Source organism: Prorops nasuta, unplaced genomic scaffold (genome assembly GCF_024137725.1).
Source record: "Prorops nasuta isolate Cenicafe-Biocafe unplaced genomic scaffold, Cenicafe_Pnas_1.2 PNAS00023, whole genome shotgun sequence".
Taxonomy (NCBI): Eukaryota; Metazoa; Arthropoda; class Insecta; order Hymenoptera; family Bethylidae; genus Prorops; species Prorops nasuta.
This window is the reverse complement of record NW_027116820.1, coordinates 1,379,594-1,451,682: the sequence shown is the minus strand read 5'-3', so window position 1 is coordinate 1,451,682 and position 72,089 is coordinate 1,379,594. Positions and strand designations below refer to the sequence as shown.

Sequence of the window (72,089 nt, the reverse complement as noted above, 5' to 3'; positions counted from 1 at the left end):
TAACCATATATAAAATGTATTCAAACATGATCCTTTGTGGTTTCTCTTATGTTTCGCAGGTCAAATTTTCTAATAAAGCTGATGAGCTGCATTCAACTGGTGAATAAAAATGAGGCCAGGCTATGTGTCAATTCTGCTGCATCAAATTTGGAATCTCAATGCAGAAGCGAAATGGAAATATTAAAAAAAGATTTGTTATTCAGGTATTATTTAAATAAGATCTAAATGTATCAATATGGCAATTACTGGCAGTCATTTTTCAAACTTGTTATATCTAAACTTATTTTCTTTGCTGTTTTAGGGCCAGTAAATATTAGATTCCGCCTTCAGTATTTGGTTTGAATAACTGTCCTGCATTTGAAACGAAGATGGAAGAAAATCTTATATATAGAAGTTAGGGTACAAGATAATGAATTAATCTTTCAAAATACTTTTCTTTTCTTTATTTAGATTACGTTTATATATTGTACTGTGAATTATAAAAGATATATCGTAATGGGTATTAGAAAAGATATAAAACATGAATGAGAATGGGCGGTTTGCAGCTCATTTGATAAAGTTAGCAAGCAACTTCAAGGATCCCTTCTACTAGAGTATGGCACTCCATTAATGACCCATCACTCATTACGGCAGCGAAGTGCTACTTACCCGATACATTGTGAAAAGCAATTAGGCAAAGCAAAATTAAAGATTCTTTTGCAATCACTGCCAATGAGATGTGAATCTGGAATATCTAAAATAATTGTTTTTGTATACTGACAATTAACAGGTATTTAAAAAACTTGTATTAATTACTATATATTGTATTGCAAGATGCAAGGAATTTGGTGCATTAAACGAAGACAAATGGGAAATGTTCTTACTTGGGCACAGAGATCAGCGCAAGATAATGGATTTGTTATATCGCTGATCAATTCTTGATACGTTATGCTGATAATGGCGAATTAGAATGTCGTTAATTACTCGAGAATTTAGGATCCTGTGTGCTGGCTATTAAAAGACCCACATTGTTACGTTGGTGAATATTATACTTATAGTTAGTATCAAAAATAACGCAAATGAAGTATATTTTGTATTGATTTATAAAACTTATTTAATTGCACGTAAATTTTGTGAATATCATCAATAGTATGAAAACGGAGAGGTCAAGGATGCAACGAGTTTGTTGGTCAACCTTTGGTTTCCAATTTAAAACCTATATAGTAAGATATTTATATATAGCTGGTGTTGTTGAACAATTTGTATATCTAATACGAATACTAATAAGCTTTACGTTTCGTTTTCCTAGTTTCTGGCCTATTCTTTTGATTGACGAAATACCATTATTGGATGCAGAAGACGTTCTTCTTTTGTCGAACGATATTTTTGAGCTTTACGCTGTATATTGATAATGAATCAAATAAAATTCTAGGAGAAGGCAGATATTTTCAGACTAGTGGCAGCTAGAAATTTGGCGCAAGCATTAAACCTGGAAGGATATCAAGAACAGTATAAAATCATTCCTGAGTATGATCAAATATATTTTAGCTTTTTAAAATGACTCCATACGCGAGCCTTAATTATTTTATAAAAACTGTTACTTGTACAAATAAAAGGAATATATTATGTGCCTTCGCGAATAAAGTATACATACCCCTTACGATATATCTTTTATAATTCACAGTACAATATATAAACGTAATCTAAATAAAGAAAAGAAAAATATTTTGAAAGATTAATTCATTATCCTGTACCCTACATTCTATATATAAGATTTTCTTCCATCTTCGTTTCAAATGCAGGACAGTTATTCAAACCAAATATTGAAGGCGGAATCTAATATTTACTGGACCTAAAACAGCAAAGAAAATAAGTTTAGATGTAACTAGTTTGAAAAATCACTTCCAGTAATTGCTATATTGATACATTTAGATCATATTTAAATAACACCTGAATAACTAATCTTTTTTGAATATTTCCAATTTCGTTTTTGCATTGAGATTCCAAATTTAAAGCAGCAGAATTGACACATAGCCTGGCCTAATTTTTATTCACCAAATAGATGCAGCTCATCAGCCTTATTAGAACATTTGACCTGCGAAACATAAGAGAAACCACAAAGGATCATGTTTGAATACATTTTATATATGGTTATCAATAATATCACTTATCTAAGAAAACAGGTGGGCTTATTATAGATATGGAGAGCATGCTGCGTAATCTGAATCTGTGTTCCATTCCTTAGCGTTGTTTAATTCCTCTGGTTGAAATCAGCATGACGTATACACTTTACTCTTGGTAGGACCTTCCGTAGAACCTTTAAACCTGGGAAAAAGAGCCATTATAATTAGAAGTAATTTTACCAATTAACTAGATATATGATAATAAATACGCAAGGATCTGCATTTTATATAAAAAATTATAATAATATTTTTTATTATGTATTTCTTATTTAAATTCATGAATCTATTTGTTTAAAACATTTATATATTAAGTTAATTTTGACAAGAATTATATTACATTTTTCCTTAATATGTAATGTATGTTTTTAGAAGTATAAAAAATTTATTATACCTGCTTTTTTCGATAATCCAGAAAAGTCATTAAAAATTTTATAACTTCACTAAAACTGATTAATACTTTCCAACAAATTAAAACTCTTTAACAATTTATACTAACACTCGTTTGATTAAGAATCCGCGCTGTCAGACTGACAATTCTGCACTTTTCACTACTCTCACAAGACTCACAGATAGGTCCAGTGGTATAGAATCACCAAAAAATCACCCAGTGGCATAGAATTATTTTAGACAAAGACGCAGATAGAAATCCATGAGTTAGAGAGAGAAGAGCAATGGCGACGTCCGAGATAGGAAAATAAGAAACGAAGGCCTGGAGAAACCACGTTGAACGCGGTATAAGGCTCTCTCTTTCTCTTCAAGGCTTTTAAAAAAGGATAGCCTATCATACACTTCCTATACTCTTTCCAGTCACTCAATGTAGAAACTAGTCCAGGCGGGGATAAAACCATGGGGAGGTATGGTTCCTAAACGCATCAAAAAAATCTTGTAGGCCATTAGTGATGGTCATTGTACAATGACCGGCAGAAATGGCGTCCTTTGATGCGTTTAGGAACCACGTTTTAGGATCCTTCACTGTATACTCTATTCTGCTAGGCGGAGATAGGGGAATGGAACGCGATAACTATATATAGTAGTTCGTATATCTCGCTCTAAATGCGTGAGTGCGAGAGAGAGAGAGAGAGAGAGCTTTATACGGCATAGCAGGGCAAGCCAGGCGTCCCAAGGCTTATTTCCATACAGGGTCTTTTCCTAACAGCGGAGCATAGGAGATTCGTGTTAGTTGACTATAGCACTCGGAATGATAGAATCTGAGAGCGCTGATTGGTCAATATTACGTAGTACCAACAGATAATAAGCCGTTACCAATAGTTGGATAAAAAAAATGAGATTCATCCGCCATATTGGTGTGGAGAATGTTTACATGCTGATCGTAGCAGAAAGAGGTGTAAAATGGAAAAATGTCAAATGTTGTCGTTACTAAAGTAAAAATTGAATACTTTGAATGAAAATGAAGAATATTCGTACTTTCCATTCATTATTTTCAATTTTTACTTTAGTAACCTTACCATTTGACATTTCTCCATTTTACACCTCTTTCTGCTAGGATTAGCATGTAAACATTCTCCACACCAATATGGCGGATGCATCTAATTTTTTGTATCCAACTATTGGTAACGGCCTATTATATGTTGGTACTACGCAATATTGACCAATCAGCGCTCTCAGATTCGATCATTCCGAGTGCTATAGTCAACTAACACGAATCTCCTATGCTCCGCTGTTAGGAAAAGACCCTGTATAGAAATAAGCCTTGGGACGCCTGGCTTGCCCTGCTATGCCGTATAAAGCTCTCTCTCTCTCTCTCTCTCTCTCTCTCTCTCTCTCGCACTCACGCATTTAGAGCGAGATAGATGAACTACTATAGTTATCGCGTTTCATTCCCCTATCTCCGCCTAGCAGAATAGAGTATACAGTGAAGGATCCTAAAACGCGGTTCCTAAACGCATCAAGGGACGCCATTTCTGCTGGTCATTGTACACCTAAACTCAAGTGTATACATAGTTGAAATATACTATATTAAAAAAGTTTAAAGTTATCATTGTCTACATAACTCCTTGAACATCATCAAGCATCACCCGCTGCTGCAGCTGTTATAAGTTCGCCGAAAAGAGAGAAATCAAGGTAGGCTCTATTCATTTGAAGAGACTATTCTTTCCTTGTTTTCCTTTTCCACTCCTAAAAGTATCCGTGGCATAGTGAGATCGAGTGAGTCCCGGCACGCGTCGCAAAATACTTTACAATAGCTTGACAAGCGACAATACTATAACCAACCTTGAAACTCCTCTTGTCATCTATTCAGAACCTACTTCAGGACCTACCCGCTTATGTGCAATTGTTTGCAATAAACATACTCAGAACCTACTTCAGAACCTACCCTCTTATGTGCAATTGTTTGCAATAAGTATGTTCAGAACCTACCTACTCAGAACCTACCCACTTAGTGCATTTTCATGCAGTAAGTTTATTCCAGAAACTATTGTTATGGGTTCACACCGTGACAAACTAATTAAAGTACTTTGGTACAACTAAATTTAATCAATCCTTGTAGATTTATTTTACAATGTTCGATTATATAAAATAAATTTAATAGTTATACACGTTTTAGAGGTTTTTAATAAAATAATTATCTAATTTGAAGTTAGATAGAATTTAGAGTAACTTGGGAGCTAATGCTCAAGAAAAGTCACACACAGATGACTTGTTCTAGTTACTGCTGGGCCCGGACTGATCGGTCAGGAGCCAAGCAATCGAGTCGTTGCCCAAAATGCATCGATTCTCATGACCATATATGGTATGGTTTCGGGAATCGATCGTGCGTCAATAGTTACTAAGTCAACCGTGCATCAATAAGTCGATTGTTCTAATAGCTGATAAAACTTTTAGCCACGCTCGCTCTGAGGCCCCGGCAACAAGAAAGCACTATTGCCTAAGAAAGAGGTTCAGGTTGCATACGAATGACACAACACGGCGCTTGGTTAGAATGCAGTCGGAGCCTTTTTAATTCAACTAACTGTAAATTAATTAAATGTTTTAATCCTTGTTTTACTAAGTTATGGGCTAGGTTTTAGGTTAATAGAAAAAAGTACTATAAGTAGTTGTATGTATATAAAACTATCAATCCTAAACTTATCCAACTTTCGTGCAACTTAATGCAGATGGTCTTTCCACCTGCCAAACGTGCGACTTAACGCAGTTGGTAATTAAACCTTCCTTTCCCAATAGGGCGGTATCAATAAATCGAACTTAGACAAAATCTTAGCTTAGATTACTCTTAGCAAATGCTTAGGTAAGACTGGCTGGAGATTGTCATGAAATTTATCCATGATTTTAGACAGTTACGAACTCGACTGTTGTCGGGTCAGCTGTCAGCCTTAAAGTAAGGATATGGCTATGTTCATTGGCACTGATTGAAGTATAGCTAAATGGCATGCTAAAGGAATTAACTCGTCTATTTATAAACGAAGTACATATCATTCGCTTAGTATTATTACGTACTGGGGAGTCGTGGCCGCCTATCGGTTAAATTTCGGCTGACTTGACACTACAGTCTGACTCAGTAGAAGCATTGATTAACCTTTGCGACTCACAGTACAACGAACTAAAATATTACACTCCCAGCGGTAAGAATGTAATGAATTGGCAAGATTCGGGGTGAATGATAGTATGTATAAACACACGTTGGAACAGCAGATTTGACATAAAACTATGTATTTTCAGGTACTACAATTATACTTACAGTAAACGCTAATTATGATACAAAAGCAATCGCAGCATATTTACTATTCGCACAACTATTAGAGAGACTAGACTCTCTTATGGTTGTGGATTACTCGCACTAGTTAACTATGATCAGTTCGTAGTAGTTGTTGTTATTGTTATGTACATAGAGTTAACATACATAGCTCATTGCTACAATAAGCATTATATAATTAATATTATTAATATTATTATCATTTTAAGACATAATTAATAAATCTAAATCTATCATAATTATATTAAAATATCAATAGCCTCATTGTAAAGGAGAAATACTCCTAAAAGCGACAAATTCCTAAGTATAATAAGAAGCGCCAGACGCAGCTCGTTCACACTGTCGCCAAGGCTAAGTCTCGACACGTGGCAAATGCACTTCGACGGCAGTCGAATGTTCTAGAACAATGACGCATTTGACCATTGGGACCCGCAAATGTTACCATATAAGGTAATGTTTGACGCTGCACTTTGAGGGTAAGAGCCCCAAACGTGCAGCCCCAAAAATCAGTTCGAGTCTACAGCTAAGAGGAACCAGTCGAATCTTTTAGGACCTTCAGTCCTCCTACCTCTTACACTTTTCTAGGCAATCCTTTGCCTCTTAAGTACACTATTAGCTAGCTCATAGCTCTTGGATAACGAATTGTATAGAAAGAGACATTATAATAATTCATAATAAATCTTTATTATACGAGAAATTTCTTAAGTTTGTCGTGAGTCTGCGAACGAACCACAACAAACTGGTGGCAGCGGTGGGATCCGTTGACTGGTGAAGATTAAACCTACATAAATCTTCATCCCAAGGAAAATCAGGAAAATTTTATTTCCTCGATCGACCAACCTCTACAAAGACGAACCGACGTGGATGATCATCGTTACTCAACGAGACATCCGCCAACTTCGCTTTTCTCAGCAACGGAGCGACAAACCCACAACTTCGAGGTACACCCAGCACACTACCTCACGACTACAAGAAATCAACGACTGGAAACCAGCAGAACTTGCAGCCAGCCAACCAGTGAAAATGAGCTTTTGGTGAGTACGGTACCAATCATATCAGTAGCAATTTTATTTGTGAATATTGTAACCTCAAGCCCATAGCGTTCGTAGTAGTAAATCTGTTCCATGTACCGTAATCCCGATAATTTAGACCGAACTCAATCTCAACCTAGTTTAACTCCCGCAATACATTGTGTACCTCGACCAAATCGTGTTTCAATCACCCGAGGGATAGATAGTTGCATCTCTCATTTAGGGAATAGAACCTTGCGTACTCTCAGAGAAACTGACGAAGGAACCCCATTTCGAAACGTAAATACGCGAAGACGGAATAGACTAACTATGACTCACCGTGGCAACGCGACCAACGACGCCCCAGAATTAGACCATAGTTACACCGCGGAACGTCCGCCTATCAGAATAGAAGACGCACCAACAAACACGATTCCTCATGACGAAAGCGTACCTCCCAGTGCCATAGATGCTGAAATTAGAAGATTACACAACAGCATAAGGCCCCGCGAAATTAGCGCAATTGAAGAAGAAAACGCGAGACTGAGAGACGAGCTCTCCAGACTACGCCAAAATATTAATAGGTTCCCAGCGAGAACCTCTACGGCAAGACCAGCACAACGAACATCGTATGTGACTCCCTGCGAAAGACCGCGATACGTGCCAGATCTAGACGATGAGGAAGAAGAAGAATCTCATCACGGATATGCCTCCTTACATGTAACTCTCGGAAGAATTCCTAAGTATAAAGGAGACCCAGACGAGCTAGAACCGTTTGTGAACTCTATAGTTATGGCAAATCAAAATCTACACCCGTTAGATAGAGAAGAATTTCTACGGCAAGTTAGATTCACAATACTAAGAGGCAAAGCTTATAATGAAACCAAGCACAAAGTAATCGAAAATATCGAGCAACTAATACGAGAATTAGAAGAAGCGTTCAAACCCCGACGGTCTACCGCGACCCTCCAAAATAGTTTAAATCGATGCCGACAAGGAAAAGATAAATCGGTACGATCCTACGCTTCTCGACTAGAAGACATATTATCAGGTTTGAAAGAAAGATGCATCACGCCAGCAAATGACCCGGCTAAAAACGAAACCATAGAAGAACTGTTAACGCAACAAGCGAAACATCAATTCATAAAAGGATTGAATTTTAAACTCCAAGTTATGGTAGCATCTTGCGAACGCGCAACTCTCAGAGAATCAATTGCTATCGCAATCGATCGTGAATCCTTGACTCGCTCCGACGAAGAGTACAGAACTCAACAGGGCTCGACCCATGGCAGACGCGATAACCAAGGACAACAGCGACCCTCCGGACAACGAAATAATTCGCACCTCCATTGCAAATGCTGCGATAGGAAAGGACATGTAGCCGAAAAATGCTACGCGCGACTTAGCAACGCAAAACGGACTCAGAGTCACTCACCTTCCGTTAACAAGGTATCCACCTCTTGCAACTATTGTAAGAAACCAGGACACACCGTCCAAGAGTGCCGCACCCTAAAAGCAAAGCGAGAAAGAGAAGCTCAACAGAATGCAAATAACCCAGAACAGCCAATTAACGAAAACTTTAATCGACCAACACCTGTGGGAAATCTAACCGCTAACATAGTAGTATGTACTCCTATAAAAAATTTGATCGAAGTACAAGCCCTGAATTCATACGACCAGCAACCTTACTCTTCGACACTGGAGCCGACGTCTCCATAATTAAAATAAGGGTTCTGCGAAAGAAACGATAGCTGACAAAACTTCAATTACGCTAACAGGAATAAGTGGAACACCTGTGAAGACGCTAAGATCAGTTTACCTACATGTAAAAGTCGGAAAATACACTATAACCCATAAATTTCAAATAGTACCAGACACCTTTTCGCTAATAGCCGACGGACTAATCGGTATGGATTTCTGGAAAAGAAACAGCTTCCATTATGAAAAGGACGTGTCCTTGACGATGCTGGGACACACCTGGCCAATGAAACAAGTAGTATCACGTACGATATCACTAAAACCGAGATCCCAAACATTAGTAGCCGCGTTAACGGATAGCAAACAAGACGGCATTGTAAACGGACACCAAATACTACCTGGAGTGTACATAGGTAACTGTACCACTAGGCCAACCAACTCTACCTGTTGCGTCAGCATTTTGAACATCACGGAGAAAGAACTAGAGATACCCTTGCCTACAGTTGTGTTAGAAGATATTCCGAGTCCACCGACTCAGGGCGACGACCCTTCTGTTCCCATAACCGTATACAGTGTCAATAATTGCGCCAGCGATCGACTCACCCGGCTAAAGTCTCAATTAGAACTAAATCATTTAAATCAGGAAGAATTGCGCACTCTAACAGAAATCTGTGAGGAATACAATGATATATTTCATTTAGAAGGTGACAAACTCCTCACTACAGAAGCGGTAAAACATACCATTACTTTGGTAGAAAATACCAAACCTATCTTTAAGAAACCCTATAGGTTACATGAAAAACATAAACAAGAAATAGATAAGCAAATTTCTCAGCTAGAAGCCGACGGAATAGTACGGCCGAGCCGAAGCCAGTGGAACGCGTCACTGCTCGTGGTACCCAAGAAACCCGATGCACAAGGGAATATAAAAATGCGCATCGTCGTAGATTTTCGTAAGCCAAATGAAGCTACTATAGGTGATGACTATCCATTGCCAAAGATCACCGAAATATTGGACCAACTAGGCCATTCAAAATATTTCACCACCCTTGACCTAGCCTCTGGATTTCACCAGATAGGCATGGCCGAAAAAGACAAGGAAAAAACAGCCTTCTCCACACCCCTAGGGCACTACGAATATAACCGCATGCCCTTTGGATTGAAAAACGCGCCAGCTACATTTCAACGCTTAATGAACACCGTATTATCCGGACTCCAAGGAATACAATGGGCCATTCCACGTCAAAACAGACAGATTTCGGAGTACAACACCGATTTTTTTTTTAAAAAATATATGTTAATATATAAGAAAATACAAGACTTTTGGCGCTAGTTTGAGTCAAAAATCTTTTTTCGTTTCGGAGATACGAGCTGTCAAAGTTTGCAGTTTTACTGTTTTTGGTAAAAACACGTAATCTTTGAAAATTTATATCTCCTAAACTAATAAAGATAGAAGACTCTGGCTGGAGCGAGTGTACTCAGAAAGAATCATACTTTATTAGAAAAATATACAAAAAGACAGTTTGTTTTAATTGGTTAAAACTATTAACAATTAAAATAAACATTTGAATTAACAAATGTGTTGTCATGCTCTGACAATTATAAAAAAATATCAGGAATGTTCCTTGGAATGTCCTCTACAAAGAAAAAAATTAAAACGCGTATACTCTCTTGGTGTTCATAGTGAAAAAAAATATTTTATCACGACGCGCTCGGCCAGAAGCGTCGTTCGAGCGGCGTAAACCGGTGAAGCGCATGCGTAACTGAGCGCGACTAGTCTCTACATGTCGGAATCCATCAATCTATGAATAATGCGAGCTAATAACATGTTTTAATTGTTTGTTTATGTTTTTATAAATATTATAAATTAACAATATATTTATTATTATTCTGCTTTATAAGCAGTCGTTATTTATTTACAAAATAATTAGCAATAAGACATTTGAACATGGCATTGAATATACAAATTATATACTAATTTATATTTACATATTTTATTAAATTATGGCAGAAGAAAATATTAGGAATATGAAATTTCTGTACTGAAAATATTTAACAAACTTTAACAATTCTATAATTATCTGATTGAGGAAAAGCTTTAGTTTGTAATTGTGTCTTTGAATCTATCGTTAAAAATGCACGATAATTTCTAGTTCCTTTAACTATTTTTACTTTTCAAAAAAATCTCGTTTAAATTATTTTAATGCTTATTAAAACACTTCGTACGAGATTTTTTGAAAAGTGAAAATAGTTAAAGGAACTTGAAATTATCGTGCATTTTTAACGATAGATTCAAAGACACAATTACAAACTAAAGCTTTTCCTCAATCAGATAATTATACAATTGTTAAAGTTTGTTAAATATTTTCAGTACAGAAATTTCATATTCCTAATATTTTCTTCTGCCATAATTTAATAAAATATGTAAATATAAATTAGTATATAATTTGTATATTCTATGCCATGTTCAAATGTCTTATTGCTAATTATTTTGTAAATAAATAACGACTGCTTATAAAGCAGAATAATAATAAATATATTGTTAATTTATAATATTTATAAAAACATAAACAAACAATTAAAACATGTTATTAGCTCGCATTATTCATAGATTGATGGATTCCGACATGTAGAGACTAGTCGCGCTCAGTTACGCATGCGCTTCACCGGTTTACGCCGCTCGAACGACGCTTCTGGCCGAGCGCGTCGTGATAAAATATTTTTTTTCACTATGAACACTAAGAGAGTATACGCGTTTTAATTTTTTTCTTTGTAGAGGACATTCCAAGGAACATTCCTGATATTTTTTTATAATTGTCAGAGCATGACAACACATTTGTTAATTCAAATGTTTATTTTAATTGTTAATAGTTTTAACCAATTAAAACAAACTGTCTTTTTGTATATTTTTCTAATAAAGTATGATTCTTTCTGAGTACACTCGTTCCAGCCAGAGTCTTCTATCTTTATTAGTTTAGGAGATATAAATTTTCAAAGATTACGTGTTTTTACCAAAAACAGTAAAACTGCAAACTTTGACAGCTCGTATCTCCGAAACGAAAAAAGATTTTTGACTCAAACTAGCGCCAAAAGTCTTGTATTTTCTTATATATTGACATATATTTAAAAAAAAAAATCGGTGTTGTACTCCGAAATCTGTCTGTTTTGACGTGGAATGGCCCAATGTTTCGTCTACCTAGATGACATAGTAATTCACGCCCCTACTCTAATAGAACATAATAAAAGACTGAAACAAGTGTTCATCCGACTACGTGAAAATACTCTAAAGCTGCAACCGGAAAATGCCGTTTCCTTCGTAAGGAAACTTGCTACCTGGGCCATATAATTACAGACAAAGGCATCTCTCCAGACCCAACTAAAATAGGAGCTGTACAAAATTTTCCAGCACCCAAAAGCGTAAAGGACGTGCAATCCTTTTTAGGCCTAGCAGGCTATTACCGAAGGTTCATTGTCCATTTTGCTGATCTGTCAAAACCCATGACGAACCTACTAAAGAAAGGAGTAAAGTTCAACTGGACCTCCCTCGAACAATCGTCATTTGAAAATCTAAAGGGAAGATTAACTATTGCACCACTTTTACAATACCCAGACTTTCATCTTCCTTTCATTTTGACCACGGACGCCTCCAATAAAGCAATAGGAGCCGTGTTATCGCAAGGCGAGGTAAGCAAAGACCTCCCCGTTGCTTACGCCAGCAGAACGCTTAACAAGGCCGAAGTAAATTACAGCACCACGGAAAAGGAATTAGCAGCTATAGTTTGGGCTGTGCAAAATTTTCGACCTTACTTATATCGTACTAGATTTACCATCATCACCGATCATCAACCACTCACTTGGCTTTTCAATGTAGAAAACCCAGGCTCCAGATTGATGCGTTGGAGATTAAAGTTAGCCGAGTACGATTACGAAATTAGATACAAACCAGGAACTCAGAATACAAATGCAGATGCGCTAAGTCGTATATACGTGACCACGCGCTCAAGAGCACGGCAAGCCGCCCCAAGGCCAACCGACTCTAACGAAGATGCAACCTCAGCTAATTCCAACGCCGAGGAAGAAACAGCTGATGAGAAATCATCGACCTATACTCCCGCAATGATAAATCAAATCCTTTACGAGTATCACGATACTCCTTTCGGAGGACACGAAGGCGTAAATAGAACCCTGCAAAGAATTAAAATTAAACACGCCTGGCCAAATATAAAAAAGGACATTGAAGAATACATAAAAAAATGTGACAAGTGCCAACGCAATAAAACAGGCAACGTGAGACGTGCACCAATGCAGATAACAGACACGCCAGTAGAGCCCTTCGAAAAGGTCGCCCTAGATATAATAGGACCATACCCTGCGACCCAACAAGGAAACAAGTATGCCTTAACCTTCCAAGACCTTTTTACAAGATACAGCATAGCCTTACCGATTCAAGACCAGTCAGCCTCTACTGTGGCACGACTATTCGTTGAAAGGATCATTTTTTCTTACGGGTTACCCCAAAAGGTTTTAACTGACCAGGGTACTAACTTTTTAAGTAACCTTTTTAAGGACGTCTGTAAGCTATTAAAAATTGACAAAATACAAACCACGGCATACCACCCACAGTCGAATGGTGCGCTGGAAAGGTCGCACCGAACATTGGCGTCATACTTAAAAAACTTTGTCAACGAAGACTTAGACAATTGGGACGAATGGTTACCCTACGCCATGTTCACCTATAACACTATACCACACACAGCTACAGGCCGAACGCCTTTCTCATTGCTATTTGGACGCGAGGTTGAATTACCGACCACGCTCAAATATCCGCCGCAACCTACATATACATTCAAAGATTACTATAACGAGCTTCGCGAAAGAATTTGCTCAACAGGTAACATCATGAAAGACTAATTAATATTGGAAAAGGAAAAATCGAAGATTTATTACGATCACAATACGCAAGAATCAAACTATGAAGTAGGAGACCAAATATTGTTAAAGAGAGAAATGATTCGCGCTGGAAGACCGAAGAAATTAGAACCCCTATACGACGGCCCCTATACCCTTATTGCAAAACTAAGCGAATTAAATTACGAATTAGCAGTGGGTAAAAAGAAAATCGTAACCCACGTCAATAGGCTAAAACCCTATCACGCGTAGTTACCAACTCGACCACCCACACATACCATCCTCTCTCATACAAAACCCCTTTTTCAATCACCCTAATCTATTTCCTACTACAATTTTACTTCATACTTACCATTAAAATTTAATAATCACTATATACTACTACTACTAGAACTATCTAACTATAATGATAAATTCTTCTACGATTAATCAACTTTACAATATTTTTTTTATATAACAGACTTAATCTTAATTCCTTAAAAAAAATATCAAAATCAACTTTTAAATACTTTCATTATATTTAATAAGTTAAGCTCAATTCCTCTCTCTCTAAAAAAAAAATATATATATATATATATAATTTTAATTTCTACGGAATTTTTATAATTTTTCCCCTTTCATATTATTACTATTAATATTCTTTCTACTCTCTTTCCCTTTACCCTAACTATCTTTAAAACTTAACTAATAGGAAAAGGTACTAAAATTAAAAATTAGACATACATTTAAAATAAATCGGAATTTACTCAAAAAAAATCACCTCGACCCCACTCACAATCGTTACAAAAATTTTTTTTAAATATAAATATGTTTGTTTTAATTTTTAAATACAAAGAAAAAAAAGAGAGTTTTTTCTTTAAATCAACCCGTGATATCGGAGGACGTCCTTCTCCTCCAACGGCGGACCTGTCCACCCTTCAACCTGTTGGTTGGGATACCCCCAACCACGGTAGGGCTCCACCCCGATGTATTGGAGCCACCTTATCCCGTACAAGTCGAAAACGACCCAGAAGTAGTCCTCCAGGCTGTCGTAATCCCACTCCTGATACATCTGGATGCGGTCAGATTTTCGGGACATCCTACGGAATTGTACCGCACCCACATTGAAGATTACGACTAAAACAAACAAAAAGAAAAAGGATAGAAACAACGAACTCAAAATTAAATAGAAACAAAAAACTAAAACAAAAAAAAAAGAGAAATATATAAAGACACTCACCATTATTTAGCCTTAGGAAAAGGCGACGCCCCTGGCCGTCAATCTCCCCACGGTCGTACATGTCTTTCCGCTTGTATATTTGAACAGCCATATCACTATCTGTTTCCAGAACTTTGAGAATCGAAATGAAATTCCCCGTACGGAAACCACTAATATATAGTCCATTCCCCACTTCGCTCTAATTCACGCAAAAAAAAAACGCTGACCCAATGTCTACGAACTAGACGCACTTTCGCGACCGGCTAAAATCACTCCCAGTAGAAATAAAACTTAATAAAATTTTATATATTAAAACTCCACAATTAACCAAACTTACCATTTATTATAGGTGCATGCTAACCCTTATGGTCATAACAATCCACAGAAGCTCCCAGCAAGTCCAAAATATTCCCATCAAAGGTCAACCGGGACTATTCTATGAAAAATTCGGCACGGTCAATTTTTATAAAGAAAAATGGAAATTAGTGATAACAACCGACATAGTAGAATACCGCCAAAGACTCGCGCAACTAGAGAAATTCCTATATGACCACACCCTTTGCCACAAACACGAAGGAAGAAAGATCTGTAACCACCCCGTCTTTGATATCGTCTACAAATTAGAGACAGCCGAAAAGAACCTAGACGAAATAGACGAAATAACATTACGTCAAGAGAGAAACAGACGAGGACTAGCAAATGGAGTAGGGTCAATCGAAAAAATTTTGTTCGAAATAATGGACAGTAACGATGAAGACGAAATAAATAAACATCTACAAAGCATAGATCATACAGTAGAAACAAACAAATTAGCACTCGTAAAAAAAATACAAATTATCGACCAAAGTATAGAAATTTATAATAACACGATACAAAAAATTGATACGAACGAAAAAATGCTGATAAAAACAGCACGTGATCTAGCCGCCATAGCGGACGAGCGAGAAGCTCTATATAACATAAATCTTACATCCGAAGAATTAAGTGATAGACACGGAACATTTACTAAATTTCGTAATACAGGCGAGCCAAGGAGTAATATATCCGAAAAATATTCGTTATACAAAAATTCTCGAATACCTTAAAGATGCGATCTCTCACATCCCTCCTGACACGCAATTCCCTTTTCCATTAGAAACACTAAACATACATTTAATTTTCAAACTAATGAAACCCACAATTTATGCTAAAACCAATAAACTAATTGTAGTATTTCATATACCCCTAATAACGCCCAAAGAATTCGATCTTATACAAATATATCCAATTCCAATCCCTATTCAGAATTCTACAACACTACACGCCATAATAGATTTAAGACAGGAATACATAGCAATAGATAGCATTGCTGAGCATTATACAGAGTATACCGAAGACGAACTACAAAAATGTTATACGGTAAAAGATAATTATTTCTGTCCAACGGATAAACCATCCAACAAAATAAAAGCAGTTAATCCATGCGAAATTGCATTATACTTAAAATACATAGATATAAATACGTGCGAGCATAAACTTATACATTTAGTGCAACCAATGCTAATTCCCATGAAAAACCAAGCCTCGTGGATATACTCCACACCGCGATTAGAAATTGTAGAAGTGATCTGCAAACAAAAACCTACCTATAATATAGAGTTAATGGGCTCCGGAGTAATTAATTTATACAAAAATTGTATCATAACAGCTACTGATTTTGTTTTGGAACCCGTACAAACCTCCAAGCCCAACAAACATAAAAACTATATCCCGCACTATAATTTCTCTTTGAGAGTCATAGATCCTGAAAACTACGTAGCAGCAATCAACACAACCAAAATTCCCAGGCTGCATAACATCCAGAACAAGGTCAACGACCTCAACACGCTCAGCATCCAGCTAAAACAGCTGAAAAAGGATGTACAAAACGAAGACCTAGGACAACACCACACCTACCAGCATATGGCCATCTCATACTCTACTACAACGATAATCATCATAGCACTAACCATCTACATAATCTGGCTATTTCTTCACAGAAGACCAAAACCTAAGCCAAGACTCAGGTTAATACAGGCATTGCCATCCAATGCCATCGTAACGGACGACGCTGCCCCAACGCACATGATTATCATCACACCTGAGCAAGCGGCAAATTTTCAATACGACCCCGATTATTAGTCACCCACCCTCTTCTTCCAGGGGTGGAGGGGTGTTATGTACGTAGAATAAACATACATAGCTCATTGCTACAATAAGCAGTATATAATTAATATTATTATCATTTGAAGACATAATTAATGAATCTAAATCTATCATAATTATATTAAAATATCAATAGCCTCATTGTAAAGGAGAAATACTCCTAAAAGCGACAAATTCCTAAATGTAATACGAAGCGCCAGACGCAGCTCGTTCACACTGTCGCCAAGGCTAAGTCTCGACACGTGGCAAATGCACTTCGACGGCAGTCGAATGTTCTAGAACAATGACGCATTTGACCATTGGGACCCGCAAATGTTACCATATAAGGTAATGTTTGACGCTGCACTTTGAGGGAAAGAGCCCCAAACGTGCAGCCCCAAAAATCAGTTCGAGTCTACAGCTAAGAGGAACCAGTCGAATCTTTTAGGACCTTCAGTTCTCCTACCTCTTAGACTTTTCTAGGCAATCCTTTGCCTCTTAAGTACACTATTAACTAGCTCATAGCTCTTGGATAACGAATTGTATAGAAAGAGACATTGTAATAATTCATAATAAATCTTTATTATACGAGAAATTTCTTAAGTTTGTCGTGAGTCTGCGAACGAACCACAACATTATCTTTCAGAACGGTACGAGTTAGGCACGACTGAAAGTTGCGCACTCGCGACGATTAGTATACGACTTAGTTCGGATTGAATATTACTGGACTTAGCTACCAGTACACGGCGACTGGGCAAGAGATTTACTAAAACATGATGGAGTACTTCGCTCCCGTGGAACGAACACTAGAGTTACGACCTTGGAACGCGGATGATGCGGCGGCGGCTAAGCTTGCATAGAAGAAGACTTAACCTGAGGGTCGCGGAACTCGTATATATGTAGGAGGCTTAATAGGTTATGTGTCGTCAGTAGCGCCATGATCTTTCGACTCATGACATCCAAAAAGTCTCCACATCCACGGCCGACGCTCAAGGTTTGACGCATTTCCGGAAAAGAAGTCCGGGCTTCAGCAATGTGCAATACTACCGGTATTGCATACGGACGCGTGAGTAGTGTAGCAATGCGGTTCCGATGATAGGGAGTGGTGGTAGCTGTTTTGTGGTGTGGAAGGGGGATGGGTGGGGATAAGCCTCTTAGTATGGTGGTGGTGGGGATGAGGAAGGAAAGGGTCTTATAGTGGGATCGAGTTTGGTTAGGGAGGGGGTATTTTTCACCTTATGGTACCGTTGGTTAGTTATCCTACGGGGACCCTAGTTGAGGGAAGGTTTTTTCACCCTTCGAAGTCGATGGTTAGGTACCTTACGTAGCCTAACTATTTCCGACTCTGCTACACAGATAAACTAGCTTAAGTTAATTGCTAGTTCCAGTAGTCACCGCTAGGTGACTGCCTTTCTTAATCTTCTTTCGCGCTAATGGTATTTTAATATTACGTAATTACACACACGAGTGAACTAGTTCAATTTAATTGATAGTACCAGTAATTGCCGCTAGGTGGCTACAGCAATTTCCCCTTTTCTCGTTAGTTAAATTGTAGATAGCTATTGTGATAAGTTGCTGATATCGTGCAAGGAATTAACTTTTTATCACTCGTGCATGGAAGGTGCCTGATTTCAGTCTAATTTTTGGGATCGAAAATGAATCTTTTCATGCCAGTATAGTCGCGCATGCGCAATAGAGGCTAACTTCACTTTCGGCCCGATACTTTCCTCTCTAGGGTGGAAAGTGGCTACTTTCCTCCCAAGGGACTAAAGTATAGTACTTCCCACACGGGCTGAATATAGTTACTATTGACCATATGAGAAATTTAATAAAAAGGTTCAGTTTAATTTTCATGAGGAAACTAATAAACTCTGAATAAGGTTATCCGGGATATACAGAATCTTACATTTATCTGCAACTTCAATTTTATCTATTTTTTCATAAACTGAAACTTTAAATTATTGCTCAAATTCTCCCTCTTTCTCTTAATAGCGTTAGGTTTATTAATAAGAAAACAAACAATACAAATTTTAAAGCACAAATAGTGGCATAATTATTTTTCGGGTATCTTACGGAAAATGTAATGACTGTTTAATCGATAAAACAGCAGCACGGACAAGATGTTTATCGTATTTCTTTTGTTTTATTAGTACCATAATCGAATTTTTTACCCATAATAGGTTCTTTTTGCATATGCAAATTTTTTGTTTTTATTTTTGGGGGCTCCGCCCCCATTCCCCCGGCGGGGGCTTCGCCCCCTGCACCCCCATCTGGGGCTGCGCCCCCGAACCCCCTCCCCCCTCCCCGCATCCTCCTTAAGTTCGCTACCTTCAATCCCTGCATCTACCCTTTTACGTACTCTTTCATTTGTTGTTTCATTAACTCTTTAGTTACAATTAATTACTGCTAAATAATTTATTCATACATTGGACATCTGTAATGCACTCGTGATAAAAAATATCGTTTGTTACTCGGGACTACTTGACAATTGTACTCGTGTGATGGCAGCCCTCGCTTCGCTCGTGCTGCCAACTTCACACTCGTTCACAATCGTCAACTTTCGTCCCTTGTAACAAAATATACTATTCCATCGAGCATGGAATTATAACTTTGCATGGTTTTTAACTAAACCTATGCAACGGATCACTAAATATCCTTTAAATGAAAGGATACAATTTTAATAGTCTCCCCTATTGGGGAGAATAACAATTTAACATCAATTTCAGGAATATTAACATTTTTGCTAGGACAACTTATTTAGTCCTAGCTCTTACTACAGCTCAGGTCAGGATCACCCTTTGCATGGAGGCTCTCCATTGTATTAATATTTTAATAGGACAACTTATTAAGTCCTAGCACTTACTAAACCTAGGTATCTTATAAAAGAGATTGCAGTTTCAAGATTTTCTCAGTTCAACGTTCTACTTCACTATGTCGATAAATAAATTTGGATCTGGTTTCAATACAGGTAAAGTGAGAAATTACTCCCACAAAATTGACAATGATACGTTAAAGTTTGATAAAAGAAGGAATGCATTTAATGCCAAGAAGAAAATAATTTCAAACTTAGAATGTGATGTTACTGATGAGACAAGTGCTGTGAATATGGCTGCCCTGTTACGTAATTCGATGACTGTACGTGATAGCTTAATGAGGGAATTGTTTGAATACAGTGAAAAGCTAACTCACTATTACCTAAATTGTAACCGCCTTGAGGAAATATTTGCAACTCTATCGAAAAAAACCTGATGAAATTGATGAAAAAATTAATGATATTAGTGAAAGAATTAATCAATTGAATGATAAAGTCAATTATATTGAAAATAAATTGGATCGAAAAGTTGAGGCATTACGGAAAGATATGTATGGTAGATTGAAAATTGTTGCAAATTATATCTCTAATGAGCGCCAAAAAGAGGAAATCACGACTGCCAATGAGAAGAAAAGAGAAAATGATTGGAATTATGCTCTAAAGAAACTTATATTACCGCCAGTGATTGACGAGCTAGTGTAAACATAATACGTAGTGGAATAGTCATGGGAAGTGAGGAGAAGAAACAATTGGTAGAAGAGTTGCATGTGCCTGCCAGATGGAATTTATTTTTATATACAAATATATAAAATGTTTTTACAATTAAACTTATAATTAAACAAATATACATAAAATTTATATAAATGATAGAAACTTATAATTGTTCGGATAAACAAAAATGAAGCAAATATACATAAATTTATACAAATATATAAAATTAAATGTTTTACAATTAAACTAATAATTAAACTTATATCAATATATATTTTATACAATCATCTGAAACAGAGAAATCCAGTTAATATTTTTACAAATTGTAAGTTTAACATTTGATACTCACATCTATTTGTTGCTGTACCCATCGTGCGAAAACGTTTACCTCTTGATATACACAATGTATAGGTTTTTTCGTATGATAGATAAACATTTTTACGTGTAGTTTACACGGGGTGTTGCAAGGTTTTATAGTGGCCATCAAATTATCAAATTTTGGACAACCAAACCTTTCCAAATTTATATTTGGGATATCCAAGTAATATAGAACATCCCGTTCTACATGTCCCCCTTTATACGTACTAGGGGGTATTCACAATCCAATTTTATGCTATTCACAAATTTGTAAATATCTTCTTGATTATAATGTTCATGTCCTGTGTTGCAATATTTTATCCCGTGAATATTTTTGAAGACGAAATTTACGCTTTTTTGGTCCTTAATTGATAAACTTTTATACGGCTCACGAACACGAAATGCAACGTATTTCGTATTTCCCGTAGTTAAGTTTTTAATTGCCACTTCTTTATACACAAACTTTCTGTTTATCATAAACCCGTCAAAATCAATTATGTGTGTAATATGTAACAGTGAAGACATTTTTAAAATGGAATGTTATTTGTCGTACGAAGCAAACGTTCAAGTAATACTGATGCCTATCCTACGATTTCCTCGAACTTTTAAGCACTGTTAGGGAGGTGTCAACAACTTTTTTAATCTACGGTAGGAAGATGCCTATACTACTCTTAGAAGAATGGAAACGTCATTGGCTCTAAGAGAGAATATTTTCTGCCTATGCTACATGTAGTGGGCGGTAATTCTAAGATGCTTTAAGGGTTGACAAAACTTTTGTCCTACGGTGGGGAAATGACTGACCTGCCACTCTTGGAAGAATGGAAACGTCATTGGTCCTCAAGAAAATATTTATGACCTATGCTACGTATAGTGGGAGATAGTTTTGACCTATGGTGAGGATAGTAGGAAGGATGAAGAACAATTAGCTTGAAGAGAGGGAGAAATTTTCATGAAACATGCATATTTAAATAGAATTATTTTAGTATAAAAAACGTAGGCATAATGGCACCATCGTTCGTTGATTTTCAAGGATTCCGTTTGACGGATAAGTCATTTATAATCAAAGAATTTGCTGTTATACAAGAACAAAAAGTGTTCCATATTTTATTTTCACCGCCCTATTCATATTCGTGGCTAAGTGAAGAGGAGCGAAAGCGGACAGAGTAAGTATATGAAAAAGAATAGTACATTGTGTTACAAGGGCCGAAAGTTGACGATTGCAAACGAGTGTGAAGTTGGCAGCACGAGCGAAGCGAGGGCTGCCATCACACGAGTGCAATCGTCAATTTCTGGCCCGAGTAACACACGATATTTTTTATGACAAGTGTAGGAAAAGTTGCTGTTTTTAGCAAACAGTCCGAATATTCATAATAGGTCATTATCAAGTTAAGTAGTATAAACAGATGAAAACAAGAAAGGGGGGTCAAGGGGGCGAAGCCCCTTGTGGGGGTCAAGGGGGCGAAGCCCCTTGCGGGGGGTAGGGGGGTCGGAGCCCCCCATAAAAGAAACAGCAGGCTTAGAATAAAAATTTTAATGTATTTCACTTTAATTAAAGGTAATGGAACAATTTGTTGCATTGTTAATAACAATTGAAAATGGAGTTGTTTGCTTTTGTATTTTAGCTTCGTCTATAATTAAATTATTAACTGAACTCGTTGAACTAGTCGATGGAACCTGGTATATTGACGTATTATCTTCGCTTGATTCTAATTTCTCAGCTTGGGTCGATTGCACTTTTACTGCTGAAGTTAATAGATGTCCTATTCTTTTTTTATTGTTAATTGATTCCTCGATATATCCTTCTGCTACGCCTTCAGATCTCCAACCACCATGCCTCTTAATTAAAGTGATATTAGCTCCTGCATCAGCAAGTAAGGTAGCAGAAGTTCTTCTGAAGCAATGACCTGTGTAACTATGAGGATTATTTAAACCAAGAAATCTGAAAAAATGATGTGTACATTAAGAAATTACTATTTGAAACCTTAAAAGAAATTAGAATTGAAATATTACTAACCTGGCTATTTCTTTCGGTATTCCTGCAATCTTATTCTTTCCAACTGGTTGTTTGGTACATTTTCCATGTTGGTAGTTCAGAAAAAATCGGTTTATATTTACATCCTTTGGTTTTAAATCCATATATTTCTTTACAAACCCATAAAATTTTTCATCAATAACAAATGACCTCGGTTTATAATTTTTTGTCAAAGGAATTTTCACGATGAAAAGCTTATTATTTTCTTCAACATCATCTGTTTTGATATTGACAAGTTCAATACCCCTGCATGCTCCGCAAATACCAAAAATTAAAATTACCTGTAAAAAAAAAACATTTGCTATTGATATTTTTTAATGTATATATTTATATATATTGATTTACTTATCTAAACACTTAATTGTGTATAATTTGTATAAAATTACCTTTGCACCTAAATAATCAATGTCAGGCGCTGTTTGTAAGAATTTTTCTACATCTTGTGGTGACAAAACCATAGCCTTTTTACATTTATAATCCTTTGATTGACGTTTAAATAGGTTATAAGCTTGTGATAAGAGCTTATATTAATGTCATTATTTACTTGTAGAGTACTCTTCAACATTGAGAACGTTGACCACAATGTAGATGATTTAAATTTTTTAGCCAGTCCATTAAAATAAACTATCAGTACCTCTTCAGATATTGTTTTAATATTTTCTGACTTCTGCCACTTTAAAAACTCCTTATATGCTATATTATAGCGTTCGCTGCTCTTTTCTGGGAGCAAGTTTTTTGTTATCTTAGCGGCAATGGCATTAATATTTTGTACAGCTGCTTCATTTTCAGACATGTTTAATGATGTAGAAAATATTTTAACGTCTTGTAATTATCGCGAATAACAAAGCTGTGTAGTCATGGGAACTATTAGTTTTGTTTGGTTTTGTTGCTATGTAATTTTGCTATAAATACAGGTTTTTAGCATTGGCAGTATATAAGCGAATATAGCCATACTATCTGTATAAAAATTTCAATAAATGTCGTAATCGATTGATCTTCTTTTTTTTCAATATATATACGCTATTTAATTTTCAGCCCTAGGGTCGAAAGTAACTTTTCGTTCGATTAAAAACTCCCAAGGGACGAAAGTAAAGTAAACCGCTATTGCGCATGTGCGAGTAAGACTAGCATGAAAACAGTTACTTTCGGTTCAAAAAACTAGGCTGAAAACAGCCGCTTTTCATGCACTTGTCATAAAAAAAATATATATTATTTTCAGTTTAATATAATGTTTCTTTTTTAGCTGGTTCTTCTTAAATTATCACGGCTTAAATTGGGCGGCTGGTTACTCACCCTACTATAAATATAAAGATAATATAAGGAAGTATATTTATGATGATGAGGATGAGATTTTTGTGAAAGGAATTGAAAATACAAATTGGTTAAGAGATATTTGTAATTTAGAAATAAATAATGTAGATAATTTTATGTGGGGGGATTTTGATTTAGAAGATAGCTTGCATAATTCACATCTTCCAGCATGTTTGAATCATGAAGGTGTATGTGCCTTAAAAAATGTCTATTATATGAAATATATGTATGAGCAAAAATCTGGAATATATGTATAACTGAAAAACGCTTGCATCTATTTTCTAACATGTCGTTACCTGTCCTCAATGTTCTCTTACCCCCTGAAGTGTTTCAGAGATCCTTTATCTAAAGAGAGCTCAGTTTCCCACCCACTTTTCCTCAGTTCCTGATTAGTCCTCTCGAAGAAAAGAACAAAAGATGTCTCTACGAAATAGAGTTTTGAAAACGCAAGAAGAATATCGCGAGTGGGTACGCGAGTGTCGTGAATATATTCATAAACTCAGAATCTCTAATCGCAACGCACCTATAGGCACGCTGCAGAAAAATTTTGCAGAAATTGCACAAATACAGTGTCTTCTACTTAGAGCAGCTAAGGATAAGAGTTATTGTTTGAATCATGCTCTCAAGAATCCTGATTTAGGAAATCAGCATAATTATCATGAGTGGGTACGCAAGTGTCGTGATTATATTCGAAGTTTAAGAGATGCTAATAGATCTGCAGCTCCCGATACAGTACACAAAAATCTGACTGAAATAACAACTATCCAGCGTCTACTTCTGCATGCGGCAAAAAATAAGAAATCAATTGGAGTGAGAAAGCTTATTTGGAAAGATCTCGAGTCTTCATTTAAATCTCGAATATGTACCGGAATGGTTGTAAATTATAATTATATAGAACCGCGTGATTTTCTAACAGGTGCAAAAGACTTAGTACAGACCTACACAGAAAAAGTATTTAATAACGTGAACGCAGTTAAGATAAATTGCATCTTTAACGGACAATTTATTTGTAAAGAGATAAGTGATATTAAACATATCTCAACCCGCAATGCAGTTTTATACAAAACTGATAGTTTTAGTGAATGGTACAATACAAATATAATAGACAACATTCTAAAAGAATTGAGTGAGTTTCAAGAGCGTGATAGCGGATGGGCGTTGGAAAAAATTCTGAATTTAATTATAAATATAAATTATTATAACCCGCTGCATATAGGTTGTGCCATCGAGCTTCCAGAATCTATTAAGAATAAACAGGCTGTGATAAACATACACAGTGATGATAATACATGTTTTGTATGGGCTGTAACGGCTGCACTCTATCCGGCAAAACCGAATACTCATCCACAACGAAAATCTTCATATCCTCATTTTACAAATGTTTTCGATGTTAGAAGTATAACGTTTCCGACTATATTAAAACAGATTCCGAAATTTGAGGAAGATAATGATGTCTCTATTAATATTTTTACTATGGTGGAAGAGACTGAGACGAATGAGAATACAATCATAGCACCTCTACAATTAACAAAATGCAAGAGGACCAGACACGCTAATCTTCTTCTTCTCGAGCATCAAGGAGCAGCAGCACATTTTATATGCATCAGGAACCTTTCCAGACTGCTAAATGGACAGCTTACTAGAGGAAAACGCTCTCATCTTATTTGTGATCGGTATGTTTTACTATATATATATAATTACTGCTTCTATATTCTAATATTACTTTTTCCCTCCTATACTTGCTTACACTATTTCCACAATGATGAGAAACTAAAATCGCATGAACGTGATTGTGCGCAACTCAATAAAAACATCAGAATTGTGCTAACTGACAAGGACCGTTGGGTTTCCTTCAATAACATGAAGAACAGCGAGAGGGTGCCATTTGTCATATAAGCTGACATTGAATGCTTGCTTGAAAAAGTTGAGCAAACGGATGACGATATTGGTATTTATCAAAAACACATACCTTTTAGTATAGGTTATTATTTTAAAAGCGTTCGTGATTCATCGCTCTCAACTTACAAATCGTATCGTGGACTCGAGTGTATAGAATGGTTTGTGCGAGAACTCGATAAAATTTCTAGCATAGCGAGCAAAAAACTAAAGACTGTAGTGCCTATGAGAACGCTAAGTATTAGTGAAAATTCAAGGCATTATACTGAGCCCAACTGTCATATATGTAAATGGCCGTTTCTTCCAGATCAAATACGTGTTCGCGATCATGATCATTTAACTGGTAAATATAGGGGACCTGCTCATAATAATTGTAATTTAAACTTTAACGATTCGCATGTAATACCTGTAATTTTTCATAATTTATCAGGTTATGATGCACATTTTATTTTCGGTACAATCGCTAACTTGTATGAAGGTTCAGTACACTTGTTACCTGTACATAAGGAGAAGTATATTTCATTCACTAAATTCATCCGTAAATATAATATACAACTAAGGTTTATCGATTCTTTCAAATTTATGGCATCTAGTTTAGACAAATTGAGTTCATATTTAACGAGATCACAGTTAAAAAATTTAGAGTCAGAATTCTCATATTTAAACATAGAACAATTTAACCTTCTGACAAGGAAAGGTATTTTTCCTTACGATTACATAGATAGTCTGAACCGTCTGGAAGAAACTGCTTTACCTCCACGCGAGATATTCTATAATAGATTATCCGATAGTGATATTAGTGAGGGTGCGTATAATCACGCTAAGGAGGTATGGACCAAATTTCAAATACGAACACTTGGGGAGTATAGCGATCTCTATTTGAAAACTGATGTACTATTGTTGGCTGAAGTTTTCGAAAATTTTCGTGATAGCTGCATGCAAACTTATAATTTGGATCCTGCTCATTATTATACACTCCCAGGCTTCACTTGGGATGCAATGCTCAAACATACAGGAATAAGATTAGAACTTTTTACTGACGTAGAAATGCTGCTTTTCGTAGAACGAGGCATACGTGGTGGTTTAAGCCAATGCTCGCACCGCTATGAAAAGGCTAACAATCGGTACATGCAAAACTACAATCCCGAGGAACCTTCTAAGTATTTAATGTACTACGATGTAAATAATTTGTATGGGTGGGCAATGTCTCAACCGCTACCTACTCACGGATTTCGCTGGATAGAAAATGTTAATTATTTGGATATCTCTAATATACCGATAGATTCACCCGAGGGTTATATTTTAGAGGTTAACTTAGAGTATCCAAGCATGCTTCACGATAAACATTCCGACCTTCCATTTTGTCCCGTACGTGATGCACCACCGGGTACACGTCAGAAGAAGCTACTTGCAACTTTAGAAAATAAGAAGCGCTATGTTATACACTATCGTGCTTTACAGCAATGTATGCGTAATGGTGTTGTCTTAAAACACATTCATCGCGTTTTAAGATTTCAGCAGTCCACCTGGTTACGTAAATATATCGATCTGAACACTAGTTTGCGTGCAGCATCTAAAAATGAGTTTGAGAAAAATCTTTTCAAATTAATGAACAATGCAGTGTTCGGTAAGACTATGGAGAATGTTAGAAATAGAGTTGATGTGAGACTCGTGAGTAGGTGGGAGGGAAGATATGGTGCTGAAGCAATGATTGCTAAGCCTAATTTTCACAGTCGCACTATATTCACTGAGAATTTGGTCACGATTGAATTAACAAAATTAGCAGCTAAATTCGATAAGCCTATATACGTAGGTATGAGCATTCTTGATATTTCGAAAACGTGTTTGTATGATTTTCATTATGATTATATGCTTCCTACGTTCGGTAGCAAATGTAAAGCGTTATATACCGATACGGATAGTCTAATATACAGCATTGAGTGTGATGATATTTACACTATTATGAGGGAGAATCTTGCTAGATTCGATACAAGCGATTATTCTCCCAACAATCAGTACAATTTACCTCTAGTAAATAAAAAAGTCCCTGGGCTGATGAAAGATGAGAATAATGGGCAGATAATGACAGAGTTTATTGGACTGAGATCAAAAATGTACACATTTAAAGTACAAAATAAAATTATCAAAAAAGCTAAAGGTATTAAGACTTACGTTGTTGCTAGAAACATAACCTTCGAGGACTATAAGGACTGTTTAAAAAATTTTACTGTACAAGTCCGCAGTCAAAATTTAATTCGCTCAAAATTGCATAATGTTTATTCGATTACGCAACGGAAAGTAGCTCTCAGCCCATACGATGATAAGCGTTATATCGTGCACGGAACTGTATCGACTCTACAATGGGGTCATTATAGAATAAATTAATTATATTTAAATTGAATAATTTTATTAATAAATATTCTTTTTACAAAATATTATCTTTATTTATCCATGAATTATGTTTATTATCGAATCCTAACCACTTCACAAAGACCTTATCACCCTTCTTACGTAATACCTTCTCCACTAGATATACATTAGGATTAGCAGTTTTTAAAAGTTCATATTCGTAGAATCCTCCGTATATATCAGTACCACTAGAGTCTCTAAGTAAATATGTAACAGGATTTGTTTTCTGCACTTTTATAATTTCAAATATTTCAGTTGTCCAATTTGGTGTGTATCCCTTTGCGAATACATTCTTGTATTTACTGATTCGTACAAAATCACCTACTTTGAACTTGGCACGACCAACAATCTTTATATTATTGTATACTGTAGTCAGGAGCATATTAGCATGATCTGGCGTCACATCAACTGGTCGCATTCCTATAGTACGATGTTTTCTTGCGTTGTAGTCTTCAACTAGTCGCTGCAGTATGCCTCGCCACTTATAATTTCCATTCAACGTAAATCGTTTCCACATTTCAGTCTTCAGCGTGCGATTCCAGCGCTCAACTATCGTAGCTTTCAATACGCTGTATGTTGAGTAATGATTTATTCTACGTTTTTTTATAAGCGATTTGAAATCACTATTATAAAACTCCTTGCCATCATCTGTCTGCAAATTTTTGGGACATCTCCCACTTTTCAGAATCTTCGTAAATGCGTCTGTCACTTCCTTGCCAGTTTTGGTTTTTAGTGCTACTGTCCATCCAAATTTCGACAATGCATCAATAACTGTGAGAATATAGTGGTAACCTCCGTCAGTATAATTCTTCATATCAACCAGATCTGCTTGTCAGAGGTCATCGAAGCCTCGTATTATAACTCTTCTACGTTGAAAATTCCGTCTTGCAGGTACATGCAGTTCTTCGACCAATTTTTTCTTTTCTTCACTATCCATAACTCTTCAGGTATGTGTTGGGTTTACAGGGGTACAACGAGCACTGATGGTAGTAAAAGTTTCTTTTTCCTAATAAAACTCTTTGTCGAATTATTTCAAGAATTCTCCTTAGCATGATTCTCCCCATGAAAAATAGCACTTTTTTTTTTAATTCCGCATTATCTTCATTATATGTTTCTTTGATTCAGCATCCTCTTTAGTCTGATTCTCCATGAAAATTGATGCATATTTCTTTAAATCTGCATTATCTTCAGCATGTTTCTGCATGAAATTACTCAATTTCACTTGAAAATCATTCAGCCTTAACTCAGTTTCATCCAGTCTTAACGCAATACTTCGTAAAATATCACTGTTTTCTTGCATTTCATTTTTAAGGTTCTCACGTACAGCATTCATATTATCCAGCAGAACACGCATATTCACAGCACATTTCTCATCAGTAGCATCAAATCCTAAATTTGAAATAATATTCCCCTTAGCATTAAATGCATTCATACGTTTATCAAATTTTAATGTTTCATCTTCAGTTTTGCGGAAATATTTTCTCACATTACTGGCAGTGGAAATACCTCCAAATTTATTTATCGACATTGTGAAGTAACACAATCAACTGGGAAATTATGGAAAGTGTAATCTCTTTTATAGGATAATACGTTCTTCATGAAGCTCCTCAATTATTGATTGTATCTCATTATGATGATTCGTATGTCCTGCAGCAGATGATGCTATCAAAAGTCTCAAACGTTCAACTAATTCGTTCGCATCATTCCAATGTACGTAGTTCACTGGTTTATCATTAACACACATATAATCGCTACCTTTTACAAGATTCTTTGGAGGAAATAATGGGCTAATTTTTTTCTTCCATTTATGGCCCTTATTCCACGAAGCTTTCCCTCGCTACTGTAATCTGCTCTGTGTACATTAGTTTGAGAAAGAATATTCTTATATGTTTTTAAATCATCTTCAGTATAATCATGTGGCTCTTTCATGAAGATCAATTCAAATAGCCCAATAGTACCCTGATAATACTCATCATCAATAATAATAAAATCTTTACGATTTACTTTAAAAGAACATTTTCCAAGTCTCATTTTGTTAAGTCTAGCATCTCGTTCAATTCCAAAATTATCATCAATTAAATCCTTATTTTTACGCAGAAACATCTCTATATATTTACGTCCAATTGGTGCATATTCTGACAAAGAACTATTTAAATTTAAGGATCTTTGCAATGGTGATGATGGAGTTTCTGCTTGCATTGGTGATGGTATTGCTAAATCATTAACATCCTTTTCCACTTTCACTCCCTCCTCCTCCTCCTCCTCCTCCTCCTCATCCCCATCCTCTTCCAGAGAAAGGTATAATGTTTCATTAGGTCGTGAATTTCCTTGCTCATCATCATCATCATCAGATGAAGGGGTTGGAATTTTAATTCTAGAGTTGTCTGCGTAATATTTACGTTGTGGAGTCGATGAGAAATAAGTTCTTTTACGTTCCGATGGAATAATCAAAGAATTATCGCTTACAGTAGTCTTCTGTAGCGGTTCCTGTTTATACTCATATTTCGGGGACGCGAAGGTCATCTCATTATGTTCAGTGAGCTTCTTCAATGGCTCAACAATTGGTTTAAAAGTTTCATTTAAATTGGTTTCCATCATTTCTCTTCCTGATTTGAGTGCACGATATTTTTCACGAATTACTTTACTTTTCGCAGCAATCTTCTTTAGCAGCATCTTTTCTTCCATTTTCCTGCTTTCCATGTTCAATCCACGTTCAATCCACGTTCAATCCACGCTCAAATCCACGTTCAATCCACGTTCAAATCCACGTTCAATCCACGTTCAATCTAGATTCAGTCCACGTTTATACTAGGTTTATTCCATGCTCATTTGATGTGTGTGTTTTGATGGACACTTAGCTCTAAACTGAACAATCTTAAGCAAACGGTATATATTTAATCTTAGCATACTCATCGAAACCTTTCCGATATCTACCATTTTGAATTGTACTATCCTTGTCGATCACTAGAAATCCATAATCATGGTGCCAGCACTTTGAACACAATTCATTGAATTTTTCAAATGACATATCCGTGTTTACATGATCGTTATAAATATGTTTTAAATTAGTACCATCTTGCTTAAAGATTATGAGAAGGTTTGCATTATCACGAATCATGTGTTTAGGAATTTTAGCATTAATCTGGCAGAGGTAGAAGCAGTCAATATTTGAATGTCTACCCATGGAGAAGTAGTCTCTGATATTATCCTGCTTATCGTTAGCAACATCATCAAATATGAAAATAGAATTGGGTAACGCCTCAGTTACCTTTACAACGTCGCTATTGTTTGAAAATTTAAAATATCCAATACCTTTAGTCCTTTTAATAACCGTTCAAGGTATTGATACTTGGGTTATTGAAGCGACTTTGAGTATACATAAATATTTTCAAATCTCACACCGTTAGGACTTTCAACGAGACTAAGCAGTACGTTTGTTTTACCGCAATTCGAGGGTCCGCAAATTATACTACGAATTGTAGATGGAAGTAGGGATCCATGACGTTTACTCCTTCCTCCACAACCCCCACCGACAATAAAACGATCGGCGTTGGAGACACGAATGTGCAGTGGTTGCTTTACGAAATCCATAACTGTAAAACTCTATGATCATGCAAGCTATTTATAGGCTCGAAGCAGATTATCTCATCAGTTCTCATTATGTCGTTGTTAATGTTAGATGTGCTACGTTTGGAGGATTTAACTATTGAGCAGCTTGAATACATTCCAAAAATTTTACTATTGAAGCGCTTTCCAAACAGTATTCGACTTGTTTGGTGTAAATTACCTGAGCACATTCGTGCAGATCCTGAAGTGCAACAATATCGTGCCTGTACGGAACATTATAATTTACCTAATCAAGATCAGTTTGATGGAATACCGCCTTCAATAAAAAATTGCTGGATGTGCCAACGAACCCGTTAGGAAAGCATGACATGATGAGATATGGTTGTGGATCTTTTTTCAATAAGCTGCTAAATAAACTACCCTTCGAGCTGCATGTACCTGGCTACAATTATTGCGGTCCAGGTACTCGCCTTCATGAACGGTTAGCACGTGGTGATCGAGGAATAAACCCTCTGGATGATGCTTGCCGTGAGCATGATATCGCATATTCAGTATATAAGGACCTGCCCTCGCGTCATCATGCTGATAAAGTACTTGCACGCCGTGCATGACAACGTATCATAGCTAGTGACTCATGTTATCTCTTGAGGAGCTGCTACGCATGTAATAACTCCTTATTTTTGGTAAAGAACATATACACACACTTTGAGGGAAAAAGCCCGAAGGCATAAAAAACCCTTTTTTATTGTCCAAAATAGTTAAACACAATTACACAATTCATATAATGCTTTTTCTCGATACAACTTAATTTCACCTTTAGGTAGATACACTTTTGATAGCCGGGCTATCTATCACTTAGCTTGCAGTTTTAGGCCGGGCCTAAAATTGTTCTTAGTAGCATAGCTACTATTTTATTTAAAGTCAGGCCCTTGTTTTCAATAAGCAGCCGGGCTGCGTTATAACTTCATCTCCACTTCGTTTTAATCCTTTGGCTCGGGCCTTACAATCTTTACTCCGTATTAATAAATATTACGTCTAGGCTCGGGCCTTCACAATTTTCTCTCCGACACGTCTAGATTGTAGGAAGGTTACTATGAGACTAACTAATTGCATAGCTACAAACAAAAAACTCTCGACCATCCTTGGGTAACAACTAATGCAACAAATTAACTTATCGATTAATCGAATTAAACAAACATTCATACTTATTACTATACGCAGAATCGGAACATCCTCCCCCCGTTGAGAGCGATGCGATCAAAAAAAAAAAATTTTATTTACAATCAATTAGGGGGCAAATTGCCCTTACATTTCTCTTAAAAATACCTTTAGCAGTCCTTAATGTCACTACTCGCACTACGCCATCATCACCAGGATGAACTTCCAATATTCTTCCCATCGACCAATGCATACAAGGCTGGTTTCTTTCGATTAACAATACTACAGATCCAATCGTAACATCCCTTCCCGGATAAAACCATTTGCTTCGTTTTTGCAATTCGCTTAAATATTCAAGTTGACATCTTCTCCAAAAATCTAAACGTATCTTTTGGATTATCCGCCATGAATTTAATCGATTATCCGGAATAGCTGAAACATCGGACTCTGGCATCCCAATCAACGGCTTTCCTATGAACAAGTGTGCCGGTGTTAAAGATAATGGATCATTTGGATCGGAAGAAATGGGACACAAAGGCCTAGAATTTAAAATTGCCTCTATTTCTACAGCAAATGTGTTTATTTCCTTCAAAGTGAGTAACTTGTCCCCAATGACACGCTTAAAATGATGCTTAAATGATTTTACGGCCGCTTCCCATAACCCTCCAAAATGGGGTGATAGCGGTGGATTGAAATGCCAATTTATTTTATTCTTTAAAATATATTCATCTTTTTTATTCTTAAATTCTTTCGATTCTAACAAAGCATATACATCTCTTAATTCCCTATTAGCTCCTATGAAATTAGTTCCGTTATCAGTATAGATATGCGCGGGCGTACTTCTTCTTCCACTAAACCTTCGTAGAGCCGCTATAAAAGCATCTGAAGACAATTCACTTACAATTTCGATGTGCACTGCTTTGGATGCCATACATATGAACACACACCCATATACCTTTATTCGATTTTTATTTCGATATTTTCTTTCCTTTACAAACATAGGTCCGAAAAAGTCTATACCAGTGTGAAAAAAGGGAGTAGATATTTCCACACGGGATACAGGCAAGTCAGCCATTCTATACTCATTTGGTTTAACATGGAATCTGATGCATCGGACGCAGCCGCGTACGATTTTTCGAACTTGATTCTTTCCATCCAAGATCCAAAATCGTTGCCTTATTGAATACAACGTGGTCTGCACCCCAGCATGATAATATCTCTCATGATATTCCCTGATGATCAGATCAGTAAAATGACTACGCGCAGGCAATAGAATAGAATGTTTTTGAGACATTGGCATATTAGCATTTCTTAATCTTCCCCCTACACATATTAATCCATCGCTATTCAGAAAAGGATTTAATGAAGCCAATCGATTTTCTTTGATTATTCGCGCTTCTCTTAAACATTTTAATTCCATTCGGGGAATGCTGATTTCCTTCAAAGATGCTACTCGCGACCTAGAGCATATTAATCGAGTTATTATATGCCCTCCCTCACCTATAGATCTTATATATAAACAAGCCCCATATCCTAACTTGCTAGCATCACAAAATCCATGTATCTGAATTTCTCGTGCCGAATCTGCTAATAAATATCGTTTTACTGTAAGCTCACTCAATAATGATAATTGCCTAGCAAATACTGACCATTTCTCCTTTAACGCTAGACTTAGCGTCTCATCCCAATGAACTTTGCTTTTCCAACATTCTTGTACTATAACCTTCGCCATAAACGTTATTGGACCTAATAGTCCTATTGGATCATAAATTTTAGCCACTTCTGACAATATAATTCGTTTGGTGACCTTTTCTGTGGTATCCCTGGATTGGACATTATATGAAAATTCGTCATTCGCTGCATTCCAGCATATTCCTAACGTTTTCTTTATAGTTGTTTCGTCTTTTAAAAATTCTATATCCGACATTTTTTTGTCAGTAAATTCGACTGCCTGAGGGTTATTAGATGCCCATTTGCGAATTTTAAATCTCCCCTTTCTTAACAATGCTATCAACTCTTCTCTTATTTTTATAATTTCCTGTAATGTATTGGCACCCGCCAACAAGTCATCAACATATAAATTTTCCTTCAATACCCTCGCACCTATGGGATACTTATCACCTTCATCCTCAGCCAACTGTTTTAAAGTGCGTATGGCTAAAAAAGAGGAAGAAGATACTCCAAAAGTCACAGTTTTAAGCTCAAAGGTTCGTATTTCATTCTGATGAAACCATACTATTCTCTGATAGCGTCTGTCATCAGGATGAACCAAAATTTGCCTGTACATTTTTTCAATGTCAGCTGTAATCATATACCTTTTCAAACGAATGCGAATTAAATGCTCGGTCAATTTGTCCTGTATAACAGGTCCCGTTAATAAAACCTCATTTAATGATACGCCCTTATCCCCCTTGGCTGACGCATCGAACACAACTCTAACCTTTGTAGTAATACTATCATTTTTTATCACCGCGTGATGAGGTAAATAATATCCTTCTTGTACTTCAGAATTCACGAGTGCCATATGGCCTTTATCTATGTATTCTTGCATGACGCTCCAATAATTTTTAGCCATCTCAGGGTCATTTTTGAATTTACGAATCAATCCGTAAAATCTTCTCATGGCGACTGCTTTAGTATTTCCTAGATCTGGTCTGTTATCTTTGAATGGTAAACGAACGATATATCTACCATCGCTATCCCGCGTAGTGTTTAATTTGTAATGTATTTCGCATTCATCTGAAACAATCCTATTTTGTTTTTTCTGCTTCACACCTGGCGCTGCGAAACACCGTATTATGTTAGCTAATCTACAAAATTCTTCCTTCCTTTGTCTTCTACTTGATGCTTCTCCTACTATCACCCAGCCTAATAACGTTTTTTGAGCGTAAAGATCACATTCATTTCTGGATAAATTTATTTGGCCCACGCACAATAATGATAACGTCGCGCCCGAACCTATAAGAAGATCTACCCTTTGCGGCAAATGAAACTGAGGATCCGCGAGCTTAATATTTGAAGGAACTCTAACATCCTCACGAGGGAAAACATCATTAGGAATAAAACCAGAAATATGTGGTACTATCAAACATGTTAAGCTTTTTCTAAATTGACCGTGAATCGATTGAAAAGTTATCTTTGCTATTCCTTTCGCTGTAGTGCGTATATTATCAATAGCATTGATCGTAAACTCACATGCTTCAACGCGCAAATTAAGCTTACGAGCCATGTCTTCTGTTAAGAAATTCGCGGTAGCACAGGTATCCATCAACGCTCGACAACTTATTAACTTTCCTGTAAAGTTTACCAATTTTACCTCAGCAGTCATTAATAATTGTGAAAAAACACGCGTCGCGATTGCTTGCATCGCGACTGCATTATGTCAATTATTATTGTTTTCTTGATTTGCCTTCTCCGCGGAAGAGCACTCAATTTTGTTTTTTTTATTCATGTGATGCGATTCTTCCCTAGCTTTATCCCTATGTAAAGAAGTATGATGGAAGTAATTGCATATTCTACATTTGATCGACGCGCAAGGATTATAATGATTACGCAAGCAATTTTTACAAACTCCTAATCTTTTAATTTTCTCCCATCTCTGCGCGATCGTCATTTCATTGTATAATGGACATCTATATATAGCGTGCCTGTCTTTTTGGCATAGGACACAACTTTGTTTATAAGTTGAGGTTACCATGACACGCGCATCCCCATTTCTTCTTATTTTATACGAATGATTTTGCTCTATATTGTTCGCGCTTCTTTTTCGATTTTTTTCATTTTCCATAATGTTCAATTTGAATGCCGTTTCGGCCACAAAATTGTATAAATTTTTTAACGGAGGAAACTCGTTCAAACTTAAAGTCTCCTCCCATCTGGAACGAATGTTTAACGGAAATGATCTTTCAATTAACCTTATTAAAATATGCTCATCTATCTTTATGCCTAGAATTGCCAATACGCTTGTGTGCTGTTTTAAACTATCGACTGCTTGTGTTAATTCCATGCTAGTACTTCTAATTTGAGCAGGTATATCAATAATTGCATCCAAATGCTTGCTTATTAATATTCTCTTTTTTTCGTAAGTTTCGATCAGCAAATTCCATGCTAATTTATAACTAGCATCACTTGCGTCATAGATTGCTATTTTATTTAAAGCGTCTCCCTTAACAGATTCCTTCAAATATAAGAACTTTTGTAGGTCAGTGATATCCTCTCTAGAGTCTATCATTGTGACGAACGTGTTTTTGTAAGATAACCATTGTTCTATATCACCTGAAAATTTAGGAAGCTGCGCAACGGGCAATTTAATCTTTTTAACCGGCTCATTTCTTAATGCCTCTAAGGAATTATTGATTGACCTTTCTGAACTGCTACAAGCGCCTATATTTAATATCCTATTCATTTTGCTTGCCAGACTATAATACCTATCCTGTACTTCTAGCATATCATCGAAATGCTCATCACTAGGTTCAAGAATTTCTAACTCATCATGCAAGTCCTCATAATTTTTGAAATGATCTTTTAAACGCTCGAATCTTAAACGTATATTAATATGATCCAATTTATCATTATCGATCGCGTTGTTTAATATAGTAATTTGTGCCTTTAATGTTGCCCGTTTTTGAGTTATAAATTTAATTCTATCGTTACGCTCCATTGTTCCGCTCTGATTTTTCAACTTTATTACTTTTAATGCTGGGGTGAGAACCGATCTTATACTAAATCTAACTTTCTCTTATAAATTAACTGTAAACATAGAAAATATAAATAATGATCTTATATGAATTTCGCTCGCCGTTTCGTTGCTAACTGCTCTTCTTCTTTGAATGCTCTTATCGTGGTGGCCTTGATATCCCCCCGTTGCCCGCTTAGCGTGAAGTCCGTTGCGCCGCTCACTGTTGCTACTCGACCTTTGCTGACTCGAATCGTAGTAAGTTATGCTACCGACCGCTGCCTTCTCGATGTCGCTATGTCTATATTCCGGTCCTCGAAGACCTCACAGGAGGCACCAAAAATGTTATCTCTTGAGGAGCTGCTACGCATGTAATAACTCCTTATTTTTGGTAAAGAACATATACACACACTTTGAGGGAAAAAGCCCGAAGGCATAAAAAACCCTTTTTTATTGTCCAAAATAGTTAAACACAATTACACAATTCATATAATGCTTTTGCTCGATACAACTTAATTTCACCTTTAGGTAGATACACTTTTGATAGCCGGGCTATCTATCACTTAGCTTGCAGTTTTAGGCCGGGCCTAAAATTGTTCTTAGTAGCATAGCTACTATTTTATTTAAAGTCAGGCCCTTGTTTTCGATAAGCAGCCGGGCTGCGTTATAACTTCATCTCCACTTCGTTTTAATCTTCTGGCTCGGGCCTTACAATCTTTACTCCGTATTAATAAATATTACGTCTAGGCTCGGGCCTTCACAATTTTCTCTCCGACACGTCTAGATTGTAGGAAGGTTACTATGAGACTAACTAATTGCATAGCTACAAACAAAAAACTCTCGACCATCCTTGGGTAACAACTAATGCAACAAATTAACTTATCGATTAATCGAATTAAACAAACATTCATACTTATTACTATACGCAGAATCGGAACAACTCATCCGTAGGTGAACGAGCGACAGCTACTGCTGTCTGGGCATCAATGAATGCAAAACGGAAACTCGGCTTAGGACTGCGAGTGCCTAGAAAAAGTACGAAGAAAAGAAAAATTCGTGTACCGAAAAAACGAGGTGGTTTATTGAGGAAAAAGTCACTTACTAAAACAAAACGGGGGGGTTTATTACCATTGCTTCCGCTGCTGAGTGCGGTGGGCGCATTAGCTGGCGGTGCAGCAGGTATAGCAAAGGCTGTAAACGACACCAAAGCAGCCAAAAAACAATTGGAAGAAATGCATCGACACAATCGCTTAATGGAAGCGAGACGGGGACAAGGTTTATACCTCGCACCATACAGTCGAATAGGAGAGGGAGTGAAAAGGAAAAGGAAAAGAAAATAAATGGACTTCCTAAATCTGGACCTACTAGTAATATGCAATTATCAAACGTCTGCCGTAAAATACCGCATTTTCGGGGAGTCTTTATGCGTACATCTCTACCTCAAAATGCGCAACGCAATGAGTGCGCAATTGTGAATCTTGATGACGAACAAGGTCCTGGAACACATTGGGTCGCTTACGTTAAACGTAATAAGCACGTTAGGTATTTCGATTCCTTCGGAAATTTAAAACCACCAATTGAACTTGTGGAATATTTTGGACCTTTTGCTATAATCTACTACATCCACGACCAATATCAATCGTATGATTCAAGCATATGCGGTCAGTTGTGTGTCAAGTTTCTACGTGAACAATGTCTTTAACAGTTACACTCTCTGGCCGTGACTCGGTATTGGGGTCAGATTTTTTCCCCCCGATCAATCTTCGAGATGGACATTATGAACTCGGTCTCGTAGACTTTCAGAGCTTCAATTCAATCTCTAATGTTGATGAGACAAACAATATATTTTACGTTGATGATCAGGAGCTAACTATACCTACAGGTTGTTATGAGCTCAATGCTATAAATGACTTTTTACGTGCTCAGATGTTCGAAGGTGATGAAGAAGAAGTAATTGTTCTACGTGCTAATAAAAATACATTAAAAAGTGAAATAAAGTGTAAATATCAGATTGATTTTACACAACCTAACAATATAGGCTCTTTGTTGGGTTTTTCATTAGATCGTGTTATTCCACCGAACACACTAGCTGAATCAGACGAGCCCGTAAACATTATAAGAGTAAATATTCTACGAATTGAATGCAACATTACAGCTGGTGCGTACACAAACGGTAGACCTCGACATGTTATACATGAATTTTTTCCGAGTGTTCCGCTAGGTTATAAAATCGCAGAAACACCGAAGAACGTCATTTACTTGCCAGTCATTGCGAAAGTAATTGACCGTCTCACCTTGCGTATTCTCGATCAGGAAGATCGTATAGTAAATTTCGGAGGTGAAGAAATCACAATTCGTTTACATATTAGAAAATGTTGATTTACAAGAATACTTATAAATCACCGATACTCGATGAGCCTATCAGTCCAACTGCTGCAGCAGGACAGAATACATTGAGTGAAGGTAACGCTGGAGGACAAAATACATTGAGCGAAGGTAACGTTGGCGCATCATTAACAAGAAGAAATATCACCTTTCTACAATCACTGGGTTTCAACGTTAGAAATAAAAATGGATCCATTAGATGTAACCGCTCAACCGGTGTTCGACAATCGCATCACTAAAATGGAAATGCATGCATACAATCCTTATGCAAATGCCTCATTGGGAAAGATTGATGAAATTCGAATTCCTATACAACAGCAAGATTTAATTCTTCTACCCTGTGAAAGTTATCTCTACATTGAGGGAAAGATAATCGTTGGAACCCGTGCTCCAGATGCAACAGCCCAAGATGTCGTAGGACTTGACTGTAATTCCATGGCATTCTTGTTTGATGAAATTCGTTATGAATTGAATGGTATTGAGATGGATCGCTGTAAGAATGTGGGTATTACTAGCTCCATGAAGAATCTCATCTCCTTAACTGCTGAGGAAAGTGCAAGTCTACGTCATTCAGGATGGTTTCTAACAGATCACAGGTCTACGAATCATTTCAACTTTTGTGTACCATTGCAAATGCTGTTGGGTTTTTGTGAAGACTACAGAAGAGTTATAATAAATGCACGTCATGAACTCGTTCTTATTCGAGCAGGTGATGATATAAATTCACTACATTCTTCGAGAAAAATCATCAACTCCAAAATTGATTTGCAAAAAGTGCAATGGAGGATTCCTCATGTATCACTGAATGATTATACAAAACTTAAATTTCTACGTTTGATTGAGCAAAACAAAAGTTTAACCATGGCTTTTCGTTCCTGGGAACTCTACGAATATCCACTTCTACCTGAAACACAGAGGCATACATGGGCCGTAAAAGCTGCAACACAATTGGAGAAACCTCGATATGTTATACTAGCATTTAGTCAAAATAAGAAGAGTACGCAGCATATGGAGGTGCTTAGATTCAATGACAGTTCTGTTCGTGATGTTAAAGTCTATCTGAATTCAGAATTTTATCCATATGACCGAATTGATAGTGATAGCGAAAAAAACCGTTATTCTGTACTATATGATATGTATGTTAAATTTATCCATTCATATTATGCAGGAGAAAAACAGTCGAAACCAATGCTTAATTACAAAAACTTTGTGGAATACGGTCCTCTCTTCGTCATCGATTGTTCGCATCAAAATGAATCTATAAAGTCAGGCACTGTTGATGTTAAAATTGAGATTGATTGTACTAGAAATATTCCAAGTAATACTACTGCGTTTTGTTTAATTATACATGATAAAATCGTTGAATATAACCCGCTTACTAGTATTGTTAGAAATGTAAGTTAATAGACTAGATTTATATGTATCTTACTAATGTAGTGAGGGATAAAGAAAAAATAAATAAATAAGATATAATAAACATTTATTGATGTCATTCCTTAAAAACATTCCTTACAAACATTTCCAAAATTTATCTTATGATTATCATTGGGTAACTTTAAATTCTAAATTATTGTATCGTCCTCCAACATATAAGATTTTTAATGTATTCGCTGATGCAGCATTTTGAAGTTCTTCGATTAGTTCAGGCGACTCCAGTAATTTCATCATCCTTGAGGGTAGGAAGAACCATTCGTCGGTAGCCAGCTTCGCTATTAATTTCTCTCCATATTTGGTCTTAATTTTCACTAATTCAGTGATTTGATACTCCTTATTCTCCTCAAAAGTATTCAGCTTTACGAAAGTCTTAGGTTGGTAAGTTACACTTGCAAGTGCATTGATCTTGGTTAAATCCATTTTTCTATGAAAAAAAACATAGAAATTAAGAAAAGAAAAAACATTGAAATAGAATAACAAGAAAAGAGAATAATAAAAGAATAATTCTGTTGTGGTTCAATCGCTGATTCACGACAAACTTGAAATTCTTTTGTATAATAAGGTTTATTGATTTTTGATTTACAATGTCTCTTCTTTATACAAGTTGATAACCAGAGCTATGAGCTAGATAATTATAGTTTTAAGAGACAAAGGATTGCCTGGATAAAATTAAGAGATAAGAGGACTGAAGGTCCTAGGAGACTCGACTTGTTCCTTCTAGCTTTTGACTCGAACTGCTCGTTGGGGCTGCACGCTTGGGGCTCTTACCCTCAAAGTGCAGCGTCAAACATTACCTTATATGGTAACATTTGCGGGTCCCAATGGTCAAATGCGTCATTGTTCTAGAACATTCGACTGCCGTCGAAGTACATTTGCCACGTGTCAGGACTTAGCCTTGGCGACAGTGTGAACGAGCTGCGTCTGGCGCTTCGTATTACACTCAGGAATTTGTCGCTATTAGGAGTATTTCTCCTTTACAATGAGGCTATTGGTATTTTAGTATAACTATGATAATTCAGATTTATTAATTATGTCTTCAAATGAAAATAGTATTAAATATATTAATTATATTCATTATATAATGCTTATTGTAGCAATGAGATATGTATGTTTATTCAATGTACATAACAATTCTTACCACCCAAAAAGAGTTTCTGTGGTACAGCAAAGAAAATATTCGGAATATAGCTTTGCACTGGATCTTTCACCTCCTTGAAGCTTCTAATGAAAACTGACTGACTGAAATTTCCCGATTGCTAACAACATTGGTTTTAAAAAATGGTGGAAGGGATTAGATGCATTCTTATTGGAAGTTAATATTTGGGTGGTGGGTATTCGTGCCCGCCTACGAAATTTGCGTCAAACAAGTCGTAACACGTTACAAGCGGTTTCTCCTGAATTCATTTAATTGCATAATCATGTTGTAGACTTTTCTAAAGTGAACTGGGGAAAATTTGCGTCAAACAGGTCATGACACGTTACCAATGGTTTCTCCAGAATTCTTTTAATTGCATAAACGTGTTGCAGACTTTTCTCAAATGAAACGGTAAAATTTACGAGCACATTCCTCTCGATAGCTACGCATATAAAAAATTGAGAGAATATGAAAAAATCGAGGATCTAAAAGGTCATAAATCAAGTAACAAGTCATGACACAATCTCAGGCGTCAGGTACTCGAGCATATCCGTTCTAGAAGATATCAGCACACTCAGCAATCAGTTCTCCAATCGCTAGAATGGTACCAATACAGCTTCTTAATGTCTAGGTAAAAGTTATGTTTTGCTTTACCCTTCAAAAAAACTGAAATGCTCTGACAACTCTTACCCTTTCTAAAGCCTAGCCTGCTTGTTAGATGGATTGTATGATATGCTTACCTGAAAAAGCTAAAAAAAAATGTTTAACAGATAAGTCCGGGAGAAATGGCATGACATAGGTTGGGATAATCTTAAGGATAGGCTATAAAAATTCTTAGAACAGTTTTTTATTCAATATCTAAAGTTTTATAAGAACTAGGACTCAATAAGTTGTTCTATCAAAATATTAATATTCCTGAAATTGATATTAAATTATTATTCTCCCCAAATCGATGGAGAGCCTCCATGCAAAGGGTGAACGTGACCTGAGGTGTAGTAAGAGCTATGACTAAATAAGTTGTCTTAGCAAAAATGTTAATATTCCTGAAATTGATGTTAAATTGTTATTCTCCCCAATAGGGGAGACTATTAAAATTGTATCCTTTCATTTAAAGGATATTTAGTGATCCGTTGCATAGGTTTAGTTAAAAGCCATGCAAAGTTATAATTCCATGCTCGATGGAAAGTTAATTCCTTGCACGATATCAGCAACTTATCACAATAGTTATCTACAATTTAACTAACGAGAAAAGGGGAGATTGCTGTAGCCACCTAGCGGCAATTACTGGTACTATCAATTAAATTGAACTAGTTCACCCGTGTGTGTAATTACGTAATATTAAAATACCATTAGCGCGAAAGAAGATTAAGGAAGGCAGTCACCTAGCGGTGACTACTGGAACTAGCAATGAACTCAAGCTAGTTTATCTGTGTAGCAGAGTCGGAAATAGTTAGGCTACGTAAGGTAACTAACCATCGACTTCGAAGGGTGAAAAAACCTTCCCTCAACTAGGGTCCCCGTAGGATAACTAACCAACGGTACCATAGGGTGAAAAATACCCCCTCCCTAACCAAACTCGGTCCCACTATAAGACCTTCCAACTGTGACATAGGGTGAAAAATACCCCTCCCTAACCAAACTCGGTCCCACTATAAGACCTTCCAATTGTGACATAGGGTGAAAAAAACCCCCTTCCTCCCTAACCAAACTCGATCCCACTATAAGACCCTTTCCTTCCTCATCCCCACCACTACCATACTAAGAGAGTCTTATCCCCACCCATCCCCCTTCCACACCACAAAACAGCTACCCCCACTCCCAGTCATCGGAACCGCATTGCTACACCACTCGCGTGCGATCTACTTTGTTTCGGCAAGGTGGCTGACCCCTACGTTACAATACCAACATGAGAATAAGGTGTACAATTTTAAACCGATATTCAAAAGATTAACAAAGATATAACACATATTCGAGAGCGCCGCATAATTGAACGCTGTAAGGTACGCGACAGCTGCTAACGGTTATTCCTCACTATTATGACTCATCATCTTTATATTTCCTTGGAGTTTCGTATATTTATTTATATACGAAAGGATATAACCAGATATACCCATGCTTGACACGTATGAAGAGACCAATGGCTTGTTGTATGCACCGGGGATCGACGATTAGTGTGAGGATGAAAGTTCTGTTAGCCAAACTTTAAACGCGTTTTTGTCGAAACCACGTTTTCTCGGTCGGACCGAGGCATAACAGATTTTCTATTGTACCGATCGGGCTGAAATATTTACACATTTTTCTGCACATCTGTAATTCTAGCAGGAACTAAAATCATTGTTTTTCATCCATTACTTTTCAATTTTCAACCTCATTTACACTAAAAAACTGTACCTTTTTCTTTTAAAGTCCGCCATCTTGTTATTTTTTAACCAAATTAATTTTTTCTAGTTCCGACTAGCATAACATTCGTATTGAATAATAATCTGTTGCATTTTTTTGTTTCCGATTACTCAAACTGGAGATACCTTACGGGCCAGCAGCACAAGTTTTTTTCACCTACTTTGATCCCATATAATTTAAATAAAATATCGTAAAAATTTAAGAAAATATATTTTTTTATAATTGAATATACTATTAATAAACTATAAAATTTTCAGATTTTTTGCATTTCATTTAGGTAGTAAAAAAAATTCCCGAAAAATACCCTGCAAAACCGGTCGATTTACTAGACTACTACCTTAAGTACGGGGCTGGTGGACACCGGCCTTCTCCTCCTTCTGTGGGTCTTCTTGGCATCACATCTATCATCACGGCTAATTAATCGTTCTTCTAAATTCATTAAGTTCGGTTATGTTATTTCGTGACCTAGAGAGTGAAAGCAAAATCGCATTTATTTTTCTTTGTATAAAATCCATGTGTTAATTTGATCATTTCATATGCGTTTTCTAAGTTGTTTATTTAAATTACGCATTCAAAATTCATTTTAACATTTAAACTCTCTCAGTGCATATTTTATACAACTATAAACACTTACATTCTTGGTTCCCTACGGCAACTACGCCTGTAGTTCACGAGAGCAGTTACAACAGAAAAGTCTCCTAACTACTTAACTTTTACAGTCTTTCACACTTATAATTCAACCAACAAGGTAACAAATGAATGTATTTTAATTTCATTTCTTTTTCTTTTTCATTTTATGCAATTAGAGTTCGTGCATCTTATCATCGTCACCTTTTACACAAAACCCGTTACACTAGCAACATTCAATTCAACACCTTAAGAGTGAAGGTTAAAATATCGCGTTTTGACTAACTAGTCAAATTAGCGATAGAACTATTCTAGACGTTACAAAAGCATAATAAAAAAGTCAATTATATAGCTCATTAGCAATACAATACATATCTTTCATCAGCATTTTTATTTCTTGATTTGCTAGGTAATTACAACACTCACTAAGTTATATCTTAGTGATTAAATTAAGGATTTATTAATAAACCTTTAATATTGTACATCTATCGTGATGATCACGTTTCATTATTGCACGGGAGTTACGAACTAACTAACTAACAAGAAGGAACGCTTTAAGTGCCACCATGCGGAGTATGCTAGTCTAGTAACATACGCTTATACAGTATTACAAACACTCTAGCTTAAACGTAAGTTATTACAATATTTCATTCATTACTACTTCGTATTAAACCTAATCTCTTAATATTGCTTTCATGTTTTTCTTTACAAAGACCCTTTGTCAGAATATCAGCTGTCATATCTTTCGTAGGTAAGTATTCAATAATAATTTCTCTATCTCTAACCATATCTTTAACAAAGTGATGACACACATCAATGTGATTTGTTCAACGGTTATTTTTGTGCTATTACTAACGCATATTGCACTTTTGTTATTAAAAAAATGATCACAGGTTTATTTGACTTCTTATGATCTAATTCCGCAATTATCATCTTTAACCACTTTACTTTTTGAGCACACACGAAGATAAAGACATATATTCCGCATCTGTGGTTGATAAAGCAGCTGTACACTGTTTTTTGCTAATTCAAGATATACAATTACCTTGTGCTTTAATTACATTTCCAGCAATAGACCTTCTATCTTTTATGTCGTTCGCCCAATCAGCGTCTGCGTGAGCCTCGATTTTACAATTTGTATCTCTACTAAACTCTAGTCTATAATCACATGTTCCCTTCAAATATCTGAAAATTCTTTTAACGGCTGACCAATGGGCATTACCAGGGTTATTGTTAAATCGACTTAAAAAACTAATAGCATATGCGATGTTGCGCCTCGATATTTGGCATGCATAGTTTAAACTACCTTCTCCTTCTTGATAGGGTACTTTTCATTTATTCGAGATCTTCTTCAGATTTCGGCTCCATGTCCTCACAGAGCTTCATATTTACATCCATTGGAGTGGATATTGGATTGGAGTTTTCCATGCAAAAACGCTCTAAGATATTCTCGGGCAATCCTAAGTTTACCGTTTTCCATATCTCTAATTATTCTCATGCCTAAGCAATTTTTTACAGCTCCTAATATTTTTATCTCAGAATGTTTTTTAAGATCCTGTTCTAATTTTACTTTACTACCCTCACTATTAGCAAAAATCAATATGCCATCTACATATATTCCTAATATAATGCTTTCTTGCTGATTTATTTTATAATATATACATGGATCAGCTTTAAACCGTTTTAAACCTAAATTTTGCAAAACGCTAACTTTTTGTTTCAATAGTAGCCGCTTTGCTTTATGCCATAAATTGATTTATGCAATTTTAATACATATCCATCTATTACATTTAATTCTTTAGGTGGATTTACATAAATATCTTGTTAAACAGTGTAACCGAGAGGTGATCAATCTAAAGCCTACGGCACACTATGCTGGATTTCGTGCTAGAATGCTTGCTAGAATTGTGAAGACCAAAGATGATTCAGTTGTGAATTAAATATAATAATCTCATTGGTCTTCACAAATCTAGCAAGCATTCTAGCACGAAATCCAGCATAGTGTGCCGTAGGCTTAAGACAAAACAAAATCTTGAATACATTTTTATTAATAGTGAATTCGGCGAGAAAGCATTCGCGCTGTATGAGAGCTGCACTGCTTTACATCCGTTCCATCTAGAATAGCGTGAGTGCAAACAAATCTCAGTGCAGCACTGGACAAATTTGTTCTGAGTTGGTGCTTGTGCTACAGCCTTGTTTCACTGTTCGTTCAGGTCTCAGGATAGTTCAAGAAGTATGTACATATTACACATGCGCAGATGGTATATACAGTACATATATGTAGGTTAGATAAACTGGCATTTGCAGTCTGCAGAGTACAAAGCTTGCTCAATTCATCAATTATAACTGAAACAAACGAAAGAGTGTGCAGAACTTCACAAAATATAGATTTAAGCGAATTAACTAAAGATTCAGTTATTATTAATAAGTTCATATTTGATGAAAATAATCATTTAATAGAAGATGGTGACAGCATTTTATGTGAGGTTACAAAAGAAACAGGTAAATTATTATTTATAATGCTATACATTCAATGTTTAGAATAACCATGCATCATTTTACAATATAAATTTGAAAAAATTAATTCAAATATTAAGATTTTGCGAACATTAATATTAATGTATAATGTAATATTTTTACAGGTACTATTAGTACCACTATGGTAGAAAAATCATCAATACTAGAAGCAGGTTATGAGATTCCTGTCCGAAGTACACCGAGAATATGTGTAAATGAAGATAAAGAATGGTCTGAAGATGCTACGAGGCTCCTATTAAACAAATATACAATATATTTAGAGGACGTTGAACCTATGAAGAAATTTAGAAACAAAAAGGCTATGTGGCTACAAATAGCAAATGACCTGGAAGAATCGCTAGGTATAAAGAAGACATTCATACAATGTGAGAATCGATATAAGACTGTTTTGAAAAGGAAACGTACATATGACAAAAACAATTCTTCCTCGGGTTCAAAGAGAATAAAAGTTTGTTTTGAAAATGAACTTAGAAACATAGCAGCAATTGATGATAGTTTACAACCTGAAGTTTTGCAGTTATCAAATAAAATTATTATAAACAATAAAGAACAGGAATCTTCCATAAAAGACTCAACTGATCCAAAACGTAATAAGTCTGGTATAGCAAAAACTTTATTGTTGATTCATCAAGAAAAAGAAAAAAACAAACAGAAAAGACACGAGGAGAAGATGAATTTACTAAAAAAGTACTTGGAAAATGGAAATTTTGTTTAAAACTAAAATGCCAAATATATTTTCATATACTATTTTTTCAATACATAATTTCCTAAGTTTATAAAAGTGATACAAATTTTTGTTGTTATTATAAAAAAAGCTTATATAGTATTTAATATACTTAGATAACAGTGAAGTACATGTTTATTTGAGAGTGTAATAAGACATAGTTTTTAAAGTATCTATGAATCTGTTGTTACAACCAAAATATATATTTTTATTTGAAGAAACATATTTATGTTTTATAATAAAATTGTTTTAATATTGAAATGTCTAATAAATAAATATTTTGAAAAATATGTTATTTTTATGCAAACTTATCAGTTATACAATTTACATATATTTATATTACGATAAATGTTTGTAAGTTTAGACCAACAAGTGACACAAAATATCCCTTTTTTCTTCGCCTGCAATTCTTTCGCTATTATTATTTTATGCTTCTTCATTATTAATAATCCTGTTATCTTCAACAAAATTTTCTATATTTACTTCATCAATGTAATCTAATAGATCATTATTATATATACAAAGATTATGCAAATAACAACAAGCTACTATGAATTTAGAAGCACGTTGAACTGTGCAAAAATCTAACCTTATCAACTGCCTAAATCTTCCCTTTAACAAGCCAAAGGCATTTTCTATTTTCACTCTGCAAGCTGAAAACTTGTAGTTAAATTGTTTCTGTTCTATTGTTAGATTACCATAATCGCTGTATGGCGTAATAAGATATTTTCGTAATGGGTATGCTGCATCTCCCAGTAAATGGAATTGGTCCTCACAAACATTTGGTAATATTTTACTTATAAAAGATAATTTAAATATGCGTGCATCATGTACTTTGCTAGGCGGCCCTGTAAATACATCTAAAAATATTTTATTGGCATCACATATTCCTTGTAACGTTAATGATGTCAGTAGTGGTAGCTAGGGGGTTCCTGTGACACGGTGGTGAGGGGAGTGCGGGTGTGCGGGGGGAAGTGTCTTGGGTTTTCCTGTGACACGGTGGTGAGGGGAGTGCGGGTGTGCGGGGGGAAGTGTCTTGGGTTCCTGTGACATGGTGGTGAGGGGGGTGCGGGTGTGCGGGGGGAAGTGTCTTCTTAAGAGCTAGGGTTTATTGGGTGATGAGGAGGGTGCGGGTGTGCGGAGGAAATGCTTTGGCTATGGGGAGTGAGAGAGAGAGAGAGAGAGAGATCCCTCTCACCCTCTCTTTCTCTCTTAGAGTCTCTCACCCCTCTCCCATCAGCCTAGGGCCCGGATGGTTAATTATCCTACGGGTCCACTAGTTCTCTAAGGCTTACCCCCTCTCCCATGTCACTAGGGTCCGGATGGTTAGTTATCCTACGGGTCCACTAGTTCCCTAAGGGTTACCCCTCTCCCATCACCCTAGGGCCCGGATGGTTAGTTATCCTGACAGTTACCCAGAGAACTTTTTTTTGTATTTTAGTTGGTGGAGGAAAAAGTTTCTTTTTTCTCCACTAGGTGGCGATCACGAAAATTACTGGGGCAGCTACACCGCTAGGGGTCCTAAGCATCTTACGGACTGCCATTTTTGATTTCTTAGTCCTGCCCTCGGAGGGTCTTTTCTCCCTCCACATACTTATCCTAGACCCTCCCACTATTTTCCTACTATGGACCCGCCATTTAACTTGATTTCACATTTAACCATTTTTCTTCCCTCTCAACCTACCTCTACACCATTGAAGGGTCTTTTTCCCTCCACATACCCATTCTATTCCCTCCTACTATTTTCCTCCTTGGGTCCTTCTTTTAATTTCACATTGTACCTTTCTTGAACCTTGGATACAGATTCCTTTTTTCTTATACAAGCTGTCGATAAATATAAAGTGAAAAAATATGCAGTATCAAATGGTTATTAATTTAGCGTATAGACAGAATTCTCAAGTAATTCCTATAATTACAAGAATAATAGGTGAAATCATGTCAAATCTATTTCCTTTTTTCTGTTTTTTTTTGTTTTTTACAGATTAAATTAAGGGAAATAGGAGTAGAGGAAAAGAAAGAGTCTTTTAAATAAAATTTATCATATAATTAAAAACGAACATGAAACTTATATAAAAACTAATACAAATGAAACTTATATAAAAGCTAATACAAATTAAACTTATATAAAAAACTAATACAAATTAAACTAATATTTAGCCCATTCAGCTAATAACAGACTCTGAAACATACAAAAAAGTTATTAATATCAAGTAAATTGCGAACTTAATTTTTATTATTTACCTTCTATTTGTTTTCGCACCCACTTTGCGAAAACATCCACCTCCTGGTAGACACAGTGGATTGGTTTTCCTGATCTGCCACTGAATTTTAATTTATGCAGTTCGCATGGGAGGTTGGAAGTTGTAAAATGTTGCCTTAAATTGTCATACTTGGGGCACTTGTAATATTCTAAATTAATGCATTCAATGCCCATTAAATTTAGAATATCACGTTCTATAGTGCCCCCTTTGTATACAACTACTGGATACATATAGTCTCGTTGCACAATTCTTATGAAGTCATATATTTCACTTTGTATATACTTTTCAAAACCCATATTTCCATATTCTATGCCATGTACATTTCTATACACATAGTTAGCACTTTTTTGATCTTTAATACTTAAATCATGAAATGTGTTATTCACTTTAAACGAGGCGTAATATGTGTAATCAGTTTTTACATCTTTTATGGCTACTTCTTTATATACTATTTTCTTGTTCACCATAAATCCATCAATATCTATTATATGGGTGATACTGTTTAAACTGAACATTTTCTAACTTGAGCGAAAAAATAAAGTAGTATTCAATATTCTAAAGCTAGAACTGAACTGAAGACTACCCTACACGCTCCTCAAGATCTTTTAAATGCTGTAAGGGATATGAAAAATTTGGTCTGTGGTGGGAGGTGACTAACCAGACACTTTTAGAAACACCATTGGTCCAAAGAGAGAATAGTTAAGGATAGTGGGAGAATTGAAATACTTGGTTTGAAGAGAAGGGGAAAACTTTAGAGAAACAAAAAAAGAATATATTTAAAATAACGGCAAAGTGTAATAAATTTAGTATTAAAAACGCTAACATGATGATCCCAACGTTCGTCGATTTACAAGGATTCCATTTAATGGATAAGACATTTATAGTTAAAGAATTTGCAGTTTTACAAGAACTAAAAGTGCATCATATTTTATTTTCACCCCCCTTTCCACATACTTGGTTAAGTGAAGAGGAGAGAAAGAAAACAGAGTAAGTATATTTTATAAAAAACAACGAATTATTATTTTCAATGAATAAGGAATTTCTTTTTCAGTTCAATCTTTTTCAATCATCATGGCTTAAATTGGATGGATGGTTTTTCACCATATTATAAATATAAAGATATTATAAAAAAATATGTATATGAGGATACGGTTTTTGTAAAAGGGGTGGAAAAGTTAAATTGGTTAAAGAGTATTTGTGATTTAGAAATTAGTAATGTAGATGAATATGTGTGGGGAAATTATAATTTAGAAGATGGTTTATATAATTCACAACTTCCTATTTGCATGAATCATGAAGGTATATGCGCACTGAGAAATGTATATTATATGAAATATATGTATGAATCAAAAATCTAGAATATATGTATATTTTAAACTTGAATGCATTCTTTTTACTTCAACGCGAAACCTGATCCGTAAAGTATTTATGTTACTGAAGTGTCTCGGAGACTGATTATTTGAAGGGTTCTCCATCTAAGATTTTTCATTAGTTTCACGCTGATCATTTAAACGGAAAGAACTACGATGTCGCTTCTAAATAGAGTTTTAAATAGCCAGGATGAATATCGTGAGTGGGTACGTGATTGTCGCGATTACATTAAAAAATTGAGAGTTGCTAGCCGCAATGCACGTATAGGGGCAAGGCAGAAAATATTTACGGAAATTGCTCAGATACAGTGTCGATTAATCAGAGCAGCAAGAGAAAAAAGTTATTCTTCAAATCACGCTCTTAAGAATCCCGATTTAAGAACTCAGCATGATTATCGCGAGTGGGTTTGCAAGTGTCGTGATTATATTCGAGATTTGAGAGAATCCAACCGGAATGCAACTCCAGATGCTATACAGAAAAATCTTGCAGAAATAAAATGTATTCGAAAGTTACTTCTCCATGCGGCGAAAAATAAAAATTCAATTGGAGCGGGCATTAATGCGGAAAAGCTTATTTGGAAAGATCTTGATTCATCATTTAAAAGTCGAATGTGTAGTGGTATGATAGTAAACACTAATTATATCGAACCACATGAATTTCTATTGGCAGTATCAGAAATGCTGCAATCCTACATGAACAAAGTATTCAGTAAAGTAAGCGCTGTTAAGATAAATATGGTATTCAACGGACAATTTATTTGCAAGGAAATTAGTGATATCAAACATATTTCCACAAAAAATGTGATTTTATTCAAGACTGATACTTTTAGTGATTGGTATAAAACAAACGTCATAGATAAAATTTTAACAAAATTAGGTGAATTTCAAGAGCGTGATAGTGGGTGGGCTTTGGAAAAAATATTAAATTTAATTGTGAATATTAATCACTATAATCCACTACATGCAGGCTGTGGAATCGACCTTCCAAAATATATTAAGAACAAACATGCAGTGATAAACATACAGAGTGATGATAATACATGTTTTGCATGGGCTGTAACGGCTGCACTCTATCCGACTATTTCAACTAAAAACCCACAACGACAATCTTCATACCCCCATTTTAAATCTGTTTTCAACGTCAGAAGTATAACATTTCCAACCACATTAAGGCAGATACCTAAATTTGAAGAAGATAATGATGTGTCGATTAATGTTTTCACCATGGTGGATGAGCAGGAAGGGCAGGAGAATTAAATTATTGCACCTCTTCAACTCACAAAATGTGAGAAATCGAGACATGCGAATCTTCTTCTTCTCGAACATCAAGGTGCAGCACATTTTTTATGTATCACGAATCTTTCTCGCTTGCTAAAGAAACAACTGACTCGAAAAAAACAATCTCATCTTATTTGTAATCGGTATGTTATACTGTTTATATTTTAATATAATTTTATTTAATGTTTATATACTAATATGATTTTTCTCTTAGATGTTTACACTATTTCTTCAATGAGGATAAACTTCAATCTCATAAACGTGATTGCAGTCAGCTCAATATAAACGTCCGTATACTGCTACCTGAAGAGGACCGTTGGGTGTCCTTTAAAAATGACAAGAACAATGAGAGGACCCCATTCGTCGTATATGCAGACATTGAATGTTTATTAGAGAAAGTGAATGAAACGAGCGGTAATAGTAGTATTTATCAAAAACATTTACCCTTTAGTGTAGGATATTATTTTAAAAGCGTTCGTGATTCATCGCTCTCAACCTATAAATCATATCGTGGACTCGAGTGTATAGAATGGTTTGTGCGAGAACTCGATAAAATTGCTAGCATAGCGAGCGAAAAACTAAAGACTGTAGTGCCTATGAGAACGCTAAGTATTAGCGAAAATTTTCGTCATAACAATGATCCCGACTGTCATATATGTAAAAAGCCATTTCTTCCAAATCAAATACGTGTTCGCGATCATGATCATTTAACAGGTAAATATAGAGGACCCTCTCACAACAATTGTAATTTAAACTATAAAGATTCGCACGTTATTCCAGTAATTTTTCATAATTTATCTAATTACGATGCACATTTCATCTTCAATGCGATCGCTAACATGTATAAGGGTTCAGTATACCTGCTACCTGTACATAAGGAAAAGTATATTTCATTTACAAAATACATACGGAAATATAATATTCAGCTCAGATTTATTGATTCATTTAAATTTCTTGCATCAAGTTTAGACAAATTGAGCTCATACTTGGAGAGATCTCAATTGCAAAACTTAGAGTCAGAATTTTCGAATTTAAATACGGAACAATTTAATCTACTAACAAGAAAAGGTATTTTTCCTTATGATTACGTAGATAATCTGAATCGTCTGGAAGAAAATGCTTTACCGCCTCGCAAGTTATTCTATAACAAATTAACTGACAGTGATATTAGTGAAGAGGCATATAATCATGCTAAGGAGGTATGGATCAATTTTCAAATACAAATACTTGGGGAGTACAGCGATCTCTATTTAAAAACTGACGTATTATTACTGACAGACGTTTTTGAAAATTTTCGCGATAGCTGCATGGAAAATTATAATTTGGATCCTGCACATTATTTTACACTCCCAGGCTTCACTTGGGATGCAATGCTTAAATATACTAGAATAAAATTGGAACTTTTCACTGATGTTGAAATGTTGCTTTTCGTAGAACGCGGAATACGTGGTGGTTTGAGTCAGTGCTCTCACCGCTATGAAAAAGCAAACAATCGGTATATGAATGATTATGACTCAACAAAACCAAGCAAATATTTAATGTACTATGATGTAAATAATCTATACGGATGGGCAATGTGTCAAGCTCTACCTACTCATGGATTTCGCTGGATTGAAGATACTAACAACTTTGATATCTCTAGCATACCTATAGATTCATCTGAGGGTTTTATTTTAGAGGTAGACTTGGAGTATCCAAGCGTACTTCATGATAATCACTCTGACTTGCCATTTTGTCCGGTACGTGAGGCTCCGCCCGGAGCATGACAGAAGAAGCTACTTGCAACTGTCGAAAATAAGGAGCGTTATGTTATACATTATCGGGCTTTACAACAATGTATTCGTCATGGAATGGTACTGAAACGTATCCATCGCGGATTAAGATTCCAGCAATCTGCCTGGCTAAACAAATATATAGACTTAAACACACGTTTGCGAGCTGCATCTAAAAATGAGTTTGAGAAAAATCTTTTCAAACTAATGAACAATGCAGTGTTCGGTAAGACGATGGAAAATGTAAGAAATAGAGTTGATGTGAGGCTAGTTAGTAAGTGGGAAGGAAGATATGGAGCAGAAGCATTGATATCCCAACCAAATTTTCACAGTAGCGCCATATTCAACGAAAATTTGGTTGCGATAGAATTAAAAAAATTAACGGCGAAATTTGATAAACCTATATATGTAGGTATGAGTATTCTAGATATTTCAAAAACATGTTTATACGAATTCCATTATGAATATATGCTTCCAACGTTTGGTAGTAAATGTAGAGCATTGTATACCGATACAGATAGTTTGATATACAGTATCGAATGCGATGACATTTACACGATCATGAGAGAAAATCTTTCAAGATTCGATACTAGTGATTATTCGCCTAATAACCAGTATAATTTACCTCTAGTAAATAAAAAAGTGCCTGGTTTGATGAAAGATGAGAATAACGGGAGAATTATGACTGAGTTTATTGGGCTGAGATCGAAAATGTATACATTTAAAATACAAGATAAAATTTTTAAAAAAGCTAAGGGCGTTAAGAGTTGCGTTATCGCTAGAAAAATAACGTTTGAAGATTATAGAGACTGCTTACAAAATTTTACTGTTCATATCCATAATCAAAATTTAATTCGTTCAAAATTGCATAATGTTTATTCAATTGTACAGCAAAAAATTTCTCTCAGTCCACATGATGATAAGCGCTATATTGTACAAGGTACTGTATCAACTCTACCATGGGGTCATTATAGGATAAATGAAATAGAATTAAGTGAAGTAGATTTAAATGAAGATTAAATAATTGCTTCTTTATTAATAAATTGTATGTTACAAAATATTGTTTTTATTTATCCATGAATTATGTGTATTATTGAATCCTAACCACTTTACAAAGACTTTGTCCCCCTTCTTACGTAATACCTTCTCAACTAGATATACATTAGGATTAGCAGTTTTTAAAAGTTCATGTTCGTAGAATCCACCATATATATCTGTACCACTAGAATCCCTTAGTAAATATGTAACAGGATTTGTTTTCTGCACTTTTATAATTTCAAATATTTCAGTTGTCCAATTTGGTGTGTAGCCTTTTGCAAATACATTCTTATATTTACTGATTCGTACAAAATCACCGACTTTGAACTTGGCACGACCAACGATCTTTATATTACTGAATACTGTTGCTAAGAGCTTATTAGCATGTTCAGGTTTCACATCGGCTGGACGCATTCCTATAGTACGATGTTTTCTTGAATTGTATTTGTCAACCAGTTGTTGTAGCATAGCTCTCCACTTGTAATTTCCATTCAACGTAAATCCTTTCCACATTTCTGTCTTCAACGTTCGATTCCAACGCTCGACTATGGTTGCTTTCAATACACTGTATGTTGAGTAATGATTTATTCCATGCTTTTTCATAAGCGATTGGAAATCACTACTATAAAATTCCTTGCCATCGTCGGTCTGTAGATTTTTCGGACATCTCCCACTCTTCAGGATTTTCAGCAATGCAGCTGTCACTTCCTTGCCTGACTTGGTTTTCAGGGCTATTGCCCAGCCATATTTCGACAATGCATCAATAACTGTGAGAATGTAGTGGTAGCCTGCGTCTGCATAGTTTCTCATGTCTACCAGGTCTGCTTGCCAGAGGTCATCGAAGCCTCGTATTATTACCCGTCTACGTAAAAAGTTCCGTCTGGCAGGCACATGCAACTCTTCTACCAATTGCTTCTTCTCCTCACTACTCATAATTATTCCACTACGTGTTATGTTTACAGCAGGTCATCAAGCACTGGCGGTAGTATAAGTTTCTTCAAGGCATAATTTATATCGTCTTCTCTATTCTTCTCATTTGCAAAATCTTTTTTTGCCAGCTGATTAGAGAAATATTCTACAACAATTTTCAATCCAACAATCATATCATTTCGTAATTCCTTGTCTTTTCGATCCAATTTATAATCATTATGATCGACTTTATCAACCAATTTATCGATTCTTATACCAATTTCATCAATTTCATCGATTTTTTTCATTAGAGTTGTAAATTTTTCCTCAAGAATGTTACATTTTAGGTAATAGTGAGTTAGCTTCTCACTGTATTCAAACAATTCTCTCATTAAGCTATCACGTACAGTCATCGAATTACGTAACAGAGCAGCCATATTCACCGCACTTGTCTCATCCGTAACATCACATTCTAAGTTTGAAATTATTTTCTTCTTGGCATTAAATGCATTCTTTTGTTTATCAAACTTTAACGTATCATTATCAATTTTGTGGAAATAATTTCTCACTTTACCGGTATTGAAACCAGCTCCAAATTTATTTATTGTCATAGTGAAGTAGTACGTGGAACTGAGAAAATCTTGAAACTGCAATCTCTTTTATATAGAATAACGCTTTCTTCTCTTATTTAGATCCTGCCAATTTGTAACTATTATGATCGATTTTATCATTCAATTTTTCGATTCTTTCATCAATTTCGTCGATACGTTTTTTCAACAGATTTGTCATTTTTTCCTCAAGAATTTCACATTTTAATGCATATTCATTCAGCTTCACACTATATTCATTCATTTCTTTTGTAAAGCTATCACGCAGTGGTGTCAAATTACTCATCAGAACACTGATATTCACCGCACTTGTCTCATCAGTAACATCAGATCCCAAGTTTGAAATTATTTTCTTCTTGGCATTAAATGCATTCTTATATTTATCAAACTTTAACGTATCATCATCAATTTTGTGAAAATAATTTCTCACTTTACCAGTATTGAAACCAGCTCCAAATTTATTTATCGTCATAGTGAAGTAGTACGTTGAACTGAGAAAATCTTGAAACTGCAATCTCTTTTATAAGATGATACCTTCTTCATGGAGCTCCTCAATTATTGACTGTATCTCATTATGGTGATTCGTATGACCAGCAGCAGATGATGCAATTAATAGTTTTAATCGCTCGACCAGTTCGTTTGGATCGTTCCAATGTACATAGCTCACGGGATTATTATTAACACGCATATATCCCTTGCCTTGTACAAGTTTTGTCTTCGGTGGAAATAATTCACTAATTATTTTCTTCCATTTATGTCCCTTATTCCCACGAAGCTTTCCTGTACTAATGTTATCTGCTCTGTGCACATTAGTTTGAGAAAGAATACTTTTATATGTGTCTAAATCATCTTTAGTATAATCTTCAGGTTCTTTCATGAAGATCATTTCAAATAGACCTTTCGTGCCAGGATAATACTCCTTATCGATAATAATAAAATTACTGTAATCATCAACATTAAAAGCACATTTCGCAAGCCACATTTTATTCGTCACTTTATCTAACTTAACTCCAAAATTACTGTCAATTTTATCCTTAGCATTATTCGTCAACAATTCTATATATTTGGATGCAATTGAACCAGACTTTATCGTACTTCGATTAGCATCTTTTACATCCTCGATGGATGTATGCACAGGTAATTCTATTTGTCTCGCTAAATCTTGCGTGCCATATTCATTATTCTTCTTCACCTTCTCCTCCTCCTCCTCCCCCTCCCCCTCCCCCTCCTCCTCCTCCTCCTCTTCATCATCTTCCAGAGAAAGGTACTGTGTTTCGTGCGACTGTGGATATTCCTGCTCATCATCCGATGAATGACCTTGAACGTTAATTCTGGAGCTGCGTATGAAATCTTTCCGCTGTGGAGTCGATGTGAGATAAGACTTTCTTCGTTTCATCGGAATTATGAAAGATTCCTCGTGTGAGAGAGATCTCTTTATAGGTTCCATTTTCATCTCATGTTTCGGTGCAACAAAAATTGCTTGATTATTTTCGGTGAGCTTCTTTAATGGTTCAACTATTGGTTTAAAAGTTTCATTTAAACTGTCTTCCATCATTACTCTGTCTGATTTGAGTGCGCGATATTTTTGACGAATTACTTCACTTGCCTCAGCAATCTTCTTTAGAAGCTTTTTCTCCTTCATTTTGTAAAGCTATTCTCTATTCAATATATAGACTTGTTCAACGTTCAAGGTTAAACTAACATTTTTTACCATTAACATCACTCTTTAATCACAGCATATTTATTGAAACCCTTTCGATATCGTCCATTTTGCATTGCACTGTCTTTATCAATTACTAAAAATCCATAATCACGCTTCCAACAATTTGAACACAATTCATAAAATTTTTCAAACGCCATATCTGTATTTACATGTTCGTTATATATATGTTTTAGGTTAGTTCCATCTTGTTTAAAAATAATTAAAAAATTTGCATTATCACGTATTAGATGTTTTGGTATCCTTGCATAAGTCTGACAAAGATAAAAGCAATCAATCTTGGAATGTCTACCCATGGAGAAGTAGTCTCTTATATTGTCTTGCTTATCGATTGCAACATCATCAAATATGAAAATTGAATTTGGTAGTGCTTCAGCTACTTTTATAACCTCACTATTATTAGAAAATTGGAAATAACTAATTTCTTCATTGTCCGATAATAGTCACTCCAAGTATCGATATTTTGGTTGCTGCAACGATTTTGAATAAACGTATAGGTTTTCAAATCTCACACCCTGAGGGCTTTCTATAAGGCTCAGCAATACATTTGTTTTTCCACAATTTGAAGGGCCACAAACTATACAGCGTATGGTTGATGGGAGTAGAGGTCCGTGACGTCTCATGCATTTATCGGTTGTTCGGTAATCTATATTAGAAACACGAATACCGAGCGGCTGCTTTACGAAGTCCATGACTGAAAACTCTGTGGTCATACAACCTATTTATAGGAATGAAATGAATTGTTTGATCAGTTCTCATCATGCCGTTATTAGTGTTAGATGTGTCAAGTTTGGAGGTATTAATCGCTGAGCAGTTTGAATACATACCGAAAATTTCACTTTTAAAGTACTTTCCGCGTAGTATTCAAGAGGTTTGGAATAAATTGCCTGAACATATTCGTGCAGATCCTGAAGTACAACAATATCGCTGGTGTTTTAAACATCATAATCTACCTAATACAGATCACATTGATGGGCCGCTCCCATCAATAAAAGATTGCTGGGCTTGTCAGCAAACTCTGTGTGAGAAACAGAAAGAAAGTTCCACATGGTAAGCTACGGTTGTGGAACTTTTTTCAATAAAATACTGAATAAATTACCGTTCGAAGTACACATACCTGGCTACAATTATTGCGGACCAGGTACTCGACTTCGAGAACGGTTAGCACGTGGTGATCCTGGTATAAATCCTCTAGACGAAGCCTGTCGTGAACACGATATCGCATATTCAATATATAAGGATCTGCCACCACGTCACCAGGCTGATAAAGTTCTTGCACAGCGTGCACGAAAACGTATCACTGCTAGTGACTCATCTTTACGTGAACGAGCAGCTGCAGCAGCAGTCTGGGCATCAATGAATGTAAAACGAAAACTTGGCTTAGGCCTACAAGTGCATGGAAGAAGCATGAAGAAAAGAAAAATTCGTGTACCGAAGAAACGAGGAGGTTTATTGAGGAAAAAGCAATTTACTCAAAAAAAAAAACGGGGGGGTTTATTACCTCTGCTCCCACTGTTGAGTGCAGTGGGCGCATTAGCTGGGGGCGCAGCAGGTATAACAAAAGCTGTAAACGATGCGAAAGCATCCAAGAGACAATTGGAAGAGATACAGCATCACAATCGTGTAATAGAAGGCAGGCGTGGACATGGTTTATACCTAACCCCTTACGGACGAAGGGGAGAGGGTTTGAAAAGGAGGAAAAAAACCGCGCAAAAAAAAAAATAAGCAACCTCCCGAAATCTGGAGCTACTAGTAATATTCAATTATTACATGCATGTCAGGATATACCACATTTTCGAGGAGTTTTTATGCGCACATCTCTACCGCAAACCGTACTATGCAATGAGTGTGCAATCGTGAATCTTGATGAAGATAAAGGTTCTGGTACACATTGGGTTGCCTACGTTAAACGTAATAATTACGTAAAGTATTTCGACTCCTTTGGAAATTTGAAACCTCCAATTGAACTTTTAGATTATTTTGGTCCTTCTTCTATAATCTACTACAACCACGATCAATATCAATCGTATGATACAAGCATATGCGGTCAGTTGTGTGTCAAGTTTCTACGTGAACAATGTCTTTAACGGTTACGCTGTCTGACCGCGAGTCCATATTAGAGGCAGATTTTTTCCCACCGATCAATCTTCGGGAGGAGCAATATGAACTTGGTCTCGTAGACTTTCAGAGCTTCAATTCAATCGCTAATGCTGATGAGTCGAACAATAAGTTTTACTACGATACTGAAGATCTGACTATACCTACAGGTTGTTATGAATTGAGTGCTATAAATGATCTTTTGCGTACATTGATGCATGAGGCGGATAATGAAGATGTCATTATTCTACGTGCTAATAATAATACGTTGAAAAGTGAAATAAAGTGTAAATATCTGATCGATTTTACAAAACCTAATAATATAGGCTCTTTATTGGGTTTTTCGTCAGATCGAATTATTCAGCCGAACACTCTAGCCGAATCAGACCAGCCCGTAAACATTATAAGGGTGAATATTTTACGAATTGAATGTAATATTACTGCTGGTGCATATACAAACGGCAAACCTCAACATGTTATACATGAATTTTTTCCAAGCGTGCCACCAGGCTATAAAATCTCGGAAACACCGAAAAACGTCATTTACTTGCCAGTCATTGTGAAAGTAATTGACCGTCTTACTTTGCGCATTCTCGATCAGGAAAACCGTCTAGTAAATTTCGGTGGGGAAGAAATTACAATTCGATTACACATTATAAAATGCTAATTTACAAGAATACTTATAAATCACCGATACCAGATGAGCCTATCATCAGTCCAACAGTTGCTGCAGGAGCAGATACATTGGGTGGGGATTACGTTAGAAGACCGCTAACAAGAAAAAATATAACCTTTCTTCAATCACTGGGTTTCAAGGTCAGAAATAAAAATGGACCTGTTGGATATAACCGCACAACCTGTGTACGACAATCGCATTACTAAAATGGAAATACATGCTTACAATCCGTATGCAAATGCATCATTGGGAAATAGTGACGAAATTCGAATTCCAATACAACAGCAAGATTTAATTCTTCTACCATGTGAGAGTTACCTATACATAGAGGGAAAATTAATCGAGGGCACTCGTGCTCAGGGTGCAACAGTTCAAGATACAGTGGGACTTGACTGCAATTCCATGGCATTCTTGTTCGATGAAATTCGCTATGAATTGAATGGTATTGAGATTGACCGCAGTAAGAATGTGGGTATTACTAGTTCCATGAAGAATCTCATTTCTCTGACTGGGGAGGAGAGTACGAGTCTACACCATTCAGGATGGTTTCTATCAGATTATAAGCCTACGAAATATTTTAATTTTTGCGTACCACTGAAAATGCTGTTGGGTTTTTGTGAAGACTATAGAAGAGTCATAATAAATGCACGTCATGAGCTCGTTCTCATTCGAGCGCGTAATGATACGAATTCGATATATTCTTCAACGAAAATCACCGACTCCAAAATTGATGTTCAAAAAGTGCAATGGAGAATTCCTCATATATCATTGAATGAATACACAAAACTTCAATTTCTACGTATTATCGACCAAATCAAAAGCCTCACCATGGCTTTTCGATCCTGGGAACTCTACGAATACCCGCTTCTACCAGAAACACAGAGGCATACGTGGGCTGTAAAAGCTGCAACACAATTGGAGAAGCCTCGATACGTTATTCTAGCATTTAGAACAAATAAGAAGAATACGCAGCATATGAAGGTGCTTGACTTCGATGATAGTTTTGTTCGTGATATTAAAGTCTATCTTAATTCTGAATTTTATCCGTATGATCGACTTGATACTGATACTGAAAAATCACGATTTTCTGTACTATATGATATGTATGTTAAATTTATCCAATCCTATTATGCTGGAGAAAAACCGTCGAAACCAATGCTTGATTACAACAATTTCTTAGAATATGGCCCTCTCTTTGTCATTGATTGTTCGCATCAAAACGAATCTATTAAATCTGGCACAGTTGACGTTAAAATAGAGATCGATTGTTCTAAAAATATTGCAAGTAATACTACTGCGTATTGTTTAATTATACATGATAAAATTGTTGAATATAACCCGCTTACAAGTATTGTTAGAAATGTAAGTTAATCGTTAATAGTTAGTAATGTAAGTTAATCGCTAATAGTTAGAAATGTATGTTAATCGCTAATAGACTATAGTTAAGCTTATCATTATAATGAAGGAAAAAAATAATAAATAAGATATAATAATCATTTATTTGTGTTTAAATTATTCCTTACAAATGTTTTCTAAATTAATCTTTTGAAATTTGACTAACAATTGCAAATGTCATATTATTGTAATTTCCACCATGATACGTGAATGTTAATATTTGATTTGAAGCTGCATCTTGAAAATTCTTGAATTGTTCTGGTTTTTCCAGTAATGCCATCATCCTCGCAGGCAAGAAGAACCATTCCTTCGTAAGCAGCTTTGCTATTATTCTCTCCCCATATTTGGTTTTAATTTTCGATAATTCAGTTATTCGGTATGACCCCCCAATCTCCAAAGTATTCAGTTTTATAAAAGTTTTTGGTTCTACAGTTGCGAGTTCATTAATCTTAGTTAAATCCATTTCTATAATAATAAAATAATATTAAGAATAGAGAATAACGTAAAAAAGAAAAAATAATTCTTACCTTCTAAAGATTATCTACGACAATTACGTGACAATAAAAAAATATTCTATCTGCAACGTGAAACTGGTACTTTGCACTGCTTGAAGCTTCAATACTGCTATTACACCACAATAAAATATTATGACTGCAGCGTTACAGACTTGAACTTTCGACTGCTTCACGCTTCTAATCGAGACTGAATGAAATTTCCTAATTGCTAGCGTGGGTGACTTTGAATAATATCCTAGGAGGGAATAAGATATACACACTTGGAAATTGAGAGTAGGGGAAGTGTTGCAGGCAAACGAAACTTGGGTGGCTTTGAATAATATCGTAGGAAGGGATAAGATATACACGCTTATTGGAAATTGAGAGTGGAGGGACTGTTGCAGGCGAACGACATTTTTGATGGGTTACTCACTCATGATTGTAGATTTCAAAGAGAATTCATTATTTTAAACCTGTTGATACATGTATTCTTTAGATCAAGTAGTTGTTAATTAAAATAAATAAATCCATTTAATTATATACACATTCCTTATACAAAGTGACATCAGTCTAGAATATAAACTTTTCATTGTTTAAAAGCAAGTCGTGAGATACACGTTCTTCAGATCAAATAACCGTCATCTAAAACAAATATATTTAATTCAAACATGTCATAACACGTACTAGATGGTACAGATAGTCACGTTCCTCAGATAAAGTAATGACAGTTTAAAATATAAACTTTTCATTATTTAGAAACGAGTCGTGAAATATACGTCCATTATTACTTGGGTTGGGAATACTAGCATCTTAAGGACATATCCTGAGTGCAGCTTAAAATTTACGAGCGCATCAATTGCTTTTCGACAATCTTACGTCACACTGTGACTCTGTTTAGCACGTGGGATCATTTGTCTGCTCTGCTTGTGAGAAAAGTCTTGAGAAAAAAATAGCTAGAGGCTGAATGATTTGTCTGGTCTGCTTGAGGGAGGAAAAGTCACGAAAAAATAGCTAGAGGCTGGTTTAGAGGGTAAAATATGGTCAGAAAGTATCGAGCGCATCAATGGCTTCTTGACAATCTTACTTCACAACTGTGACTCTGTTTAGCACGTGGGCTCATTTATCTGACCTGTTTGTGAGAAAAGTCTCGAAAAAAAATAGCTAGAGACTGGTTGAGAGGGTAAAATATGGGCAGAAGGTATCGGGTCAGTTTTAGAGAGCCCTGGGAAAGCTCATAGGAGGAACATTGGGTGGTCCCTAGAATTTCACTCCCCATTGTTTCGCAAAAGGAAAAATAATGTCTGTTAACTATGTGACATGTAGAGCATGCTTACAGGAAGATGTAATGAATAATCTATTCATTTATAATATGCTTACAGTAATTTTTATTCAATATTCAAAAGATTTAACATATAATACTTTTATTCAATATATATATATATATATATATATAACTAAAAAGAGTTTTAACATATAATATTTTAAAATATCAAGCTATTCTTCTGCCCTTGCTACCTCCATCGTTGTCTCCTCCTCATCCTCCTCCTCCTCCTGCTCCTCCTCCTCTTCCTGCGGAATTATCCCTGCCTCTATCTCAATCATTCTGATACCTCTCATCAACAGTTGTATACAGCGTGTTACTGTAAAAAATCATCAGATTTTAGAAAAATGTATGATGCAATCTCATTCATAATAACTTACTATTTTCATACTCCATTCCATGCGTCTCGATTGTTTCTTCATTTACCGCTTGTGATAAATTTTGCATAATTTCATCTATTATTCTTGTAATTATATGAATTACTGGAGAATTCTGTCTATACGCTAAATTAATAATCACTTGATACTGCATATTTTTTCACTTTATATTTATCGACAGCTTGTATAAGAAAAAAGGAATCTGTACCCAAGGTTCAAAAAAGGTATAATGTGAAATTAAAAGAAGGACCCAAGGAGGAAAATAGTAGGAGGGAATAGAATGGGTATGTGGAGGGAAAAAGACCCTTCAATGGTGTAGAGGTAGGTTGAGAGGGAAGAAAAATGGTTAAATGTGAAATCAAGTTAAATGGCAGGTCCATAGTAGGAAAATAGTGGGAGGGTCTAGGATTAGTATGTGGAGGGAGAAAAGACCCTCCGAGGGCAGGACTAAGAAATCAAAAATGGCAGTCCGTAAGATGCTTAGGACCCCTAGCGGTGTAGCTGCCCCAGTAATTTTCGTGATCGCCACCTAGTGGAGAAAAAATAAACTTTTTCCTCCACCAACTAAAATACAAAAAAAAGTTCTCTGGGTAACTGTCAGGATAACTAACCATCCGGGCCCTAGGGTGATGGGAGAGGGGTAACCCTTAGGGAACTAGTGGACCCGTAGGATAACTAACCATCCGGACCCTAGTGACATGGGAGAGGGGGTAAGCTTTAGAGAACTAGTGGACCCGTAGGATAATTAACCATCCGGGCCCTAGGCTGATGGGAGAGGGGTGAGAGACTCTAAGAGAGAAAGAGAGGGTGAGAGGGATCTCTCTCTCTCTCTCTCACTCCCCATAGCCAAAGCATTTCCTCCGCACACCCGCACCCTCCTCATCACCCAATAAACCCTAGCTCTTAAGAAGACACTTCCCCCCGCACACCCGCACTCCCCTCACCCCCGTGTCACAGGAACCCCCTAGCTACCACTACTGATGTCATATCATGTTTATTAATATATGTTGATTTTTTTTTATGAGCAGGTGTTCTTATTGGAATGTAGGTACCATCCACACATCTTATTATTCCTGGAAAGCCATTTATCTGCAAAAGAAATAAGATTATGACTACGATTCCTACATATTTTTCAGATTACAATTTTTTTATTTTAGTACTAACACTTTGAAATTCTCTTGCAACATTTGTTTTTTCAGTTAAAGTTTGTGGAAATGTTATAACAGAACGTGCTATACTATTGAGAAAATCCATAATATTATTACTATAGAAATGAAATGTAGATTCTGCCATATCAAATCTAGCAGCCACATCTCTGATGCAAACTTTGTTACCTGCAAACCTAATAAAAAATAAAGAAGCTAAAATTTCTATAGAAAGCATATTAATACAATTAAATCAGTATACTTTATATAACAATGAAGGACCATAAATATTATAACAATTTCTGGTCGCATGATATTGATGTACTACTATCATTGTCCTTCACAATATAAGAACAAAATGATGATCTTTCATAACGTTCTTTCAGTTGTAAATAAGTAGAACGAAGAATCCGAAAGTTTCTCTGGAACTATCATATAATAATACAATAATTTATTAATATATCCAAAAGTTATGCTATTATATAGGAAAAATACTAGAAAGAAGAATAAACATTACCTCCTTGTTTGAATACTGATTTATTATACTCATATAATTTTTAATTTTTGGTCTTTCAATTTTATCGCTTACATTATACAAATCAAACTCATCATCATTACTACTAGACGATTCTAATAATTCATTTAAAATGATTGATTTTCTCTGATTTGCCATTGTTCGAGATTGGGAGGAGCAGAAAATGTTGCGAAGTAGATTCCGCATTTCTCTGTTATATCTTCCATCTCTATTGCGCTCACAATAGACGGATAGACCGACAGCGTCTAGCCGCTCTATCTGTCCCTCTCTCAGCGGCGCGCTTGCGCGTCTTCTGGCCCTGGCGCGTCGCGGCCGCGAAGCGACACTACATGCGCGCTTGGCCACTAGGTGGCCAGCGCCCGCAGCAGCTCTCTCGCTGGCAAGATTAGTGTCGCGTAATTATATAGATAAGTCCTTGATAAGGAACCATCGCACCTCAGCCTTGCTCAACCGACTGCCCAACCAGCATCAACCGCAGCAACAGAAGCAGCTTTTCTCTCACCTCCACGGCAGTGTTGCCAGAAAGTAGACCGTCGCTCTACAGAATTTCCCCCTCTACTTACCACCACAGATACAGGCTCTTTTGCGTGAGCCATCCCCGCTTCTACCGCTGCTCGATGGTCACGAACACAAGTAGAAGCGTCCGTACATGTGTCGACTGACTTCGCTCGCGCTCGCCTATCCTCGGATTAAAGAGAGAGTGGAGATACTTTCTCGGACCTCTCTGTCTTTCTCGCTGTTAGCGTCTAGCAGAAGTTCGAGGTAAAATCTTTCCGCTTCGCTTTGCCGAAAATCTACGAATATTTTATGTTATTTACATTTGCAGCCTAATGCCTTTATACATGTTTTTCAGCATATTTATTTATAAGCATTGACTTATTATAGTCAATAATAAATTAAGGAAATGCGCATGTGATATGTAGTAATTACTTTAAATACAATTTCATCTTTATATTTCGCTTACTTCCGTAAAATATGCATTTCTTTAATTTATTATTGATTTTTGTAAGTCAACGGCCATTAAAAAAAAATTTAATCTTAGAAAAAAAAGAAAAGTACGGAGCAGGAACCGAACCCGGACCCACGAATCGCCACGCGGTTACCTTACCGCCTAGACCACAAAGCTTCTTCGGTGCACCGTAAACAAAAAGTCTTCTTAAAGACTTGAAATTTTCTTTTGAAGCGTATAAATTAACGAGCAACCGACAGCTTTATACATTATTATTCTGTCATAATGGTACAAAAATTAAAGAATAATTATATATCCCACAAAAAACAGACTTCGCCTGTAAAAAAAGGCGGCAAGTACATAAACCATTTAGCATAAATAATATAGTAAAATTATCCAATTAAAAAAAGTAGTGAAATCCAAATATTAGGCAAGTGTATTTTTTCACCTTAGCAAAAGTTAAATTTTTGAAAAAAAAAAGGAACAACAAAGATACTTGCCGGGCCCGTAATGTCAATGCACAGTGAGAAATAGAATCGTCTGTGGTTCGGCTAACTTCACTCTGTATTTTAACATGAAATTTGCTGTACTACGCTATAGCTGAATCTCACACACGATTCAATTTCCCACTGTGCATGGACATTACGGGCCCGGCAAGTATCTTTGTTGTTCCTTTTTTTTTCAAAAATATAACTTTTGCTAAGGTGAAAAAATACACTTGCCTAATATTTGGATTTCACTACTTTTTTTAATTGGATAATTTTACTATGTTATTTATGCTAAATGGTTTATGTACTTGCCGCCTTTTTTTACAGGCAAAGTCTGTTTTTTGTGGGATTTCATAACGTTTTGTAAGAGTATAATATTTAAAAAATTAAATAATTCTTTTAATTTTTCTACAGAATTTAAAGAAAATTTCCACACTTCTCATTTTTTGAAACAGCAGCGCTTAACTAATAAAATAATATATATTAATATTGAAAAAATATCACAGTCAACACATTGAATTTACTGATATTTGTAATGCATTCTGCATAAATGAACTTCATAATTAATGCCCCGGCTACTTGTTTAATGTTTTCAGTTTCACTATAATAAAAGTTTGATTAAATTTTTCATAATCAATAAACATACTTTCAACATATACAAATAATTAAGTAAAATGTATGTTTTAATTAATTTACATTTTCTGTTTATCAACATTTGACTTTTACCGCCATCTGACCTTGCTAGACTTCACTAGTTTCATCAACTACTTGAGTTGATATTGTGGCAAGACTGGACAAGTAATTCACAAAGCTTTAAATAAGCTACAATCAAGCATATATTCAAAGCTGACAATGTCGTTTTGCATACCACGTTTCTTTTTAGCACCAATTACTATCACATTTATGCTGCTAATTCTTGACAAAGGTGATATAGGAGATACATTGGCGAGTCGTCCTTATAATATTTCCTGTGCCAGAGTCCTCAAATGTTCGTTTCGCTAATTTCTATACACTGTTGAAACTAGTCGGATTTCTGGTGCTGCAAAATGGAGTGGAAACCATTAATTTTTGGACTGAGTTTCAATTGAGAATAAACGTGCATTTTTTCATCCATACCAATGACCAGTATACTGCCTTTGGCCTAGAATACTAGCATAGGTAACAGAGGAAAACAATCAACAGTTATTAACTCAATTTTACAGAATTTCATCCAATGAGTCTCATCCTTAAATTATGGCTGAGCAATGGAAGACGTTTTTCTGAATATTGGCTTATTCTTACTTTGCCAATCTTTCAATGCTTGCATCTTTGCCTGTTTCTAGTACCAGAATGCAGGAGTGAAAAGCCCAATTGTTGATTCAACTCCAATAGTCAGTATATGTGCGAACCTTCCTCCTTGGATTTTTAATTCTATTGTACCAAATGTATTTAAGTCAAAGCACAAGTATTACTATTTGCTATAATACACTTGCACAATGACTGTAAAATACTAAATGATAACATCTGAGTAAACCTAAAATCAAATTCATCATTTAAAAATCTCAATTCTTCAAAGAAAATAATATTTTAAAGAAACATGAATCATTCCATTTGTTAATCAACATTTGACTTTTTACCAACATCTGACTTTGCGAAACTTCAGTAACTTCATCAGCTGTTTGGGGTGATACAGGGGCATGACTGGACAAGCAATTCGCAAAGCTTTAAATAAACTACAATCAAGCATATAATTAAAGCTGACATTGTCGTTTTGCATACCACATTTCTTTTTAGCACCAATTACTGTCACATTTATGCTGCTAATTCTTGACAAAGGTATAACCTATCGGACAGTTGAAACCCACATCAGTTTAAAGAGAAGAAACAACTAAAACTGTATTTTGTTAATGATTTCAATACCTGGAAGTTTAGCATATGGTTTTCAAATACTTTAACAATTTCTTGCAATTTATATATACTCTGGATAATCACCTATGCACATAAATGTTGACAGTATACTTCTTTTTGGCAGTGTTAAAAATATATAAATATTAATCTTACTTCATCCAGTCAGCTCTATCCTCAGCAACTCAATCCACGTAGTTTCATCCTCAGCAATCAAGAGACACGGTGTATATTATATTTTAATCTTTCACTCCACACAGCTCGACCCTTAGCAGTCAGATAATAAACACATCACTATTTAATCTGCAATAAAATCACACAAAGTACCAGAAAATATATTACATTTTATATCATAAAATTCATTTTTATACTTATCTAATCTGTTGATTCCTTTATGTAATTAAAAATCCTTTTAATGAGTATAACCTCATCAAATTTAAATAAGAACAGCCTAATCATGTTTTTTCATTTATTTATTTCATAATTAGGTTCAAATTGTTTTAAGGTTAATACTGTCAATCTTGCTGCTTAACCTGATTTACCGTAATAAACGAAGTAAAACATATATCTAGGAGATACACACAGACACACTGTTTACGATTGTGTGCAACTATATTTACGTTTACGTCTACTGACGTCACTAAACCTACGTTAAGCAGCCAACTTCAGCCCGAGACATACACTATGGCTGGAGAAGAAGAAGAAGAAGAAGATTATGAAGGAGAAGAATCTCAATTTTCGATATATATT

General features: G+C 35.8%; 3 protein-coding genes across 3 annotated transcripts; all 3 read right to left on the bottom strand.

Annotated features, from left to right (window-relative positions):
- Nucleotides 1–32,981: 32,981 nt before the first annotated feature.
- Nucleotides 32,982–36,432, bottom strand: LOC136781511 (uncharacterized). Its single transcript, XM_066740399.1, has 3 exons — nt 34,643–36,432; nt 33,273–34,564; nt 32,982–33,061 (listed from the first exon to the last, which is right to left on the bottom strand). The coding sequence occupies exons 1-3, from the start codon at nt 36,430–36,432 to the stop codon at nt 32,982–32,984; spliced, it is 3,162 nt and encodes a 1,053-aa protein (XP_066596496.1).
- A 54-nt stretch (nt 36,433–36,486) lies between these two features.
- LOC136781510 (uncharacterized) lies at nt 36,487–37,764 on the bottom strand. Its single transcript, XM_066740398.1, has one exon. It carries the CDS (start codon nt 37,762–37,764, stop codon nt 36,487–36,489), a length of 1,278 nt encoding a protein of 425 aa, XP_066596495.1.
- Nucleotides 37,765–49,448: 11,684 nt separating this feature from the next.
- Nucleotides 49,449–67,768, bottom strand: LOC136781557 (putative nuclease HARBI1). The gene is made up of 4 exons (XM_066740455.1): nt 67,746–67,768; nt 67,503–67,680; nt 67,321–67,427; nt 49,449–49,929 (listed from the first exon to the last, which is right to left on the bottom strand). The coding sequence occupies exons 1-4, from the start codon at nt 67,766–67,768 to the stop codon at nt 49,449–49,451; spliced, it is 789 nt and encodes a 262-aa protein (XP_066596552.1).
- Nucleotides 67,769–72,089: the final 4,321 nt, after the last annotated feature.

Bases quoted from the DNA above. Each gene is read 5' to 3' on its own strand.
- LOC136781510 (XM_066740398.1), bottom strand. From the start codon at position 37,764: ATGGAGCGTAACGATAGAATTAAATTTATAACTCAAAAACGGGCAACA.
- LOC136781557 (XM_066740455.1), bottom strand. From the start codon at position 67,768: ATGGTCCTTCATTGTTATATAAA. The intron at 67,681-67,745 runs GTATACTGATTT...ATTTTTTATTAG, and splicing joins GTCCTTCATTGTTATATAAA to GTTTGCAGGTAACAAAGTTT. The intron at 67,428-67,502 runs GTTAGTACTAAA...TTTCTTTTGCAG, and splicing joins TTGCAAGAGAATTTCAAAGT to ATAAATGGCTTTCCAGGAAT.
- LOC136781511 (XM_066740399.1), bottom strand. From the start codon at position 36,432: ATGACTGCTGAGGTAAAATTGGTAAACTTTACAGGAAAGTTAATAAGT. The intron at 34,565-34,642 runs GTTAGGATATGG...AATATGCTCTAG, and splicing joins GGATTTTGTGATGCTAGCAA to GTCGCGAGTAGCATCTTTGA. The intron at 33,062-33,272 runs GTATTTTTAAGA...TTTTGTTTGTAG, and splicing joins GACATTAAGGACTGCTAAAG to CTATGCAATTAGTTAGTCTC.